The sequence below is a fragment of the Chrysemys picta genome, chromosome 14 (genome assembly GCF_011386835.1).
Source record: "Chrysemys picta bellii isolate R12L10 chromosome 14, ASM1138683v2, whole genome shotgun sequence".
In the NCBI taxonomy this organism is placed as follows: domain Eukaryota; kingdom Metazoa; phylum Chordata; order Testudines; family Emydidae; genus Chrysemys; species Chrysemys picta.
This window is the reverse complement of record NC_088804.1, coordinates 8083658-8153416: the sequence shown is the minus strand read 5'-3', so window position 1 is coordinate 8153416 and position 69759 is coordinate 8083658. Positions and strand designations below refer to the sequence as shown.

The 69759-nt window shown below is 49.7% G+C and overlaps 3 protein-coding genes and 3 long non-coding RNA genes across 13 annotated transcripts in view; 2 read left to right on the top strand and 4 right to left on the bottom strand.

Moving 5' to 3' along the window:
• Positions 1 to 6061, bottom strand: part of LOC135975701 (P-selectin-like) — a gene marked incomplete at its 5' end in the record, with an annotated part of 9483 nt that extends 3422 nt beyond the window's left edge. The window contains 3 exons of the mRNA XM_065567742.1: positions 1475 to 1795; positions 4651 to 4758; positions 5560 to 6061. Coding sequence (XP_065423814.1) covers positions 1475 to 1795; positions 4651 to 4758; positions 5560 to 6061 — 931 coding nt within the window. The remainder of the gene's footprint in view (positions 1 to 1474; positions 1796 to 4650; positions 4759 to 5559) is intronic.
• Positions 6062 to 19011: 12950 nt separating this feature from the next.
• On the bottom strand, positions 19012 to 23575 carry LOC135975565 (uncharacterized). Its single transcript, XR_010592483.1, has 5 exons — positions 23039 to 23575; positions 21902 to 22789; positions 20762 to 21676; positions 20526 to 20613; positions 19012 to 20388 (listed from the first exon to the last, which is right to left on the bottom strand). It is a non-coding gene; the product is annotated as an uncharacterized LOC135975565 (long non-coding RNA).
• Positions 23576 to 33742: 10167 nt separating this feature from the next.
• On the bottom strand, positions 33743 to 54889 carry LOC135975568 (P-selectin-like). 2 transcript variants are annotated; one of them, XM_065566885.1, is made up of 6 exons: positions 54734 to 54889; positions 46857 to 46947; positions 43396 to 43785; positions 41805 to 41912; positions 38492 to 38812; positions 33743 to 35213 (listed from the first exon to the last, which is right to left on the bottom strand). In XM_065566885.1, exons 1-6 carry the CDS (start codon positions 54734 to 54736, stop codon positions 35191 to 35193), a joined length of 936 nt encoding a protein of 311 aa, XP_065422957.1. In that variant the 5' UTR covers positions 54737 to 54889; the 3' UTR covers positions 33743 to 35190. The 2 variants fall into 2 exon arrangements, with proteins under 2 accessions (XP_065422957.1, XP_065422956.1); XM_065566884.1 differs by lacking the exon at positions 54734 to 54889 and adding an exon at positions 48210 to 48338.
• Positions 48241 to 53317, top strand: LOC135975569 (uncharacterized). Its single transcript, XR_010592485.1, has 2 exons — positions 48241 to 48373; positions 51938 to 53317. It is a non-coding gene; the product is annotated as an uncharacterized LOC135975569 (long non-coding RNA).
• A 5464-nt stretch (positions 54890 to 60353) lies between the features above and the next one.
• LOC135975567 (myb/SANT-like DNA-binding domain-containing protein 2) lies at positions 60354 to 62494 on the top strand. Of its 3 annotated transcripts, XM_065566883.1 has the most exons (3): positions 60354 to 60930; positions 61138 to 61215; positions 61925 to 62494. In XM_065566883.1, exons 1-2 carry the CDS (start codon positions 60354 to 60356, stop codon positions 61170 to 61172), a joined length of 612 nt encoding a protein of 203 aa, XP_065422955.1. In that variant the 3' UTR covers positions 61173 to 61215; positions 61925 to 62494. The 3 variants fall into 3 exon arrangements, with proteins under 3 accessions (XP_065422955.1, XP_065422953.1, XP_065422954.1); XM_065566881.1 differs by lacking the exon at positions 61138 to 61215; XM_065566882.1 differs by having other exon boundaries at positions 61138 to 62494.
• Positions 62495 to 68635: 6141 nt separating this feature from the next.
• LOC135975564 (uncharacterized) overlaps positions 68636 to 69759 on the bottom strand; it is a 3989-nt gene continuing 2865 nt past the window's right edge. For 3 of the 5 annotated variants that reach the window (XR_010592479.1, XR_010592478.1, XR_010592482.1), the window contains 2 exons: positions 69145 to 69759; positions 68636 to 69019 (listed from right to left, as the gene is read on the bottom strand). The exon at positions 69145 to 69759 is cut by the window's right edge and continues 536 nt beyond it. This is a non-coding gene — a long non-coding RNA (uncharacterized LOC135975564). The remainder of the gene's footprint in view (positions 69020 to 69144) is intronic. The other 2 variants (XR_010592481.1, XR_010592480.1) reach the window with 2 other exon arrangements.

Genomic DNA, 69759 nt, shown 5'->3' with positions numbered 1-69759 from the left:
GTCACAGGTAGTTTCCTTGGCCTCCCTTTTTGCCAGCAAGTTCCTCTTCATATGCCAGCTGCTGGGACCTGTGGGGTCACCAGGCTGGGTTCAGCCCTCTGCCTAGGGGAACCTTCCCATGAGGCCAGCCAGCACGCTGACTCTGACGCAAGAGTAGGAAATCCCTAGCAGACCAAGACACTAGAGACCTGGCCAGAGAGCAACGCTCCCCTAACTGACCCCATCAATAGTTTCCACCCTAGACTCACAAAAACTCTCCCAATTCCCCTGATCCCAAGGGGAAATGGCTTCATTAACTCTGCACCTGCCAATCCAAAGGATAAACAGGACTCCATACCTAGGCTAGCGGGATGGATCTGTAACTGGACAGGGACTGGCTCAGTAGGGGAGGAGGGAAACCAGAAACCCTACAAGGTTTGTATCTCTTAACATAACAATAGAATAACAGGGGGATTCGGAATGTACAAATTATCTAAAGCTCCTTGCCAGTGGTCGCCATTACAAAATCAGCATTTACCCCTGTCAGCACGCAGCAGTGCTGAAATGCCACACTGCTTCCTGATGCTTGGAACTGGCACCGGATTGCAACACTAACTAGAACCTTCACCACCTCCACAAAACAGTAATTCTGTTGACAGCTGCTGAACATGTGTATTTACACAAGCATCAGGTTCAGCTGTGGGTGTCAGTTAAATGCATTAAAAAAAACCTACTCTAAATGCTCCACTGCACACACAATTCCCCCTCTTGGGAGAGGATGAGAGAGAGAATGGACCACACCTGGCAGATGTTAGTCACATTGCTTGATGCATGGCTGGAAGCTGCTCAAGCCCAAGATTTTTTAAAGGTATTTACGCATTGCAGTGCTGAGTGGAGCAAAGTCTACGTGACTTAGCAGCCTCCATTTCATTTTTAAAAGGGACTTAGTGCCCCATTGACTTCCAATGAGAGAGGCTCCTAAGTCACTTAGGCCTTCCAGGGCTGAGTGGAGCAGTGCCTAAATACCTTTGCAAATCTGGGCCTCAGATACTAGGATGAAAAGGGCAGTAAAAGAACCGATGTAGAAAAGAGGAACAGATTCTCGGGTGCACCGAGTGTTGCTCCAGACGCCTTTATGCCCGGCCCGGCCCTGCCCAGTCTTTGGGCGCTGTCATAAAGAAGCTCAGAGCTGGGCATAACTTAGAGCAGCTTAAAGGACTCCTGGCCTGTGTTTGTCCCTGGCTCTGTCTCTCAGGCCGGGCTTCACTTGTAGTGAAAGAGGTGCCAGGGCTCATGCAATTGTTTTTTACATTCATAACTGATGCCGCAAGCCCAGGAGGGCCGGGGCTATGGATTGCCAGGCCTGGCAAGCCCTGGCACAGATTAAGCACTGCTCTCAGCACGGCTTTCCCTGCTCCCGCTCCGTCGCTCTGTGGGGAAAAGACAGTATCTGGGTTTCATAGTAGGAAGCACATAGGAGACTGCTGACACTTACTGATGGTCACCTGGGTTCCGGCTCCTGACACAGACAGGTTCCTTGCTGTGATCCCCACCTCACACACGTAGGTTCCTGTATCAGATGAATTTGCATTCTTCAAAGTGAGAGAGGCAAACCCATTGTCCAAATGCAGGGTTGTGATCACATCGCTGTCATTCACCAGCTCTGTCTTTAGTGCCTCCGTCCCATAGTTATACCATCGCACATACATGGTGCTGTGATTATTGACTGTCTTGAATGTACAATTCATGGTAAGTTCTGAGCCTTCGAAATCACTGACACTGGTTGGGGTTTGATTCACCATCAGGTCGGTAATTTCTGCAGAAAGAGAAACACAGATGATGGCACCTTCATTGAGAAATAGTTCAATGTGCCAGCAGACAAGGGCAGATGTACAAAATGAATCTCTCCAGTCCTGCTATTTAGTTTCCCCTGCTTGTTAAGAGTTTAAACGGATGTTCTTTCGTTTGGCCCCATATAGAGCTGTATCGTGCATGTCAAGACTTTTCTGCTCTGTTTAGTGAGCAGGTAACCCCAGAAGATTCAGTCTAGACAAACCTCCTCCAACAATGTGACATCTTACCCGAACCTTGTGTACGCCTGACACGCCTGCCAAATTCCTTACATTCAAACCCTTCTTGAGACCTATTTCCCTCCACCAGCCCAATGCAGGGCAAGAGAGAGGGTGGCCAATTCTCCTTTGTTACAGAAAAATGGGATTCCCTAAAGGATGTGGAATGGGCAATTCTGAGAAGTGATGCCCTTCTGCTGGCAATGGCAGGGGTGTGAGGATCGGGGTGCAACCGTTATTCTGGACAGGGCTGTGCTTACAGCATAGCGAGAGAGTGTCAGCAAGTCTTTAGCGCTGCTTTTACTGGTGGAAACTTCAGCAGCTCTAGGGCCAGGCGGCAGTTGAGCAGGGGTTTTTAGGATCTCCATGGCCCCCAGATGTTGGATTTAAGGGCCTAAAGCCCAGTGTGGATTTAGTCCTTTAATCTCTGTCTCACTTCCCAATCTACTGTTAGTACATCTGCCCGTTCTCCCCCTTTTGTCTGTCTTGTCTCTTTAGAGTGTAAATTCTCTGGCTCAGGGGCTCTCGCACTATGTCCATGTACAGTAGAGCTGATTGCAAATGTTCTGGCAAAACTTAGCTTAGACTGAAAATGCCAATGCACTGAAGAGAACTGATTCACCAAATCTACTACAGATTTGACTCCACTTTCGTCAAAACACACAGTGGTTTTTGTTGGTGTTCCAAGATCCACAGGGTTCAAAAAAGAACCAGATAAGTGCCTGGAGGATGGTCCATCAATGGCTATTAGCCAGGATGGGCGGGGATGGGGATGCCAGAGGCTGGGAATGAGCGACAGGGGATGGATCACTGGATGATTCCTGTTCTGTTCATTCCCTCTGGGGCACCTGGCACTGGCCACTGTCAGAAGACAGGACACTGGGCTAGATGGACCTTTGGTCTCACCCAGTCTGGCCGTTCTTATGTTCTTCTGTCCCGCGAGCCCCAGCTCGGGGAGTCGGGAGTCGAGTCTCAGGGCGGGTGGGCTCCCCACGCTGTGGCAGAGCCAGGTCTCTAGGGGCTCTTGTTGTCTGCTAGGCTCCCTGCTCGAGCCAGGGCTCTTGGCGCTTCCAGTGTCCGTGTCATGGAGCTGGAAGCCTGGAAGTTCCAGGACCAGCTCCCAGGGGTGCAGCTCTGAGGTCGCGCCGCCATGCAGACTGCCCCGTGCTGGATATCCCAGGGCCTCTAGAGTCCTGGGCCAGTGACTCCCCAGGCTGCTCTACTTGTAACTGGCCTCTGGGACTCTGGAAGTCCTCGGGTCCCTGGCCCGGGTGCAGTCCTGATCCATCTTGGTTTGGAATGAAGCCAGTTGTGAAACAATGAAACTTCTCACAAACTGAAACCGCTCTAGTGTACAGGGCCTAGCACAGTCGGCCCCACATGTTGGTTGAGGCCTCTAAGCACTATTGCAAAGCAAACATTCAATAACAACCTATTACTGAGTATACAACTTTATCCTGACTCTGCTCAGCCCTTTGTGGGTTTGGGTTGGACTCTTCGGGGGCTAAACTAGAGAGATGCCCATGTTTTGTTACTTCTGTAAGTCAAGTCAAGCACATTGCATGCACCAGGGACTCTTTGCATCCCTCTGTCCCCCACAAGGTCCCTGGGTGCCACCCTCCCACCCCACTCTATTTCAGGGACTCCCTAGCCCCCACACACCCCCCTCCATGCCACAGTCCCCAATTCTGCCCCAAGCCAGGAGCATTCTGTGCCCTAATTCTCTCCCTTTCTACCATTCCAGGGCCCCCCATTCTCCCTGCATGCTTGGGGCTTTAGCTGTATCCTCATTCCAGCATTATCCTCAGACCAGGTCCTCCATCCTCCCCAATGTTGGAATTGATGGGCTGCGGTGTTTCAAATTATTGTGTCACAGACCAAGAGAAATGCCATCACGCTGAGTGCACTGTAGCTGTGTGAGTCCCAGGATATTAGAGAGACAAGGCAGGTGAGGGAATAGCTATTATTGGACCAACTTCTGTTGGTGAGAGAGACGAGCTTTCGCACCATCGAGCTCTTCCTCGGGTCTGGGAGACGTACTCCCTAGGGTGACCAGACAGCAAATGTGAAAGATCAGGACAGGAGGTGGGGGGTAATAGGAGCTTATATAAGAAAAAGACCCAAAAATCGGGACTGTCCCTATAAAATTGGGACATCTGGTCACCCTAGTACTCCCAGAACCGCAGCAAAATACAACGCTTAAACTCCCACACAGATTTCCATCACAACTTCAACAACTACCACCCAGCCAGCCATTAAACTCTCTGAGGAACACTCCCACACTAGCATCAACTTCCTGGACACCACCATCAGCTTCAACAATGGAACCCTACAGCCAACCCAAGACAAGAAACCCACAGAGCTGGGAGGCTGCTGCAGACCCTGAGGGAGCCGAGGACTGTCCAGGACTGCCAGGGCCATTTACAGACCCGAGCACAGAGGAGCTGCAAGTCCTGACAGAGGCCTTCTTCCCCAACGACCCTCTACAGAGCCAGGTATGCCCTCAGGGGGAGTTGGGACCCTCCAGAAAGTAAATGCAGTGACTGTAGCAGGACCTGCAGCGGGGCTCCCTCCCCTAGTGCCCCTGTTCGACTGCCCTTACCGTGTTCACACTCAGGCCCGTAGAAACCAGGGTAGCAATCACAGGCGTAGTTCCCGATGGTCTCCACGCACTCGCCACACTGGCTGCAGGAGGAACGCTGGCAAGACGCTGCAGAGATACAGCTGGGTTAGGATCCACCCTAACAACTCCTTAGAGCCCAGTCAGACCCCACCCCACTGCCCGGATCCTGCACTCCATCCCTGCTGCATTTCTTCACTGCGGGATTCTGTCAGAGCCTGTTAAAGTCATGGGTTAAAAACCCGCTTTCAAAGGCCTTGGCTCCGGCCCTGCAAGAGCACTCGGGGCCTAGATACCATCCAGGGCACCCAAGCTTTGCCCAGCCAGGTGGCACTGGCACCTTGCCAGAAGCTTGGAGGCAGTGGCTGCTTTGCACAGATGGTCACACTGCTCGTGGACCCAGAGGCGCTGCCTGTGGACAGCGCTGACCTGGACGGGTAGGCTGCCCTCTGGATTGAGATGGAGCGTTGCATGCTGGGCCTGCAGGGGACACACCCAGGCATTGATCAGAGGGCAGCGTGTGCCACGTTTGGCTATCAGGCTGTGCTTTGACCTCCCTGCCCCCCCCCCCCCCGCACTGATTGCACTCCGAAGAGGGTAGTAACTCTTTGGAAGGAGACTCCACTGCATCTCCCCAGGGCTCAGAACAGGTGCTCCTGGGACCAAGCGTCTGGCATGTCAATTTACAACGGGACTTTGTGATGAGACGAATATAGGGATCAAAGCAAGACTCATTGAGAGCCCAGGCTCAGCTCCCGTCTGCGTGGCCCTCTTTTATGGACAATTAGGGACTTATTTCTCCAGAGCTGTCAATCTAGCAACTCTCCCCAGCCCTACACGTGTTAGACAGACCCACACTTCCATAGAGAATGACAGTGGTGGGGTGGTTACCTTCGTAACACAGCGCCCTCTTTTTCTTTTGGCAGTTCTCATCATTCCATCTTCCAGCATCACGATCCCTCTTTATGTAAATCTCCACACAGTCTAGGTTCCTCCCTTTATTGTTGGGTTCCTTGTTAGCCCAGTTCTCAGCCTCCTTCGTCAGGGCCTTGTTGGTGCCAACCCACGTCCAGACATTGTTTATTTTTCGTAGCCCAATCCAGTAGTATGTTCTATGGTGGGGTAAGACACTGTTGAGATAAGCAATTTCCCCCTGGTTCTGGATTGCTACGAGGTCAGTGTAGAATGACCTGCAAAAGTCTCTGGCCAGCTCCCAGGAGTAATCAGCTTTGTTACCATAATGGTAGGTCCAGGCTCCCACTTCCACCTGAGTCACTAGCACTGTTGGAAAGAGTAAAAACAGGCAAAGTTGTGTGACAGTCAGTGACAGAGCTATGAGTTGACTATCGATGGGTGACACCAGACTATATCTTATATCACACACAAAGGAACTGCATTAAAAGAACATTATTTAGGTTGCAAAGTCAAGCGCTCAAACGTTAGGAAATGCCACAATTAAGGTTGCCCATGTAACTGAGTTCAGCCCCCTTATGCGCATGCACAATTGTATAGTCTTTAATGGCATGATAATGTACTATTTTTCCATGGGTCCTCTGCCTCCCTCGGTGAAGAGGATGGACGGTGCTCACTGAATGAGGAGCTATTCAATAGTGTGTTTTCTCCTCACTGGTCAATGTGTGACTGCTCCTCCCCCCACCCCCGCCTTATTTACTGCACATTATACAAACCCTGCTCTGAAGACAGAATTATTCATTTCCCCCAAAGGCTTTTCTATAGCGCTCATCATGCCAGTACCTGAGTGCTTCACAGACATGAATGAGTTTATACTCACAACAGCCCTGGGAGATGAATGGGGGGTATTAGCCCCATTTCACAGATGGGAACAGAGGCATAGAGGCACTGGTTCTCAAAGGTATTTAGGCACTTAACTGCCATTGATTTTATTGCAAGTTAGGTGCCTAAATACCTTTGAGGAGCTGGACTAGAGAGATTAAGGCCGGAAGTAATTTTGGGTGTCCCATTTGAGTAGAGCCCTGCGCGGATACATAATTATCTCCACAGATGCAGATATCCATGGATCTAAAGCAGATACCGCAGACATGCAGGGCTCTAGTGACAACGAGGGAGACAGGCGCACATGCTCCCGGTCAGGAGACACCGCTTGCACACACTAGTGTGACCAGAGACAGCTGCCAGTCAGTCTAGTGCCCGCCCCGCTGGCAGGGCTGGCGGAGGTACAGTCATGCCGGAGGAGCTGCCTGGGCTGGGTTCCGGCTCCTGCGACGACAGCCCGACATGCTGCTTCTTTCGCCGCTGCGGTTCCTGGCCCAGTCGTTGGCCATGGCCCTGTGGGTCTCACTCGCTGTCACTAGAGCCCTGCGAATCCGTGGAGATCCGCTTTATAGCCACAGATATCCGCACCCGCGGATATACATTGTGTATCTGCATTTGAGACCCCGAGGACCGGATTTTCTGGAGTATTTAGCATTCTAAAGCACTATGTTCAGAGCACTGTTCCCATTGACTTCAGTTGCAGCTGTGAGCGCTCAGCACTTCTGCAAATCAGACCCCAGGGTCTCCATTTGAGCACCCAGAAAGTGAGGAACACACATTCAGTGGCCACCTGGGAAAAGTTTGGTTTAAGTGACTTGCCCAGCACCACATGGCAACTCTGGGGCAGAGGCACGGATAGAATCCAATTCTCCAGGGCGGCAGTCAACAGCGTTACCCTTGAAACCATCCTTTCTCTTCTTGCAACCCCGCCTCATTCATCACACCTTCCAGCTCCTGCAACAGATGGGGTAGGGCTCCTACAGACAACAGCTTTTCTCACTGTACAACCTGCGTTCATTCCCTAGCGTAGGTCCATCCCATGCACTCAGCGAGGCAAGGGCTCTGGTATTCCCTAGGGTATCAGTGCTTGACTTTGAAACGTTAACAATGTTCTTTTAAAGTAGGTTTTTCTGTAGTGTGTGTGTGTGTGTGTGTCTGTAACTTTCTACGTTTTTTAAAAAGCAAACTGTAAAAAACAGAAGACCCATCACGTGGCATCATAGTGACACCGATATGGATCATCAGCAGGGTTAAAATCCTGAGATCCCGTGCACAGACCTCTGCCACTTGAGCGACTGGAGGAACCAATAGCAGTAGCAGGTTGTCATACTCCCTATGGGCCAGCACTAGAGGGAGATGAGACACACATTTTGCCAGGGGATTTCACAGCTATTTGCTGACAGCAGAGACCTCAGGAATTGTGGGTTCCATTCCAGGCTGTAGCAGAGGTGGCAGATGAAATGCCTAAAGAACACATGAACGACTACGAACATTTTAAACAAAAGGCCAGAATTAGAATGGGGCTAACACCTGAGCATGCCCGTCGGCGGTTCAGAGCCCTAAGGCGGAAACCAGACGTGGCATTGTCCCGACACGCCTACCACACTGTAAAAAATTAATTAGCCTCTTAGAATTGGTAGGGCAACTCCCACCTTTTCATGTTCTCTGTATGTAGATATATCTTCTTACCATATGTTCCATTCTATGCATCTGATGAAGTGGGCTGTAGCCCACAAAAGCTTATGCTCAAATAAATTTGTTAATCTCTAAGGTGCCACAAGTACTCCTGTTCTTTTTGCGAATACAGACTAACACAGCTGCTACTCTGAAACCTGTCACTACGTGAGAAACAGGGGAGCTGGAGTCTGAAGGCCCAGGCCTGCAGTAATAGTCACGTGGCCTGCCCTTGGAAGTCTGGCACACTAAAGGGGTTACTCCCAGGGCCTGGTTTAAAGGCTGGGGCATGGCCCAGACCCTCTAATCCACGACAGGTGCCAACCCCCTGCACTCTGTCTGCACCAAAACTCACACTGCTGCTGGTGCCGGTGCTGGAAATGGGGTTGGGACTTTCTCAATGCAGTCAGCAGGCCCAGGGAAGCACTTGCAGAGGGGAGGGCTGGCTTGGACCACGCCTGTACGGAGGAGTTCATCGGCCCCTGGCCTGGCTGGGGAACTGTGAGCTTTCTTGGGAAGCCGTGCAGGCCCATGTGAAGGCCTCTCCATTGTAACTAGGGTGGAAGCGCCTGGCTCCCTCAGCCTCAGGGGGCCGTGTTTCTCAGGTAATTGCTAGGGACTCTACTGCTTTCTGGGATACAGGAGGGGCCAAAAGCCAAGAGAAGAGATTAGGAGGAATAGGATTTAGGTCCGTAAATAATCACCCCCAGGTGGGAATGTGGCCCAAATGAAACGGTTTCAGTGGGCCTGGCAGTGAAATGTCCCTGAGCAGACCAGGAGTGACTGATGGTGCAACAACAATGTCACTCCCCTCCCAGGGCTTTCCCAGGATACGTCTGTGAATTCTCCCCTGGCAGGGGCAGCGGCAGGCCATCAAAGAGCTGCAGGAATGTGAGATGTTGTCGGTCAGTGTCATGAGTTCAGCTCAGAGGATGGAGGCAGTTTTTGTCCATAAATCAGATAAACAGCTGAGCAGCTCAGTCAGTCGGAGCAATATTCCAGTGTAATAGAGTTCTATTAGAATTAGAAACAATGGGAACCATCCCTGGGTCTAAACCGGAAATGCTGCCAGCAGGCCCCTCCTCTCCCTGGCTTCAGAGGGCAGGATCCTGCACCAGCCCGAATGTCTACACAGCTGTGTGTAGGGCCATAGTGTTGCCAGCACAGGTGTGCTCGAGGACAGCAACAGCGGGTTCGTTGCCCGGTGTGCTTCGCGTCAATAAACACACCAGGTGGAGAAGCAAACAAAGTTTATTTGGGATCCCAAAGCGGTGCAAGGAGACTGGCAAGTCTCAAATCAAGCACACTAACAGGAACAATGTTTCTTCTTTTATACATTTTGCAGTTAAGCCTCACCCCCGCCCTTTCCCCTCTAGCCCTCCCTTTCTCCCCCCATTCCTCCCTCTACCCCTCCCGTCCCTGATAATAGTTACTAAGCAAATAACGATTACATTTAAGCAGTTAAGTCATTCTTGGCATCTATAAGCCTAGCTTGTTAGTAACTTCTTTAAACCGTTATCTTGTCCTTTTTCCCTTCAGCCTGAAACATGCAGGCCTCATTATTACCGCTTGAGCAGGGGGTTGCACACAGATAACTGCTTACTTACATATTCCAATTGCACCTGGCTTTTGAGGTTGATTAGAGTTTAAACATGGAAGGAGTTTGGTTCACTTAGGCCTAGTGCAGGAAGGCTTCATTGACACTTAGTGGCCTTCCACCCTCCCGAGTTACCTAGGGTGATGCCTAGTGACGTCAACAATAGTGTGAGCTCTGCGAACCTGGGCTGTGAGACGCACTGCTGTGGGTGTAAAGCACAGTGCAGATGTACCCTCTGACATCTTACCAACAGGGGCTGAGCCCAGCCTTGCCAGAGATCTGGGGGAAAGGAGGGGTGTGGTCTGAACCAGTGAAGCTAGGCTGGTGGTGTGGCAAGGGCTGGGTACTCCTCTCATCCGGGTCTCAGCTTCCCGGGGGTGGCTGGCTGGCTCCTCAAGCAGCCTCCCAGGCCGGAGAGGCTCCATGCTGTCTTTTGGCTGGCAGGGAGGCTTTGAATGAGGCCGTCTCTGGTAGCCCATCTCCACTTTCCCAACCAATCCTCATGCTGGGGTTGGGGTCCACTAGGCATAGCTACCAGGTAACTCGGGAGAGTGGAAGGTCAAAAGTGCCGATGAAGCTGTTTTGCTCTGGGTCTGTGAACCACAGTGACTCCATCTTGGGAACTCTCACCTACTTCTCTGCTAACTGCTGACAGGCTCTGAAGTAGGCTGAAGCAGAAATGTAATGTCAGCTTTTTAGCAGATGGCTGCAGTTTCACTCACACTAGCAGAAATAATAGAGATAAGAAGCGGGGTAGTTCGTTTGCAGGCGTCTAACTCAAGGTTGCAAAGACTGGGAAAGTTCTCACAAGCTTATGTAGAGCTTATTGTACCAGTTGTCTGGAAGGGAGGGGGAAGGGGGAACAGCCAGACAAAGAGATGTATGCAAACAGTTTGGAGTATAAAAGGTAAAAGTTGTTTGTATTTGTTGCACTGGATTTGAGACATGCTGGTCTCCTAGTGCCATTTCAGAGCTCTGAAATAAACTTGGCTTGCTTTCTCCCCTCGGTGTCTTTATTGGTGCCAAGCACACTGGGCGACGAACCCCCTCACCACCTGGAGTTTCCTTCTGCAGGGGTCTTGGGGCACTGTCAGGGCATCGTCCCTGCTGCCCATGCAGGGTCCTGCTCTGGGGGCCATTTGGGGGTCTCTGTTCCTGGCACTGTCCCCTGTCCCCACACTCAGAGGTGTCTGGGGCGGAGGGTGGGGGCTGTCGCTAAGGATCCAGCTTGTAGCTCTCCCTTGTGAGCAGCAGCTCCTCTGCCTGCCTCCCTCCTTCCTAAACACTGCGCAGGTGAATCCAGCCACGTCCCCAAGTAGAAGAAGGTGCTAGACCTACCATCTCCAGTGCCGACCTGCCAGCCTCCCCTCTCGCTCAATCCCTAGACCGGAGACGACTTAAACCGTTCCTCTGCTTGGCTGTGTCTTGGAGCACTTCCTTTTAAGTGTGCAGAACCTCACTGCATCCCTTCCCTATTCCTCCCCCCGCACCGAGTCACAGCTCGAAGATTCATTGGGCCAGAGAGCGTGACTGAAGCCTGGTGGGTAGGGACTGAGCTGGAAGGTGAGAAATCCAGGGCCCAGTCCCCTGCTCCAATGATCTGGTATTGATCCAGAATACGACAGCTGAAACCGAGGGATCCTCTGTCAATATATCCCTTAGCCCAGTGGTTAGGAAACCAATGCATGATTGGTATAGTGAGTTGTAAGAATGCGGTTCTGGCGGGACCCAACTGAGAGTGCCAATTCAGGACAAATTGCTAAATCAGGGCAGTCACAGCCCAAGGCTGGGGATTTTCCACCTCTAAGGCAAACCAAACCAGCCAGCCAAAGAGGACTTTGGTCTCACCTCACTGGCTAATCACAAGTCACACAAGCAATTCCCTTAGACGCTTCAGTTTCCCAGTATCACCACCAGTGCCACTCGTTATGGGGACAAATGGTTATGAAAACCAATACCCCCATCAAAGAAAAAAGGTTCTCCTTAACTGTACAAATATGCCCCATTCATCAACCTCAGCGTCCAATATTTCCATAAATCGGTCATAAGGAACACTGGGGCACATCCTGAACTGGGAGAAGTAAGCAAAACACCGCTTCTCTCTTATTACCTGTTCATGTTTTATGGAATTAAATTTCTGAGTGAGAGAATCAGAGACCATTGAGAGATCTGTCTTTACCTCTCCCGACTCTTCAGTTCTAGCTCCCATTAACTTCCCCTCTACAATATAGCTAAACAATTATTTCCTCTCCACTTCCTGTGGACACTCAATAGCCTCTGTCCACTTCTCTCGTTCTCAGACATTGTCCTTACACCACTACAGACTGAACCCAGGTCACCCAGCGAAGTACAAATTGTTGCAGTGGAATTAGTTGGCAGAGCTGACTCTGCTCACTGGAAAACTCTAGAAGCCCAACCTCCTGAAAGCTTCAAGCCAGCGATGTCAGGGTTTGATGCGGACTGGGGGGTAAGAGTATCTCCAAGCTGAAATCAATGGGAGTTGCTCCTGGCCTGGGGGTCAGGGTGAACAACAGATCTGAGAGTTCAAGGCAACCCACGTTACAGGCGGGTCATTCACAAACAAGGCTGGACAACGTATGGGCCCACAGCCAATAGGTCCTTTTATCAGAGCCCCCAGCGATCAGGGAAGGGTGGAGGGATGGTTCTGATATCTGCCCATCTCCAGCTAACACTGAAGCCCCTGCCTGTATTCCCCTGTACAGGAGGCGCTGGCTGTCAGTCCCCGGGTGGGTCTGCTGTGATCAGCCTAGAACACAAGATGGAGGGTACAGCACGGTGCCATGAAACGCAGCCAACAGGGGTAGTCCCGAGAGGGGCTGGACACCTGCAGCTCTCACTGGTTCCAGAGTGAGATGCAGGAGCTCAACATGTAGCCAGTGACAGACAGGGTCACAGACACAAGAGTCGGGAGAGTGATGGAGACCCAGGCAGGGGAGAGGAGATCGGATTGAAGGCAGCATCTGTCACAGCCTAGGGCTACAGGAGACTCCTGCCAAAGAACGGAATGGGAACCGTCGCAGGGCCGGGCTTCTCCCCAGCTTGCCAAGGGCTCACGGCCACACCCAGGCTCTGACGCAGTTTAGTCCCAAACTGGAACAAATCAAGACAGTTTCTCAGCTCACTTTCTGCATCTCAGGGACTGTGGCAGATGCTTCCTGTCATTTCCTACCCCAGTCTCCCTCAGCCAGTTCTTCCTCACAGCCCCTCCCTCTCAGGAATGCCCTTTGCCCCTTATAGCCCCTTCATTGTCCCAACAGGGGTGCAGGACCTACTGCAGTTCCTGGTGCCAGCCACTGAGTGACATACCTCCCCCCCCTTCCACAAAAACCTGCCTTTTCCCTTACTTGTGAGGCCCCCTCTGAACTGCTCTCACCCCCAACCCAAAATAGACTCCATATATTGTAGTCATATAGCCATATTCCCCAAGTGCCCCACACTCTTTAATGCCAGGCTTAGTTTCAGTCACAATCTTCTCCAGGGTTTTGAGGTCTCTGCATGCAGTGTCCCTAGCTCTCCCTCAAGCCCCTGACCATCAGGATCAGGCCACCCCTCTCCTCCCCAGTGGCCTGATGTTCTGCAGACAGCTGCTCCTTCTGTCCCTGCACCATCGGTAACTCCATCCTGCAGTCATTCTGGGGCACCTCCCATCCTCAGGACAGGAACTATGAAACAGGTGTCCCATTTCCCCTTCTGCAAAGGATCACTGCTTTCACCTTGGCCCTGGAGGCTGCACCTGGGTCCCCATGCCCCTCCCCCCACAGAGACCTGAGCTCCACCTGGGTCAGGGAAACCCCTTTTCATGAACCCTAAATAAACTTGGCAAGTATTAAGCAGGGTCCTCTGGAGACAGGACAGAACTGGTTTTTCAGAGACATTATTTTGGGCAATTCAGCTAATAGCCCTTTGTATTGGGCAGTCACTGCTCCTTCCTGAATCTAGCACAGGGAAAGCCCATCACTTCTCTGCCTCTCCCCCCACAAAAGGTACCACCAGCAGCAGCTACAAATGCCATTTGTGCTGCAGAGTCCTCCAGGGTCTCCTCTCCACAGCCTGCTTGATGCTAAACCTCCCCTTCTGCATGGGCTGTGTCAATAGCTTCAGGAGAGAGTCACCTCACTCTCCAACTGGCCAGCCTTAGAGCCCAGTCAGTTAACCCCTTGCCCCTGATTGCTGCTGGGATGTAACACGGCCACAGGGGAGGGGAGCAGTTTCCAGGTTCAAAGTGGTGACACTTCAGCCCATAATGTCACATAAACCATCATGTGCCAGCAATGCCCCTCTGCCGTGTACACTGGCCAAACCACACAGTCTATACGCAAAAGAATAAATGGACACAAATCAGACGTCTAGAATTATAACATTCAAAAACCAGTCTGAGAACACTTCAATCTCCCGGGACACTCAGACTTAAGTGGCAATTCTTCAACAAAAAACTTCAAAAACAGACTCCAATGAGAAACTGCAGAACTGGAATTAATTTGCAAACTGGATACCATCAAACTAGGCCTGAATAAAGACTGGGAGTGGAGGAGTCACTACAAAAACTAATTTCCCCCTGCTGATACTCACACCTTCTTGTCAATGGTTTGAAATGGGCCACCCTGTTTACATTGACCTCATTACCACTACAAAAGTGATTTTTCCTCCCTTGGTATTCTACTGTTGAGAATAGCCCACTTCCACTTGAATTGAATTGTCTCGTTAGCACTGACCCCCCACTTGCTAAGGCAACTCCCATCTTTGTGTACCACACACACATACATACACCTACTACTGTATTTTCCACTCCATGCATCTGATGAAGTGGGTTTTAGCCCACGAAAACTTATGCCCAAATAAATTTGTTAGTCTCTAAGGTGCCACAAGGACTCCTCGTTTTTGCTGATACAGACTAACATGGCTACCACGCTGAAACCTATAGATACAATGTCCTTTTCTCCCATCAGCCTTAACGTTTTATCCATTTCCCAGCCTGTTACTTAGGATTAACTGCACTTTCCTACATCACTGGGGCATTGTGAACTCACTTGAGAAGGGAGCATAATAGCGTTTGTGACCTGGGACAACATTTTTCTTGCTTGCATTTCACTCTTGAAATAAAAGATTTTTCCTACCCTGGTTTTGGCAGAAGACTTTGGAGGACTGAAGAATCAGAATGGGACAGTCTGTATCCTCGCAAAAGATATTTCGGCCCTGAACTCCTGTTGAAATCCCTGGGAATTAGGAGTCTAAATATCTTGGTGGATCTGGTCCAGTGACCTCACAATAGACCAGGGATCGGCAACCTTTCAGAAGTGGTGTGCTGAGTCTTCATTTATTCACTCCGATTTCAGGTTTCGCGTGCCAGTAATACATTCTAACGTTTTTAGAAGGTCTCTTTCTATAAGTCTATAATATATAATTAAACTATTGCTGTATGTAAAGTAAATAAGGTTTTTTAAAATGTTTAAGAAGCTTCATCTAAAATTAAATTAAAATGCAGAGCCCCCCAGACCGGTGGCCAGAACCCGGGCAGTGTCAGTGCCACTGAAAATCAGCTCGCGTGCTGCTTTCGGCGCACGTACCATAGGTTGCCTACCCCTGCAATAGACCGAGCACCAAGCTGCAAGTGGTCCAGTGCTCAAATGAGGCAGGAGAGAATGCTGAGCTACAGTGGAGTTGGTCAAAAATTATTTTCTGATGAAACAGTCAGTAAGGTGTTCCATTTTAAAAATTTGCAAGAGCCAAAAAATTCAATTTTTGAAAACTGAAAAGTTTAGGGAAATATTTGTTTTTAAATAAAAACCTGAAGACTTCACAGAAACATTAATTTGTTCCTTTCAAAAGTTTGTGGAAAATATTTAAATTTCTGACCAGGTCTAGCCCAAAAGTCCCTGTACAATTTTCTTTCAGCCTCTATGCACCAATCTATCCACTAGAACAGAACCTAACTTATCCGAGTTCAGGAGTGTTGTTGTAGCTGTGTGGGTCCCAGGATGAGAGAGACAAGATGAGTGAGGAAATATCTTTTACTGGACCAAGTTCTGATGGTGAAGAGAAGCTTTCCAGCTTCTTGTGACCTGAGGAGCTCTGTGGAGCTTGAAAGGCAGCAAAAGTTGGTTCGATAAGAGATTACCTGCCTCACCCACCTTGTCTGTGTTTTACGAGTGTCAGTCGCCCTGGTACTGGAACTCTGTGGCACTGGTAGCAGAGCTCACAGCTACCAGCCCATGCAATGTGTGTGCCCGGCAGCCTGAAACGCAGATGTTATGCAGCTCATTACCGCCACCCATTGGTGAAGAGGAGAAAGAGCAGCCAACACCTGCTCCATCAGCTGTTTACCCAGAACTCCATAGACAGAAACTGCTCAGAGAAGGAACTCTGCCGCCCTCAGTCAGCAAACAGGGGGAAGTACAGCGAAAGAACTCATTGCCTAAGCTTTACCTGAAACCCTCCATGACATCTTGGTTCCTCCCTGGGACTGTACCCGAGCCCCAAGTTGGTCAGATAATGGGACTGAACAGAGACTGAGGGGAACAGGTCTCCTACCTGGTGGCAAGAACTCTGCTCAGGTCTCCTGTCATCCTCTCCACCGAGGACTTTGCAAAGGGATGGCACTGAGGAGACTTCCCAGCAAGAGGCGGCATTGAGGGGGATCTTGGCTGAAGCTGCAGTAGAGGGAAGTGAACTCTGGTGAGGAACCCCGACACAGCACCAGTACAGCGGAGATCACTATAGCTGGGATAGGTGTGGGGAGGGGCTCACAAGAATTGACAAGACCCTTCCCTGAGGGAAGCCTGGAAGCTGAAAGTTTTTGCTTTGGTTCTCCCCTGGAGAGGGATTTCAAGGAAGCTCAGTTTGGGAAGTTCTCACATGCCAGGGCGTGTAGCCGAGATAACAGCTTGGCCAGCCACTGGAGACTCCTTAAGGCAGCTCGGTGGGTCACTGCTCTTCCCAGCAGGGTCTCCATCTATTTTAAAGCAGCCCCACCCCCATCCACCTGCCCATTCGTGAGGGGATTTGAAGTGAAAATGGGGTCATAGCACAGTGAGGTCCCAGCGCAGGTGAACCCTGTTAGGAACACTCCCATCAGCCCCCCGCCCTATCACAGGAGCGGAAAGCCGTGTACTAAGGGGGCACAGAGGGGTCACCAGTATTAGCTCCATTTTACAGATGGGAGAGTCTGAGACACAGAAAGGAGAAGTGACTTGCCCAAAGCCACACAGGGAGTCTTACAGAGAGTCAGGAACGGGATCCCGGAGTCCTAACCATTAGATACCCTGCCTCCCTTGACTCTTGGGTTTCTTGTCCTGACGTCAGTCACCTGTTGAGACCTGGGAGTTCAGAGGGGAGCCTCCTGCCCCAGAGCTACCATGTGCCAAGAAATAATGACTCAATACTGGCATGGCAGCAGCTTGTCCCCCAATATTGCACCACAGGAGATACAACACTGGAATGACAACAACACTCTGGTCCCAGGGAGAAGCAGCACTGGTGAGCCTGAGAAACCCAGGTTAGCTACACTCAGAAACCGCATTGGCATGTGCAGGGGCTGGTGTGTGACAGCAAAGCAAAGGAGAAGCCACCATGGGAAGAAGGTCTCTGTGAACAGAACAGCCACCTCCTGTCCTTTGCTCCACAGCCCTAGGATTGGCCCACTTGGTGAATTCTGTTAAACAGGACAGCAGTAGTATTTATCTTATCATCTACACCCACTTATTGTCCCATTTCCCCATGACTTCACCAAGCTCTAGAAACCTAGAGTTTAATTTTCCTGTCTGTTTGAAGTCTTTACATGGAGGTAGGCCTCAGCCTGTACCTAAACTCTCCCAAATTCAGGGGCTTCTTTTCCAAGGGGTCACTTCACCACAGACCCATCTGATGCTGTCTTTAGTACAGTCTGTTGCTCTTTTGCACACCTTTTCCTTCCTGCAGTGGAGTGAGCTGGATCTGACATAGGCCCCAGACCTCTCCCACCACCAGCAGCCTCTGAGAAGATTGGTGGTTAATTGGAGCCACAGGACCATGCCCTACTTTTCACGTTCAGGGGTAGTCTATTGTCTACAGCTGCTGGGGTTGTTGGTGGGTTTTTTTGCTGCCTTCCACTCATATGATAGCTCCCTCGGTCACATCCAGCCAACTCTCCACAGGGGTCCTGCTGCAATATTGAGGTCAAGCCCACCGTCGCATATAGAATGCCTTGTTTATAGCCAATGGGAATGTGATAGGGAAGGGAGAATCTGGGCAGGAAGACAATGGGGAATTGGGGACACAGAAACAACTAGCAGAAGAACGGGTAGTTTATGGGAACAGGCAGAGAACAGGACACAGCAGGCAGGACAAATGGCAGTGGGATTTGGACATGATCTAACCTATCTCCCACCATGCGTCCTTGCCCCTAGATAAGCACCCAACTCAACCTCCCTCTCCACCTCCACAGCTGTTCTCGCCAAACACCTGCAGTCACGTGTTCCTGGCTGACCCCCCATCCAGTCCCCCAGTTGGACTTTGCCAGCATGCCCAGTTACAGGTCATTCCGACAACAGTTCTTCTCTTGGTTAACAACAAACACCCCTAGGTGCATTGAACTGAGGAGTGTCCATGCTTCTGTTTGACCTGTGATCACCAAGGCTGTGGGTGAACTCCCAGCACTATGGGAGTCAATGGCCAAGTTCCCACTGACTTCAGTGGGGCTAGAACTTTACCCTGTGCTCCTTCCCCTCACAGCTGGAAACATTCACACAGCTTTCCTCTGAGTGGGTATGAGGGACGGGGCTGTGTTTTACTGCAGTAGGATCTTATGGGGGTGACAGAGGACCCAGGGGAAATGCCACTCCTCTGCATTACAGTGGAGTGCACAACTCTGAACTTGTGTGTGAACACTGGGGAGTTAAACCCTGGTTTGCAAGTTTACCTGGGGCACAGGCCTTGGCCCAGCTCTCTGCACCATGGGGAATTTCGGAGGACTTAGCTCCACTGCTCCTTTCCTGGGACGGATGTGGCAGGACCCTAAGGCCTCCAGCAGGGGGCCTCTGGGCCTAATCCACCCCGTTGCAGGAAGTAAATGGAGAGAAAAGATAGAAAAGAAAAGACAGCAGAAAAAAGAAAAGCAAAAAAGACGAGAAAAGATCTGATGGAAATAGCCCCAGAAAAGGGGGGATGGAAGAGGAAATAGAATAGATACAGGGAGAGGAAACAAAGGAAACAAGTGGGGAGAGCTGTGATGATTGCAGGGGGTGGGGGAGGGTGACACACTGCTTGTGGAGGGAAGGTCCCGTGTGCAGAGAGATGGGGAAGGGTCATGTGTGGAGGGGGGGAGGACAACTTTTTTTTTTAAAGAAGCACAGAGGCAATGATGAAAGGTGACACATTTCACTTTCTATTATTTTTTATTGTCTGTTTCTAAATGGCCCTAAGGGCTGGTCCCTGCTCGATGCCCCAGAGGAAGGCGAAAAACCTCCAGGGTCTCAGGCCAATCTGCCCTGGAGGAAAATTCCTTCCTGACCCCAAACATGGCGATCAGTTTCACCCTGTGCATGCGAGCAAGGACCACAATGGGAAAGGACCCACTGGTTGCTATGGTTACACACCCTGCCCCAGTCACACCCTGAGATACAGTCTGTGTCCCACTATTCGCCAATCTCCAGTGCTTTCCTCTGATAAGGTACGACTCACTTCATTGCTTCCATCCTGGCAGACAGAACCAGCTGCTCTCCTTCCCCAGCAGGTGAACAGATACGAATTTGAATCCTCTCACAGCCCTGTCAAGGTGAATGCTATTTCTTCACCAGTACCACCAGCAGCAGCATCGTTTCCCTACTGGCTGCTCTGACCAGCTACACTGCTTTATCCTTGGTGGGTCCAACAGCCTCTTCCTCCATCGGCAGGTATCAATCAGCCACTTCATTAACACACAGATACAACCAGATATTGCTGACCTGTGACAGTTACAACCAGCTCCACTGATCAGTCCTGACAGACACAACCTCTTATATTGCTTTCCTCTTCCCCTGCACTAACTTCTCCTTCCAGTTCCTCTCTCTATAGTCACAACCAGCTCCTTTGTGTCTCTCTTGCCAGGGGGATTTCAACACCACTCACAGCAGAAGCAGATGCACTGTGAATCTAACTGACAGAGACAGCTGCACCGCTTCCCCGTTAGAACGGCCAATTTTCTCTGAGCCATAACCTGACAGAGTTAGACCCAACTGCATAGTTCAGCACCCAGTCAGAGTGTAAAAACAGGAGTATTTTCTTACTGTTCATGGCCAGCTGGGCCACGATCATCTGGAAAATTACAAACAGCTCAATTGCTCATCCACTAACAGCTAATCCTAGATCCCTTCTCTTCATATATACCACCATCTTCATTGTACTACAGGGGAAAGTCCCAGTTTTCCTTACTCCCCATCCAGTCACTGAGTTGATTTCTTTTCACAAATTTGCTGAGCTGTGCAGTTTGTCAACTGCTTGTCGATTTCTTCTCTCCAAAGGGAAGATCAGCTGCATTTCTTGTACCTGAAAGTATGGTCTCATCCATTTATTTCCAAAGGAATGCTGCAAGGCATTTCTCACCTCTCAACAGAACAATCACCTTTCGTATATCTTCCTGGCATAAATCTTCCTACTGTTCCCACAGCTTGAAGCCCAGTCAGCTGTAATGAACCGTATTTGAAAGATACTCTATTATTACTAGGTATGTTCAGATTTTGGGGGTCTTACATTGAAATGTTGGTTTGCATCCGATTTATTTAGCAAGAAGAGAACGCTTCTTGCGTTCTTGAATGCTCACCTCTTTGTCAGTGATGGTCTAAGCATTGCTCTCCTTTTGAGAGGTAACATCTTCTGCAATGTCTAAATCTTGATAGGTGGTCCCTTAACTAGAGAGAGGAGATGCTTTTCTTAGATCTCCGCAAGAATGGCCGTCATCAGTTTTGTGGTATTCCCCTCTGAATGGCAGAAGAATCTGAAAATGTACCCAGAATCATTGACTTCTAGATTATTGCCATGAGATGGAGCACGTCTTACCTCGTCACAGGAATGATCCACTTCATGTATCTTCTTCCTGCACTTCTAAAGGACAATAAAGTGCAATGAACAATTCTGCACAAATATAATCAGTAGCACAGCTAATCTCTTGCAAGAGCAGTTCAAATACTCACCTCTCCACTGTGGTCAGTTGCCCTCTTATTTACTGAGCTGTCTAAATACCAATGTTACCGACCTGTAGCCAGCACCCAGCTCCATTTTTCCTTTGGTTAACAAAAATGGTTCACTATCACGATCGTTTGCAACTTCCAAGCCTTCCTGTCTGGGAAGATCAGCTCAGCTGCATTTCTTCCATCTGAAAGACTGACCAGATCCATTATTGTCACCTGAACTCTGAGAATGTGTATTTCTCACCTCACAAACGGGGATGATCAGCTTCCCTAATTGCTTCTTGAAAAGCACAGCCCTCTGCTCTCCTGACATCCGGAGAAGTGCGAGGTGCTGTAATGATCAATATCTGACAGATTTGTTTGGTGTCTGGAGGGCTCTTCACTGAAATGATCATTTTTCATTTACTTTAGGTGGCAAAATGGAACCTTAGATGCTCACCTCCTTGCCGGGAATGGTCTGAGAGTGGCTGTGTTTGGAGAGATGCAACCAGCTGCATGGTTTAACACTTGCTGGGGATAAGTGGCTACTCTCCTTTTCCATGAATAGACTCACAGGATGATTCTATTGCATCTCAGAGGCTCTGGCTACATACTTTGCTTTGTTCTCAATTAGTTGGCAGCATTCCCCTCCTGACATATAACATAGGCTCCGAAAGAAAAACCAAAGTCTTGAATTTGAACTGGGATGCTATAAGCGGGTATATTCCTTACCTTCTGATAAAGAGGAACCCCTGTTGTCTGCTATGGCCCTCGACTCTTCATGTATCTTGGGATGTGTGATCAGCTGTAACAATCAATTTTTGACACAGCATTACTTATAATCAATCTTGGGGTGTCCTACATTTTTATGGTGCTTTCCCCAACCTTATTCCCTTGGCAAATAACCAAAATAGAAATATTCACCGAGGCTGTGGTGAGCTGACCAGAGGTACATTCACCTGCAATCTTTCAAAGAGATTTCATAGGTTCCTATAACCTATGAAATCTGCATCTGCACTGGTATCATTACCTGAACTACTCCTTATCCACAAGGAAAACATGCTTTCTTCACTTCGCAATGGGTCAGGCTGCTCGTGCAGTATTCTTCTCCTGGCATGCAAGGCAAGTTTCATTTCTTTCATCTGAAAGAATAACCAGGTCCAGGAACTTAACCTTGAAAGTCAAGAGAAGGTGAGTTCTTGACCTCTTGGCAGCAGTGATTAATTTCACTTTTTTCCTTTCAGTAAGAACCCTCCCAGCTCTTCTAGGAGCTTCCTGAAGTTTTTTATATCCTCAATGTTCAGATGCACCTGAAGGTAGGAGAGGATCCATTCGTTTCCACTTGACTGGTACAGAAATGGTGTTTCTCACCTATAGACATGGACAGATCAGCTTCATCAATTCCTTCTAGAGCACAACAGCCTCTGCTCTCCTATCAGGAGAGGTACGATCTGCTGCTGGAACTATCAATATTTGGTATTTATTCCTGACTGGGTTTGCAACTGCTGCTTTGGCACAAGATTCATTTGGTAATAAGAGAAACTTGAAACTCACCTCCTTGGTCCGTGATCTGCAGGGATGTTTACAGCTGGAAAGTGCAACTGGCTGCACTGTCTCAGGTGGCTGCTCTCCATTCCCAGGACTATAGCTACAGAATGCTCTTCTGTCCCCTCTGTGGATTCAGCAGGTGGCCATGCCCACTGCGTTAGCACAGTCTGCACCTGCTTCTCACAGTCTTCCCTTGAGAAGTGAGAACAGCAGCAGTTCTTCTACCTGCAAGTTAATAAGATCCATTAATATCCACTTGGGTGCTCTGAGCCTGGGCATTTCTTACCTCTTCCCCAGGACAGTCGCTTTCACTCATTTCCTCCTGGCATGGGTGGTCATCTGATCCCCTCACATCTTGAATGATGATCACCTGCAAACATCAATGTTTCAGAGAATTTTTATTTGTTTTTCTAGCTATGCAGAGCCATCGGTCAACATGTGCTTCATTTGGCTTCCAGATGCTCTTCTCTGTTCACCTCCTTCTCGGTGATTTTCCATTGCCTGGCTGTGATTTTCAGAGGGGCAACCAGCTACATTGGTTAATAAATGATGTAGAAGTGGCTTTTTCCCAAACTGGAGTCATAAGATGCTTTTCTTGCATCTGCACTGGTATCATTACCTGCCTGCCTGCATTCTTAAGTTCAGCCATGTCTTGGAATCTTCCTCCCTTGAGAGGTCAGCACTGCCTTTCTTTCACCTGAAAGTAGAAACAGATTCACTGTGAGGTGCCTTCCTTACCTCTTGATAGAAATGATCAGTTCCACTTATTTCTTGACATTTGATAAATAAGCAACAATGATCACTTCTGTACAAATAGAATCGGTTGGACAATTAATCTCTGCAAATGCGAGAGCAGGTGAAATGCTCATCTTCACACTCTGGTTAGCTGCACTTTTTGGAAGGAAAAAGGAGCAAAGATCATCATCATTAGTTAGAATTACTGATTACTTACATCTGAACCAGTAGCTCCCATTTTTATTGCTATATTCAGTAAAGCAACTTCTTGTGCTCTTTAGAGATGAAGATTTCATCAGTTACATTTCTTCCACCTGAAAGTATGAGCAGAATCATTTACTATTATGGGAATGGCGTATTGCATTTCTTACCTCCTTAAAAGGATGGATCAGCTAATTCCTGGATTGAACAAGTGGCAAGTCCATGTTGCTTTGTCTTGCGTCTGCTTTTCATAATCTCCCCATGACAAGTAAGGTCCACCACAGTTCTTCTCCCAGAAAGGAAAATCCACACCACTTGATCTACACATGGATGTTTGGAGACTGGTATTTCTTACCTCCTTGTCCGGGACAACCACTTACCCTCACTTCTCCCTGGTAGGAATGACCACCTGGTCTGTTCATATCTCATATTAGAAAAACCTGCAATCAATGTTCGACAGAATTATTTATTATTACTCATTACCAGCTATGAAGAGTCATCAATGGAGAAGGTTCCTTAGCATCCAGATCATTAAGCTTCTAGAGACCTTTCAGTGCTCACCTACTTGTCAGCAATGTTCTACCCCAAGACTTTGCTTCTTAGAGGAACAGCCAGCTACCCTGGCTAAAATTTGAAGCATATAAGTGGCTGCTTGCCTTTTTCTGAACTAGAAGTAAAAGATGCTTTTCTTCCCTGTGGCCAGGTCTTACCTGGCTGACTTTGTTTCTTAAATTCAGCAGCCTCTTATCATCCTCCCTTTAATTGGAAGATCTTCATTTCACCTGAAAATAGAAGTAGAGCCTTTCATTCCTGCCCCCATGCTGTGAGGAGGTGCCTTCCTTACCTCTTGATAGGAATGATCAGTTCCACTTATTTCTTGACATTTGATAAATAAGCAACAATGATCACTTCTGTACAAATAGAATCGGTTGGACAATTAATCTCTGCAAATGCGAGAGCAGGTGAAATGCTCCTCTTCACACTCTGGTTAGCTGCACTTTTTGGAAGGAAAAAGGAGCAAAGATCATCATCATTAGTTAGAATTACTGACTACTTACATCTGAACCAGTAGCTCCCATTCTTATTGCTTTATTCAGTAAAGCAACTTCTTGTGCTCTTTAGAGATGAAGATTTCATCAGTTACATTTCTTCCACCTGAAAGTATGAGCAGAATCATTTACTATTATGGGAATGGCGTATTGCATTTCTTACCTCCTTAAAAGGATGGATCAGCTAATTCCTGGATTGAACAAGTGGCAAGTCCATGTTGCTTTGTCTTGCGTCTGCTTTTCATACTCTTCCCCATGACAAGTAAGGTCCACCACAGTTCTTCTCCCAGAAAGGAAAATCCACACCACTTGATCTACACATGGATTTTTGGAGACTGGTATTTCTTACCTCCTTGTCCGGGACAACCACTTACCCTCACTTCTCCCTGGTAGGAATGACCACCTGGTCTGTTCATATCTCATATTAGAAAAACCTGCAATCAATGTTCGACAGAATTATTTATTATTACTCATTACCAGCTATGAAGAGTCATCAATGGAGAAGGTTCCTTAGCATCCAGATCATTAAGCTTCTAGAGACCTTTCCGTGCTCACCTACTTGTCAGCAATGTTCTACCCCAAGACTTTGATTCTTAGAGGAACAGCCAGCTACCCTGGCTAAAATTTGAAGCATATAAGTGGCTGCTTGCCTTTTTCCGAACTAGAAGTAAAAGATGCTTTTCTTCCCTGTGGCCAGGTCTTACCTGGCTGACTTTGTTTCTTAAATTCAGCAGCCTCTTATCATCCTCCCTTTAATTGGAAGATCTTCATTTCACCTGAAAATAGAAGTAGAGCCTTTAATTCCTGCCCCCATGCTGTGAGGAAGTGCCTTCCTTACCTCTTGATAGGAATGATCAGTTCCACTTATTTCTTGACATTTGATAAATAAGCAACAATGATCACTTCTGTACAAATAAAATCGGTTGGACAATTAATCTCTGCAAATGCGAGAGCAGGTGAAATGCTCATCTTCACACTCTGGTTAGCTGCACTTTTTGGAAGGAAAAAGGAGCAAAGATCATCATCATTGGTTAGAATTACTGACTACTTACATCTGAACCAGTAGCTCCCATTTTTATTCCTTTATTCAGTAGAGCAACTTCTTGTGCTCTTTAGAGATGAAGATTTCATCAGTTACATTTCCTCCACCTGAAAGTATGAGCAGAATCATTTACTATTATGGGAATGGCGTATTGCATTTCTTACCTCCTTAAAAGGATGGATCAGCTAATTCCTGGATTGAACAAGTGGCAAGTCCATGTTGCTTTGTCTTGCGTCTGCTTTTCATACTCTCCCCATGACAAGTAAGGTCCACCACAGTTCTTCTCCCAGAAAGGGAAATCCACACCACTTGATCTACACATGGATGTTTGGAGACTGGTATTTCTTACCTCCTTGTCCGGGACAACCACTTACCCTCACTTCTCCCTGGTAGGAATGACCACCTGGTCTGTTCATATCTCATATTAGAAAAACCTGCAATCAATGTTCGACAGAATTATTTATTATTACTCATTACCAGCTATGAAGAGTCATCAATGGAGAAGGTTCCTTATCATCCAGATCATTAAGCTTTTAGAGACCTTTCAGTGCTCACCTACTTGTCAGCAATGTTCTACCCCAAGTCTTTGCTTCTTAGAGGAACAGCCAGCTACCCTGGCTAAAATTTGAAGCATATAAGTGGCTGCTTGCCTTTTTCTGAACTAGAAGTAAAAGATGCTTTTCTTCCCTGTGGCCAGGTCTTACCTGGCTGACTTTGTTTCTTAAATTCAGCAGCCTCTTATCATCCTCCCTTTAATTGGAAGATCTTCATTTCACCTGAAAATAGAAGTAGAGCCTTTAATTCCTGCCCCCATGCTGTGAGGAGGTGCCTTCCTTACCTCTTGATAGGAATGATCAGTTCCACTTATTTCTTGACATTTGATAAATAAGCAACAATGATCACTTCTGTACAAATAGAATCGGTTGGACAATTAATCTCTGCAAATGCGAGAGCAGGTGAAATGCTCCTCTTCACACTCTGGTTAGCTGCACTTTTTGGAAGGAAAAAGGAGCAAAGATCATCATCATTAGTTAGAATTACTGACTACTTACATCTGAACCAGTAGCTCCCATTTTTATTGCTTTATTCAGTAAAGCAACTTCTTGTGCTCTTTAGAGATGAAGATTTCATCAGTTACATTTCTTCCACCTGAAAGTATGAGCAGAATCATTTACTATTATGGGAATGGCGTATTGCATTTCTTACCTCCTTAAAAGGATGGATCAGCTAATTCCTGGATTGAACAAGTGGCAAGTCCATGTTGCTTTGTCTTGCGTCTGCTTTTCATACTCTTCCCCATGACAAGTAAGGTCCACCACAGTTCTTCTCCCAGAAAGTAAAATCCACACCACTTGATCTACACATGGATTTTTGGAGACTGGTATTTCTTACCTCCTTGTCCGGGACAACCACTTACCCTCACTTCTCCCTGGTAGGAATGACCACCTGGTCTGTTCATATCTCATATTAGAAAAACCTGCAATCAATGTTCGACAGAATTATTTATTATTACTCATTACCAGCTATGAAGAGTCATCAATGGAGACGGTTCTTTAAAGCATCCACATCATTAAGCTTTTAGAGACCTTTCAGTGCTCACCTACTTGTCAGCAATGTTCTACCCCAAGACTTTGATTGTTAGAGGTACAGCGAGCTTCCGTGGCTAAAATTTGAAGCATATAAATGGCTGCTTGACTTTTTCTGAACTAGAAGTAAAAGATGCTTTTCTTCCCTGTGGCCAGGTCTTACCTGGCTGACTTTGTTTCTTAAATTCAGCAGCCTCTTATCACCCTCCCTTTAATTGGAAGATCTTCATTTCACCTGAAAATAGAAAGAGAGTCTTTAATTCCTGCCCCATGCTGTGAGGAGGTGCCTTCCTTACCTCTTGATAGAAATGATCAGTTCCACTTATTTCTTGCCATTTGATAAATAAGCAACAATGATCACTTCTGTACAAATAGAATCGGTTGGACAATTAATCTCTGCAAATGCGAGACCAGGTGAAATGCTCATCTTCTCACTCTGGTTAGTTGCACTTTTTCTTTGTTACATCCTTGTAGGAAAAACCAACCATTATCCAGGAAGGAAAAAGGAGCAAAGATCATCATCATTGGTTAGAATTACCGACTACTTACATCTGAACCAGTAGCTCCCATTTTTCTTGCTTTATTCAGTAAAGCAACTTCTTGTGCTCTTTAGAGATGAAGATTTCATCAGTTACATTTCTTCCACCTGAAAGTATGACCAGAATAAGTTACTATTATGCGAATGGCGTATTGCATTTCTTACCTCCTTAAAAGGATGGATCAGCTAATTCCTTCCTGTAACCTACAGCCGTCTGTCACCCTTGCATCTCAAAATATGACCTGCTGCAAAGATCAACATTTGACAGACTGTATTTTTGTCAGGCAACAGGTAAATGAATTGTCCTTGGATTCATTATGTAACAGGGAATATAAATCCTCACCTTCTGTGTGATGAATTGCTGTATTGGTTTATCTTTTTCTCTCCATACAATCAGCTGTATTGTTAAAAACCAATAGGTATAAGTGATTTCTTTATTCTTGACTAGAACAAGTAAATACTTCTGTAACTCTCAGAAGCTTTGGTTATGTATATTGCTTAATTCTTACGAAACTGTTTGTAGCCTTTGACAGCAAAGGATAGATTCACTTCCTTCACCTAAAAACACTCAGATTGGTTAGTTTCCGCTCCATTGCTACCAGAAGGTGCATTCCTTACCTCTTGATAGGAACAGTTTCTCTTACTAGAGTGGTACTATATGAACTTCTGACAGACAAGATGTAATGATCAAATCAACAGGAGTAGTACCAATTGCAATGTCATCTCTTGACAGGTAAGAACCAAGCTGATGCCACTTTTCAGATAGACCATTTGTACCCTTTCCTTTTTGAATTGTACAAATGCTGGCATGATTAACCCCTAGTAGTTACATCTTGACACAGACAATCAGGATTCTACCCGATGCTAAAGAAATCAATCCAGGTTCTTACCCCATCCACTGCTTCTGTGCTTCTCCTTTCTCTTCTCTTGCAGCCTCTTTGCCCACTCCTTTTTCATGTCTCTCTCCTCACCCATTCCCCTTTCCTCTTTCTTCTCTGTCCCTTCCTCAGCCCCTGGTGTTTCTTTCTCACTAACAATTTCCATTTCCCCCCTCACCTCCATTATCAATACCTCATTTCCTCCCCCCACCCCAGTCTTGTCCCTGCCTTGTTTCCTTCCTCCTTACAAGAATTCTTTCCTTCATCCTTCTGTGTCTCACGTTCCCATCTTTAGCAATGGAAGCAGGTTGGTCCCAGAAGGCCCTGCTCCAACACCCTAGTCCCTGTACTCAGACCTACAGGCAGCAGCCATGTGCTCTGGGCGACATCCTGGTGTGAAATGCCGCAGCCCCTGGTGGCTGACCCATCAATCACTGCATCACAACAGGGAGTTGTGGGTCATCGTCACCAACTCCTCAGTGGGGCAAAGTGACCTGCCCCACATCCTCCCAGGGGAGCTGTAGGGGGAAGGCTCTGGCTGGCTCTAAACTCTCAAATGAGTCAAATTACACTTCAGATCTGGACTCACCAGCTGGGGCTCTGTGACAGTGAATTCCAGGATCATGAACGGCTCCTTTCCGTGTGATTTGGATGGAGTGGGACTTACACAGCCCTCACCTATGGAAGCTTATATCATAGTTCCCATCCCCTGCCTGTCCCCGCCTCTGGGTTTGTCTAGTCACCACGCCTACAGTGGAATGTTCCACCTCCATCATAATGGGCCAATTCTGAGCAGTGCTGAGTTCCTGCATCTCCCTCTGGAACCAGTGAGAGCTGCAGGTGCCCAGCCTCTCTCGGGACTAACCCTGTTGGCTGCGTTTCATGGCACCGTGCTGTGCCCTCCATCTTGTGTTCTAGGCTGATCACTGCAGAGCCACCCGGGGACTGACAGCCAGCGCCTCCTGTACAGGGGAATCCAGGCAGGGGTTTCAGTGTTAGTGGGAGATGGGCAGATACCAGAACCATCCCTCCACCCTTCCATGATCACTGGGAGCTCTGATAAAAGGACACCTGTTATTGGCTGTGTGGGTCCATACGTTGTCCTGGCTCTGGCCAGGTAGCTGGCCCAGGAGACCTCAGTCAAACTGCCCAAAAGACAACAGACTTGTTCAGTGGCAAAGACGCTTGTCCAGGTTTGTTGTCGACAAAGCACTGGTACTAGCACCCCATACACTCTGCATGGACATTAGGACATGTATGCTCATGAACATGGACCAGCTCAGTCAGCAGTAGGACTTCCCACTGTCCCCTTGGCCAGATGTACCTTCTGAGACCCCTCTTCTATACACTGATACAAACAAGTTGTGTATTTCCCCTCTCACATGCTTAGTTTCCACCTTAGTTTTAACTCTGTAGTGGGGTATTCTTGTGACTAGCTAGTGCCTAGTATTTATTAGGAGTGTCTCTGTTTTAGCAACACCAGCCACATCCTTACCAAGTTTGTGTACTGGACAGTGAAGTTGTAAGCAAGCATTTGCTTTGTAGCAGGCCTGACTCTGGCTGATGTTTGGTTCAGGCCTCATCTGGTCCCAGGCCCTGTCTTTCAGGCTCTTTCTGCTACAACCGTCATATCCAAACCACCCCAGGTTTGGCTTTGGTTTTCCCAGCAGATGAGTTTGCAAAACCAAGACCCGAACCATCTCCCCTTTTGTTCTTCTCTAGTATTAGGGCCTCTCCAGCCTTGTTTGTGAGTGACCCCCCCTGTAACTTGGGTTGCCTTGAACTCCCAGATCTGTTGTTCACCCTGACCCCCAGGGAGGAGCAACTCCCATTGATTTCCACTTGGAGATACTCCTACCTTCCAGTCAGCATCCAGGCCTGACATCGCTGGCCTGAAGCTTTCAGGAGGTTGGGCTTCTAGAGTTTTCCAGTGAGCAGAGTCAGCTCTGGAAACTAATTCCACTGCAACAATTTGTACTTCACTGGCTGGTTTGGGTTTAGTCTGTGATGGTGTAAGGACAATGTTTGTGAGAACTAGAGACGTGTCAACAGGAAGTGGAGATGAAATAGAGTTATTCAGCTATATTGTAGAGGGGAGGTTAATGAGAGCTAGAACTGAAGGGAGAGGGAAAGACAGATCTCTCAATGGTCCCTGATTATCTCACTCAGAAATTTAATTCCATAAATCAATAGCAGGAAATAAGATAGAAGCGGCGTTTTGCTTACTTCTCCCAGTTCAGGATGTGCCCCAGTGTTCCTTATGACCGATTTATGGAAATATTGGACACTGAGGTTGATGCATGGGGCATATTTATATCGTTACTCATTGTTTTTCAGTGTGAAGGGTTGTGGTAACTGTGGAAGACCTGATGACTTTGACACTATGGATAAGGCCTTTAGACCTAATTAGGGCTCTGGTTACTCCAGGACCAGCTGGGTCTATATTCTGTGGAATAGTCTATATCCTTGTGGGTAGAGCAGGTTGGAAATTTTTACAGCAGCTTCATTCACCCTATTAATAATTAATATTTTGACTGACTTGAATATGAAGCAATCGAATATAATCAGCGCAGCAGCCCCTGCGTGGGTCAGGTTTTCCATTCCATGTATTTCACACTGCCCTTGCTTTCAGCTTCAGTCTACTGAAGACTCTTGACAATTAAGTAACTTCAGGGAAGAAGCTGGAGGCTTTGGCTGCTGTGTCGGGGACAACTGGATATTTTGGCAGCTGGGAAGGCATAGGAAGCCGTGTGGCATGGTGGGGTAAGCACACCAGCTAGATGTTTCTGCTAGAACAATCGAGTCAGATAGGTAGCAGTGTGCACACTTGTATTGTCATATTTAGAGCTGTAGTCCTAGAGTTGAAGGCCAGAAGGGACCACAGATCATCTAATCTGACCTCCTGTATATCACAGGCCCCTAAACATCACCCTGAACCCCCACCCTTGGCTGTGGGCCAAGAAACAGAGCCCTGGTCGTAACCATAGTAACCTTGAAGATGCAGGATCTGGTTCTGTGTTTGTGCAAAGCACAAGGAGAACATGCCAGGGTAACTGTATCAGTATTCCCCTTCCCTGCTCCAGCTGCTTTAGGCTCCCAGCTCCCAGCCATCACCGCTGTTGGGGAGACTGTCTTCCCTTCACACACACTCCCCCTTGACTGGCATGTTAAGACTGCAGAGCCCCTGATTTACACTTTGACATTCTCCACAACCCAGCCGCCTTTCCCTCACTAGGCTCTGCCCAGTGTATTGCCCACAATTACAAGTTACCAAACAGCTCTTTCTAAGCAAGCACCTAGATTCCTAAGGGGAAAGCATTACAAAGAAAACATTAACAACACTAAAGGAACCGACACCCATGCTAAGAAGTTTACCAGCCGTCATCCCAACTTCAGTCTTGGGCTCTGGTTCCTTCCAAACCCACAACTGGGTTTTCCCCATGGAAGAGTGTGGGGTAAAGACACTGGCTGAATAAAGGGACAGAGGTGAAAGGGGAGAGAAAAGAACTAGGTTGAAGATGAAGAAATAATTGATAATGGGGTGCATTGCTGTTTACATAACTAGGGGATGACTGTAGCACGAACAAACTCCAGAAAGGAAGAGGGAAGAATGGACAAAGGAAGGGGAGGATAAAAGGAGAAAAAAATAAAAATGGCCCCCTTAATCTCTCTGCCGCTGCCTTCCCTGTGTGTTTGTTCGAAGTGCCTGCAGTTACTGAATTGCACATTGTGATTCACTCTGGGATGCTTTACCTTTGTTCTTTGTTGGTTTCCTCAAACTAAGATGGATCATTCAGATAAACACTCTGTGGGTTTTGAAAAGGTGACCCAGTCCACTGTGCAGGACCCAGAGCAGGAACTCGAGTCGCTCAGAGAGCCTGGGTCTGTGCTAGAAACTTAGAGACAAAACATTGTTACAGAAACCATCTCCCTCACACTCTCCCCTCTCCCTCTGTGTGCTACTGGGGCATTGCATGTACCTTCTGGAGGAGGGACGGGATGCTAATGTATTTCCTGTCATCAGCCCTTTGAACTCACCCCCCTCGGAGAGGTGCACATATACTACTTCAAACTGGATTCTCCAGGGACTAATAGACAAAGGGTTTTTGGATAAATAGCCTGTTTTTAAACTGGCTCAGGGCCTTCTTCCAGCCAATGGGCAAGACCCCTGGTCCACAGAGGGCCCCAGCCCTGAGGGAAGGGTTGGAAGGACAGGGGGCTTATGCTGAGCTGAAGCTGTGATGAACAAGGAAATCCCTTGGGTGGGGCCAGAGCCCATGTTTGGGTTGGGGTGATCCCTCGGCCCACGCATCCCTCATTCCGCGCCCCTTCCCGCAGCCCCCATTGGCCTAGAGTGGTGCCACGATCGACTGAATCTGTGGACGCGGCAGGTAAACAAACCGGCCCAGCCCACCAGGGGATTTCCCTGAACAAGCCGCAGCCCTAGTTTGAGAACCACTGCCCTAGGGCCCAAGCTGGACTGTAGAACCGCTGTGTCCCCATTGCTCACTAGCCTGGAGATCTTTGACAATGCTTTGCTAGTGAACAGTGAACCCCTCCAGGCTCTGTTCACTCACAGCCACCAGCATCCAAAGTCAGGCCCAGCTGAATCCATGAATGCTCCGCCCAGCTAGTCATGAATAGACACAGGGCGGTACCTATATATCCCTCAGGCCCAGCCTTGCACCCCAGAACTGTGCATCTTGTACTGCTCAGGACCCCCCTACCCCCGAATGGTGTAAACTTATTAAAAGTCCGTCATTCCATCAAAGGGTGATGAACATGCCCCAGCCTTTAACGTGAGTAGAGATCCCCCAAACACTCCAGCCGAAAGCACCCTGGCTTAGATAAACAATGAAACAAGCTTATTAACCAGAGAGGGATTTTAAGTGATATAGGCATAAAAGTCAGCATTGGTTAGAAAAGAAAAGATTGTGGTCGTATCCTAACTCCTAAATTTTACCAAGCTGAATAAGATTTGAAAGCAAAAAGGGATCTCTCTCCCCAAAACTTTCCGCAGGCCATACTGACTGGAAGGCTTTCCAGCTCTCCCCTCCCCACACTTTTTAATGTTGGTTCTTTGTCTTTCACACACTCTTGCCGCCATGTGTTAAGATGGAGAGGACAGGATCTGGGGAAGCCATTGTCTTATTTATACCCTCCTCCTCTCTCTGAGGATTACCTGCACCCAATCACGATTACCCAATCAGGATTACCTCCACCCAATCAGTGCGGGCAAGAGCAGAGGAAGATTCAAAAAAGGATAGCATATTTATAGGGACATCAAGAATAGCCAGAGTTATGAGAATTTTATTAAAACACTTTGGAAGTGCATAGCCTTATGCGTCGCGTGTAAAACAATCTAACTATTAGAGAGCAGCATGTGACAAAACAATTTAAAAAAAACAGTTATAAAAACATGGTCCTTTATAGAGGCTTCAGTCCTGCAAACCCTTAAGCAGGTACTTAACTGTACGTCAGCTGACGTCAGCAAGGGGGCTGTCTGAACCCACGGAACAGCAATTCCCAGCAGATGTTTCCATTTCCTCTTTGACTGACAAGCAGCTGAACCAATTATAGGGAAGAGGGTTTTGGGCCATTGTTCTGAGCATCTTCACTTCCAGGGTTCCATGAGCCTCAAGCAGGGGTAGGCAAACTTTTTGGCCCGAGGGCCACAGCTAGGTGGGGAAATTGTATGCACGGCCATGACTATATGGCTGGAGCATGGGGTAGGGGTACGGGAGGGAGTGCGGGTGCGGTTTGCAGGAAGGTGCTCAGGGAAAGGGGTTGGAGTGTAGGAGGGGTGCAGGCGGGGACTCAGAGCAGGGGGTTTGGGTGCAGGAGGGGGTGCGGGAGGAGGCTCAGGGGAGGGGATTGGGGTTCAGGAGGGGGCTCAAGGCAGGGAGTTGGGGTGCAGCGTGCAGGAGGGGTTTGGGATGTGGGTTCTGGCCCGGTGCCACTTACCTCGGGTGGCTCCGGTGTGGAAGCAGTGCGCAGCGGGGCTAAGGCAGGCTCCCTGCATGCCCTGGCCCTGTGCCGCTCCCGGCAGCAGCCGGCATGTCTGGCAGTGGCTCCTGGGGATGGGGTGGGGCAGGCGACTCTGCCACGCGCTGCCCTTGCCTGTGGGTACGACCCACAAAGCTCCCATTGGCCGTGGTTCCCCGGTGTCTGTGGGCGGTGTCTGCAAGCGAGGGCAGCGCACAGAGCCCTCTGCCCCCTCCCCCCTATGGGCTGCAGCGAAGTGATGCCGGCTGCTTCCGGGAGCGGCGCAGGGCCAGGGCAGGTAGGGAGCCTGCCTTAGCCCTGCTGCGCGATGGGGCTGGCAATCCTGCGGGCCGGATTGAAAGCCCTGACGGGACGGATCCGGCCCGCAGGCCATAGTTTCTGCTCCCCTGCTCTAAAGTGATTGCTAGGTAGCACAATGGGGAATCTTTAGGTGACAGAAATGTTTGTCTCATATTTTCCTATGGGTCGGATGCCAGTGAGACTGCCTAAGCCATCAGCAATCACCGGGTTCTGCTGCCTCAAAAAAGGGTGTCAGAGAGGAGTCTTTTTATTCTGAACACCTGTGAACTCCCTTCCAATTATCCAGCATCCCCTCCCCTCCCTTCCGTTCAGTTCAAGGTTTATTTGCAGGTGCAGAATCTGGCAGGCAGGATGGTCAACATGGTGTTGGGGGGAATGCCTGGGTAACAGGTGTCTGAGAGCTCCATCTCCAAGGGTACGCTATAACAGCTGATCCTCATCTTGTCTGATTGACAGGAGCTGTGGAAAAAATCAGACTCAGTAAGTTAGAACCTAAAGAATACTCCTGCAGTACGTGCATCACACTTGTCCAAGTGGTTGCATTAGCTCCGTGCATGCCAGCCAGCCAGCCAGAAATAAACAGGGCTCGTTGGACAGACGCAGCGACAGGAAAAGATCATCGGTGCTGTGAAAGGGAGACCTGAGCGGTAAAGGCCTTCAGGAACATTTACAAGATGGAGACCTAAACTCTGTGCTTCTAGTTCTGAGATACCCGGATTTAATGTTAGACAGAAACCAGCACAGACAGGCCAAGGAAACAGTCCCAGCCGGGTCTGAAACAGCTTTTCAATTTCAACGCACTGGGACTGGGAAGTTGCCCAGAAGGAAAAGGCAGAAGGACCTCATGTGTAACTCAAGCTCTGTGGCTGATTCTGCACAGTGACTGCACTGAAGACATTTCTCTCACCCCTCTTCTCTGAAATCACGCACTCTGCAACAATCATCACCGCCGAGATTATAACAAGGGCCCCGAGAACCATCCGGATGACGAAAACAACGTGTGAGGCATTGCTCCCTGTGATGTTATTGACATGAACTGTGTTCGTATAGAAAGGTTGTAACTTACTGGTTATGATTATGCTGTCTGTATGTGTGTATCATTTTTGTATTTGAAGTTATGAATATTGGCTATGTACTTGTATCTCCATGTGTTTGATTCTAAGTAGCATCAGTGAAGTATTTGATCAGCTTCTTGAGAAAGAACTATTCTGAGTGAGTGCCCAATCAAGAAACACTTAAGTGACAATGGACTTTGGGAGATGCCAATCCACATCTGAGCTTTCCTGGGAATGTTCAAACTATGATGTAAACAATGGTGTCGGCCTGCAAAAAGCTGAATCATTCATGGACATGTGACTTGCTCAGGTGGCTACAAACTCCATCTTGATGCTGTGATTTTGCATAGAAGAACAAAGGGGTTTCCGCCCACAAGAGAGAGAATATAAAAGGCTTTGGAAACCCCTCCATTTAGTCTTCAGCTGGCTCAAGAGATGGCCTCTCCACCCCGAAGAGATCCTTGAAAGAAATTGGAACAAAGGACTGTAACTACAGGGGTGTGAGTGATTGCTGGACCCAGGCCATAAGCCATAGCGTTGGTTTCAAAAGGATTGGGCCCAGACTAGGAAGGAGTCTAGTCTGTGAAAGAAGCTTATTGGGCCGTCTCTGAGGGTGAGATTTACCTGTATTCAGTTTCCTACTGTATTAGGCTTAGACTTGCGTGTTTAGCTTTATTTTACTTGGTGACTTACTTTGTTCTGTCTGTTATTACTTGGAACCACTTACATCCTACTTTTTATACTGAATAAAATCACTTTTGTTTATAGAGGGCAGACAATTTATGAGTTTACCCTGTATAAGCTTTATACAGAGTAAAACAGATTTATTTGGGGTTTAGGCTCCTAGAAAGACTGAATACTAGATGTTGGGAAAGTCCCTGTTAACTGAGAACCCCTGGGTTAAGTGAATCTTAGTTTCTGTGAACTGCAGGGAGGCGTGGCCCAACCTCTTGGTCTGTCCTGGAGCCGACTGGTGTGTCTAACTCAGCAATACAGGAGTGGAGGGAAACCAAGTCTGGCGGGGGAGGGAGGGTGGTTCTTCTCAGTGGTATCCCAGCACATCTAGTGACAGCCTTGAGGAATTTTCTGTGACCCAATCCGTCACACTCCCTTTATCTGAAATCAAGAAAACCTGTCAGTGTGGGATGCAGGGACAGAGAGGGACAGATTTGCCTCTAAAGGAGGGACAGAGACTGATGGATAAATAAAGGGATGGCAGAGACAGTTTAAAGACGTAAAAACTGTTTCTCCCCCCGCCCTTAATTTCCCATCCCCTTCTGTGTCACAGGCAGTTTCCTTGGCCTCCCTTTTTGCCAGCAAGTTCCTCTTCATATGCCAGCTGCTGGGACCTGTGGGGTCACCAGGCTGGGTTCAGCCCTCTGCCTAGGGGAACCTTCCCATGAGGCCAGCCAGCACGCTGACTCTGACGCAGGAGTAGGAAATCCCTAGCAGAGCAAGACACTAGAGACCTGGCCAGAGCCCTTACCGAGAGCAATGCTCCCCTAACTGACCCCATCAATAGTTTCCACCCTAGACTCACAAAAACTCTCCCAATTCCCCTGATCCCAAGGGGAAATGGCTTCATTAACTCTGCACCTGCCAATCCAAAGGATAAATAGGACTCCATACCTAGGCTAGCGGGATGGATCTGTAACTGGACAGGGACTGGCTCAGTAGGGGAGGAGGGAAACCAGAAATCCTACAAGCTTTGTATCTCTTAACATAACAATAGAATAACAGGGGAATTCGGAATGTACAAATTATCTAAAGCTCCTTGCCAGTGGTCGCCATTACAAAATCAGCATTTACCCCTGTCAGCACACAGCAGTGCTGAAATGCCACACTGCTTCCTGATGCTTGGAACTGGCACCGGATTGCAACACTAACTAGAACCTTCACCACCTCCTCAAAACAGTAATTCTGTTGACAACTGCTGAACATGTGTATTTACACAAGGATCAGGTTTAGCTGTGGGTGTCAGTTAAATGCATTAAAAAAAAATCCCTACTCTAAATGCTCCACTGCACACACAATTCCCCCTCTTGGGAGAGGATGAGCGAGAGAATGGACCACACCTGGCAGATGTTAGTCACATTGCTTGATGCACGGCTGGAAGCTGCTCAAGCCCAAGATTTTTTAAAGGTATTTACACATTGCAGTGCTGAGTGGAGCAAAGTCTACGTGACTTAGCAGCCTCCATTTCATTTTCAAAAGGGACTTAGTGCCCCATTGACTTCCAATGAGAGAGGCTCCTAAGTCACTTAGGCCTTCCAGGGCTGAGTGGAGCAGTGCCTAAATACCTTTGCAAATCTGGGCCTCAGATACTAGGATGAAAAGGGCAGTAAAAGAACCGATGTAGAAAAGAGGAACAGATTCTCGGGTGCACCGAGTGTTGCTCCAGACGCCTTTATGCCCGGCCAGGCCCGGCCCAGTCTTTGGGCGCTGTCATAAAGAAGCTCAGAGCTGGGCATAATTTAGAGCAGCAATTGTTTTTTACATTCATAACTGATGCCGCAAGCCCAGGAGGGCCGGGGCTATGGATTGCCAAGCCTGGCAAGCCCTGGCACAGATTAAGCACTGCTCTCAGCACGGCTTTCCCTGCTCCCGCTCCGTCGCTCTGTGGGGAAAAGACAGTATCTGGGTCTCATAGTAGGAAGCACATAGGAGACTGCTGACACTTACTGATGGTCACCTGGGTTCCGGCTCCTGACACAGACAGGTTCCTTGCTGTGATCCCCACCTCACACACGTAGGTTCCTGTATCAGATGAATTCGCATTCTTCAAAGTGAGAGAGGCAAACCCATTGTCCAAATGCAGGGTTGTGATCACATCGCTGTCATTCACCAGCTCTGTCTTTAGTGCCTCCGTCCCATAGTTATACCATCGCACATACATGGTGCTGTGATTATTGACTGTCTTGAATGTACAATTCATGGTAAGTTCTGAGCCTTCGAAATCACTGACACTGGTTGGGGTTTGATTCACCATCAGGTCGGTAATTTCTGCAGAAAGAGAAACACAGATGATGGCACCTTCATTGAGAAATAGTTCAATGTGCCACCAGACAAGGGCAGATGTACAAAATGAATCTCTCCAGTCCTGCTATTTAGTTTCCCCTGCTTGTTAAGAGTTTAAACGGATGTTCTTTCGTTTGGCCCCATATAGAGCTGTATTGTGCATGTCAAGACTTTTCTGCTCTGTTTAGTGAGCAGGTAACCCCAGAAGCTTCAGTCTAGACAAACCCCCTCCAGCAATGTGACATCTTACCCGAACCTTGTGTACGCCTGACACGCCTGCCAAATTCCTCACATTCAAACCCTTCTTGAGACCTATTTCCCTCCACCAGCCCAATGCAGGGCAAGAGAGAGGGTGGCCAATTCTCCTTTGTTACAGAAAAATGGGATTCCCTGAAGGACGTGGAATGGGCAGTTCTGAGAAGTGATGCCCTTCTGCTGGCAATGGCAGGGGTGTGAGGATTGGGGTGCAACCATTATTCTGGACAGGCCTGTGCTTACAGGATAGCGAGAGAGTGTCAGCAAGTCTTTAGCGCTGGTTTTACTGGTGGAAACTTCAGCAGCTCTAGGGCCAGGCGGCAGCTGAGCAGGGGTTTTGAGGATCTCCATGGCCCCCAGATGTTGGATTTAAGGGCCTAAAGCCCTGTGTGGATTTAGTCCTTTAATCTCTGTCTCACTTCCCAATCTACTGTTAGTACATCTGCCCGATCTCCCCCCTTTGTCTGTCTTGTCTCTTTAGAGTGTAAATTCTTTGGCTCAGGGGCTCTCGCACTATGTCCATGTACAGTAGAGCTGATTGCAAATGTTCTGGCAAAACTTAGCTTAGACTGAAAATGCCAATGCACTGACGAGAACTGATTCACCAAATCTACTACAGATTTGACTCCACTTTCGTCAAAACACACAGTGGTTTTTGTTGGTGTTCCAAGATCCACAGGGTTCAAAAAAGAACCAGATAAATGCCTGGAGGATGGTCCATCAATGGCTATTAGCCAGGATGGGCGGGGATGGGGATGCCAGAGGCTGGGAATGAGCGACAGGGGATGGATCACTGGATGATGCCTGTTCTGTTCATTCCCTCTGGGGCACCTGGCACTGGCCACTGTCAGAAGACAGGACACTGGGCTAGATGGACCTTTGGTCTGACCCAGTCTGGCCGTTCTTATGTTCTTCTGTCCCGCGAGCCCCAGCTCGGGGAGTCGGGAGTCGAGTCTCGGGGCGGGTGGGCTCCCCATGCTGTGGCAGAGCCAGGTCTCTAGGGGCTCTTGTTGTCTGCTAGGCTCCCTGCTCGAGCCAGGGGTCTTGGCGCTTCCAGTGTCCGTGTCATGGAGCTGGAAGCCTGGAAGTTCCAGGACCAGCTCCCAGGGGTGCAGCTCTGGGGTCGCTCCGCCATGCAGACTGCCCCGGGCTGGAGATCCCAGGGCCTCTAGAGTCCTGGGCCAGTGACTCCCCAGGCTGCTCTACTTGTAACTGGCCTCTGGGACTCTGGAAGCCCTCGGGTCCCTGGCCCGGGTGCAGTCCTGATCCGTCTTGGTTTGGAATGAAGCCAATTCTGAAACAATGAAACTTCTCCCAAACTGAAACCGCTCTAGTATACAGGGCCTAGCACAGTCGGCCCCACATGTTGGTTGAGGCCTCTAAGCACTATTGCAAAGCAAACATTCAACAACAACCTATTACTGAGCATACAACTTCATTCTGACTCTGCTCGGCCCTTTGTGGGTTTGGGTTGGACTCTTCGGGGGCTAAACTAGAGAGATGCCCATGTTTTGTTACTTCTGTAAGTCAAGTACATTGCATGCACCAGGGACCCTTTGCATCCCTCTGTCGCCCACAAGGTCCCTGGCCCCCACCCTTTTGCCAGGAGCTCTGTCTCCCCCATTTCTTCCACCTCCCCCCATGCCACAGTCCCCAATTCTGCCCCAAGCCAGGAGCATTCTGTGCCCTAATTCTCTCCCTTTCCACCATTCCAGGGTCCCCCATTCTCCCTGCATGCTTGGGGCTTTGGCTGTATCCTCATTCCAGCATTATCCCCAGACCAGGTCCCCCATCCTCCCCATGTCAGGGGCTCTGTCTGACTTCCCCTCCTCCTTTCCCCATTGTTATTATTTCTCCTCTTCCTCCCCGGGACATAAATCATCCAGTGTCAGCATGTTACACTCTACTGGGGGAAGGAGCAGAGATGAGACGGGAATATTTTTCTACTGGGAAGTGTTAATTGGTGCCACAAACTGGTTCTTTGATTTAGACAGTTACAGAGGTGGCTTTGCTCCAAGGTGTTACTCTGCTAAACAGGGAGCAGGCACTCCATGTGTCCCCCACTTTTCCCCCTTTGGGTTTTCTGATTTTCCCCAATATCAACAGAGTTGTGCCCAGTGATGCCTTCAATTCTCTCTGAAATGTGGGAATAGATGGGCTGCGGGCTTCCAAATTATCGTGTCACAGACCAAGAGAAATGCCATCACGTCGAGTGCACTGTAGCTGTGTCAGTCCCAGGATATTAGAGACAAGGTGAGTGAGGGAATAGCTATTATTGGACCAGCTCTTCCTCGGGAGTACCGCAGTAAAATGCAACGCTTAAACTCCCACACAGATTTCCATCACAACTTCAACAACCACCACCTACCCAGCCATTAAACTCTCTGGGGAACACTCCCACACTAGCATCAACTTCCTGGACACCACCATCCGCTTCAACAACGGAACCCTACAGCCAACCCAAGACAAGAAACCCACAGAGCTGGGAGGCTGCTGCAGACCCTGAGGGAGCCGAGGACTGTCCAGGACTGCCAGGGCCATTTACAGACCCGAGCACAGAGGAGCTGCAAGTCCTGACAGAGGCCTTCTTCCCCAACGACCCTCTACAGAGCCAGGTATGCCCTCAGGGGGAGTTGGGACCCTCCATAAAGTAAATGCAGTGACTGTAGCAGGCCCTGCAGCGGGGCTCCCTCCCCTAGTGCCCCTGTTCGACTGCCCTTACCGTGTTCACACTCAGGCCTGTAGAAACCAGGGTAGCAATCACAGGTGTAGTTCCCGATGGTCTCCACGCACTCGCCATGCTGGCTGCAGGAGGAACGCTGGCAAAACGCTGCAGAGATACAGCTGGGTTAGGATCCACCCTAACAACTCCTTAGCGCCCAGTCAGACCCCACCCCACTGCCCGGATCCTGCACTCCATCCCTGCTGCATTTCTTCACTGCGGGATTCTGTCAGAGCCTGTTAAAGTCATGGATTAAAAACCTGCTTTCAAAGGCCTTGGCTCCGGCCCTGCAAGAGCACTCGGGGCCTAGATACCATCCTGGGCACCCAAGCTTTGCCCAGCCAGGTGGCATTGGCACCTTGCCAGAAGCTTGGAGGCAGTGGCTGCTTTGCACAGATGGTCACACTGCTCGTGGACCCAGAGGCGCTGCCTGTGGACAGCGCTGACCTGGACGGGTAGGCTGCCCTCTGGATTGAGATGGAGCGTTGCATGCTGGGCCTGCAGGGGACACACCCAGGCTTTGATCAGAGGCCAGTGTGTGCCACGTTTGGCTATCAGGCTGTGCTTTGACCTCCCTGTCCCCCTCCACCGCCCCGTACTGATTGCACTCCGAAGAGGGTAGTAACTCTTTGGCAAGGAGACTCCACTGCATCTCCCCAGGGCTCAGAACAGTTGCTCCTGGGACCAAGCGCCTGGCATGTCAATATACAACGGGACTTTGTGAGGAGACGAATGTAGGGATCAAAGCAAGACTCATTGAGAGCCCAGGCTCAGCTCCCGTCTGCGTGGCCCATTTGTGAGGGAGAACGTGGAAGGCAGGACTTTAACGCCCCAGCCAAAGGAACCAGCGAGGCACAGAGAGCAGTGAGTGCTCCCAGGCACAGGTGTTACACATAGCAGCTAACATGCAAAGCGGGTGCAGATCTGTGCTGCCGGCCACGGGACAATATCACTAACGCCTCACACCAGCTAGCACTAACCAGGCCCTTGGTGGCTGTCTCCGTAGAGAAGTCAGGACTCGGTGGGCCATGGAGACCGACTGACCCTGCACATGAGGGTTGAGGCACTCTAGCTGGGTGGGTGGGTGATGTTCCTCTGCCCAGACAGTACCTCTTTGTAACCGCGTGTCTGGCCCTTTAAGGGCTAGAGGCCTGGGGCCAGCCAACCCTAGTTACCAGGTAGGCACAGCTGAGCAGGGGTCAGCTGATGTCCCTGGACAAGTGGCAGGAAGCTTCAGAGAAGGGGGATGCTCAGGGAGAGACAAGCCAGGAGGCTTCTGCAGGAAACCCTTCACCGGGGGCAGGGTTTGGGCCTGGAAGGAAGCCCGAGCCAGAGGGCTGAAGAAGGCTGAGAGCCAGGGAGAACAGACTCCAGGCAGTAGGGAAAGACTCCAGCCAGGCGAGGCGAGAGTGGCTTGCGGAGCAACCTCAGACCACGAGGGGGCATGGGAGGCGGCCGGGCCATTGACACTCTTCTATGGACAATTAGGGACTTCATTCTCCAGAGCTGTCAATCTAGCAACTCTCCCCAGCCCTACACGTGTTAGACAGACCCACACTTCCAGAGAGAATGACAGTGGTGGGGTGGTTACCTTGGTAACACAGCGCCCTCTTTTTCTTTTGGCAGTTCTCATCATTCCATCTTCCAGCATCACGATCCCTCTTTATGTAAATCTCCACACAGTCTAGGTTCCTCCCTTTATTGTTGGGTTCCTTGTTAGCCCAGTTCTCAGCCTCCTTCGTCAGGGCCTTGTTGGTGCCAACCCACGTCCAGACATTGTTTATTTTTCGTAGCCCAATCCAGTAGTATGTTCTATGGCGGGGTAAGACACTGTTGAGATAAGCAATTTCCCCCTGGTTCTGGATTGCTACGAGGTCAGTGTAGAATGACCTGCAAAAGTCTCTGGCCAGCTCCCAGGAGTAATCAGATTTGTTACCATAATGGTAGGTCCAGGCTCCCACTTCCACCTGAGTCACTAGCACTGTTGGAAAGAGTAAAAACAGGCAAAGTTGTGTGACAGTCAGTGACAGAGCTATGAGTTGACTATCGATGGGTGACACCAGACTATATCTTATATCACACACAAAGGAACTGCATTAAAAGAACATTATTTAGGTTGCAAAGTCAAGCGCTCAAACGTTAGGAAATGCCACTATTAAGGTTGCCCATGTAACTGAGTTCAGCCCCCTTGTGCGCATGCACAATGGTATAGTCTTTAATGGCATGATAATGTACTATTTTTCCATGGGTCTTCTGCCTCACTCGGTGCAGAGGATGGACGGTGCTCACTGAATGAGGAGCTATTCAATAGTGTGTTTTCTCCTCACTGGTCAATGTGTGACTGCTCCTCCCCCCGCCCCAGCCTTATTTACTGCACATTATACAAATCCTGCTCTGAAAACAGAATTATTCATTTCCCCAAAGGCTTTTCTATAGCGCTCATCATGCCAGTATCTGAGTGCTTCACAGACATGAATGAGTTTATACTCACAACAGCCCTGGGAGATGAGAGGGGGGGTATTAGCCCCATTTCACAGATGGGAACAGAGGCATAGAGGCACTGGTTCTCAAAGGTATTTAGGCACCTAACAGTCATTGACTTTATTGCAAGTTAGGTGCCTAAATACCTTCGAGGAGCTGGACCAGAGAGATTAAGGCCGGAAGTAATTTTGGGTGTCCCATTTGAGTAGAGCTCTGCGCGGATACATAATTATCTCCACAGATGCGGATATCCATGGATCTAAAGCAGATACCGCAGACATGCAGGGCTCTAGTGACAACGAGCGAGACAGGTGCACATGCTCCCGGTCAGGAGACACCGCTTGCACACACTAGTGTGACCAGAGACAGCTGCCAGTCAGTCTAGTGCCCGCCCCGGTGGGCAGGGCTGGAGGGGGTACAGCCATGCCGGAGGAGCTGCCTGGGCTGGGTGCTGGCTCCTGCGATGACAGCCCGACGTGCTGCTTCTTTCGCCGCTGCGGTTCCTGGCCCAGTCGTTGGCCATGGCCCTGTGGGTCTCACTCGCTGTCACTAGAGCCCTGCGAATCCGTGGAGATCCGCTTTATAGCCACAGATATCCGCACCCGCGGATATACATTGTGTATCTGCATTTGAGACCCCGAGGACCGGATTTTCTGGAGTATTTAGCATTCTAAAGCACTATGTTCAGAGCACTGTTCCCATCGACTTCAGTTGCAGCTGTGAGCGCTCAGCACTTCTCCAAATCAGACCCCAGGGTCTCAATTTGAGCACCCAGAAAGTGAGGAACACACATTCAGTGGCCACCTGGGAAAAGTTTGGTTTAAGTGACTTGCCCAGCACCACATGGGAACTCTGGGGTAGAGGCAGGGATAGAATCCAGTTCTCCAGGGCGGCAGTCAACAGCCTTACCCTTGAAACCATCCTTTCTCTTCTTGCCACCACCGCCTCATTCATCACACCTTCCAGCTCCTGCAACAGATGGGGTAGGGCTCCTACAGACAACAGCTTTTCTCAGTGTACAACCTGCGTTCATTCCCTAGCGTAGGTCCATCCTGTGCACTCAGCGAGGCAAGGGTTCTGGCATTCCCTAGGGTATCAGTGCTTGACTTTGAAATGTTAACAATGTTCTTTTAAAGTAGGTTTGGACGGGGGGGGCGGTGTCTAACTTCCCACGTTTTTTAAAAAGCAAACTGTAAAAAACAGAAGATCCATCACGTGGCATCATAGTGACACCAATATGGATCAGCAGCAGGGTTAAAATCCTGAGATCCCGTGCACAGACCTCGGCCACTTGAGCGAACAGAGGAGCCAATAGCAGTAGCAGGTTGTCATACTCCCTATGGGCCAGCACTAGAGGGAGATGAGACACACATTTTGCCAGGGGATTTCACAGCTATTTGCTGACAGAGACCTCAGGAATTGTGGGTTCCATTCCAGGCTGTAGCAGAGGTGGCAGATGAAATGCCTAAAGAACACATGAACGACTACGAACATTTTAAACAAAAGACCAGAATTAGAATGGGGCTAACACCTGAGCATGCCCGTCGGCGGTTCAGAGCCCTAAGGCGGAAACCAGACGTGGCATTGTCCCGACACGCCTACCACATTGTAAAAAAATTAATTAGCCTCTTAGAATTGGTAGGGCAACTCCCACCTTTTCATGTTCTCTGTATGTATATATATCTTCTTACTATATGTTCCATTCTATGCATCTGATGAAGTGGGCTGTAGCCCACGAAAGCTTATGCTCAAATAAATTTGTTAATTTCTAAGGTGCCACAAATACTCCTGTTCTTTTTGCGAATACAGACTAACACAGCTGCTACTCTGAAACCTGTCACTATGTGAGAAACAGGGGAGCTGGAGTCCGAAGGCCCAGGCCTGCAGTAATAGTCACGTGGCCTGCCCTTGGAAGTCTGGCACACTAAAGGGGTTACTCCCAGGGTCTGGTTTAAAGGCTGGGGCATGGCCCAGACCCTCTAATCCACGACAGGTGCCAACCCCCTGCACTCTGTCTGCACCAAAACTCGCACTGCTGCTGGTGCCGGTGCTGGAAATGGGATTGGGACTTTCTCAATGCAGTCAGCAGGTCCAGGGAAGCACTTGCAGAGGGGAGGGCTGGCCTGGACCACGCCTGTACGGAGGAGTTCATCGGCCCCTGCCTGGCTGGGGAACTGTGAGCTGTCTTGGGAAGCCGTGCAGGCCCATGTGAAGGCCTCTCCATTGTAACTAGGGTGGAAGCGCCTGGCTCCCTCAGCCTCAGGGGGCCGTATCTCTCAGGTAATTGCTAGGGACTCTACTGCTTTCTGGGATACAGGAGGGGCCAAAAGCCAAGAGAAGAGATTATTTAGGGACCTAAATCCTATTCCTCCTAATCACCCCCAGGTGGGAATGTGGCCAAAATGAAACAGTTTCAATGGGCCTGGCAGTGAAATGTCCCTGAGCAGACCAGGAGTGACTGATTGTGCCACAACAATGCCACTCCCCTCTCAGGGATTTCCCAGGGATACATCTGAATTCTCCCCTCGCAGGGGCAGCGGCAGGCCATCAAAGAGCTGCAGGAAGGCTTACCCCAGCTAATGGCAGCAAAGCACAGGAGTCGGGTGACATTCCAGCCACATCCCCAAGCCCTTGGACTGGAGCAGAGTCCTCCGGCGCTGCCCTGGGGGTCAGAAAAACATGTCCATAAACCCCTCTGTGCTTCACAGCAGGCAGGTCCAGGCATATTTACACACTGAGCTGAAACAGACACTTGGACACACCTGGCTGACACAGACACTGTCTCTGATTAGCTCCCATTTACCATGCAGATAAAATGCAGACTCTCAGAGGGAAGAGCTGCCAGCCTCCACAGGGGAAGAAGGAATAGTTGGAATTTAAGGCAAGTGATTCGATTTAGCAACATCATCTCCACAACAGGTTGTTAATGAACGTCCGGGAGAACGTGAGTAGGAGTGTGAGATGTTGTCGGTCAGTGTCATGAGTTCAGCTCAGAGGATGGAGGCAGTTTTTGTCCATAAATCAGATAAACAGCTGAGCAGCTCAGTCAGTCGGAGCAATATTCCAGTGTAATAGAGTTATATTAGAATTAGAAACAATGGGAACCGTCCCTGGGTCTAAACCTGAAATGCTGCAAGCTGCGCCAGCAGGCCCCTCCTCTCCCTGGGCTTCAGAGGGCAGGATCCTGCCCCAGCCCGAATGTCTACACAGCTGTGTGTAGGGCCATAGTGTGAGCTCTGCGAACCTGGGCTGGGAGACGCACTGCTGTGGGTGTAAAGCACAGTGCAGATGTACCCTCTGGCATCTTACCAACAGGGGCTGAGCCCAGCCTTGCCAGAGATCTGGGGGAAAGGAGGGGTGTGGTCTGAACCAGTGAAGCTAGGCTGGTGGTGTGGCAAGGCCTGGCTGCGCCTCTCATCCAGATCTCAGCTTCCCGGGGGTGGCTGGCTGGCTCCTCAAGCAGCCTCCCAGGCCAGAGAGGCTCCATGCTGTCTTTTGGCTGGCAGGGAGGCTTTGAATGAGGCCGTCTCTGGTAGCCCATCTCCACTTTCCCAACCAATCCTCATGCTGGTGTTGGGGTCCACTAGGCATAGCTACCTGGTAACTCGGGAGAGTGGAAGGCCAAAAGTGCCGATGAAGCTCCTTTGCTCTGGGTCTGTGAACCACAGTGACTCCATCTTGGGAACTCTCACCTACTTCTATGCTAACTGCTTACAGGCTCTGAAGTAGGCTTTCTCCCCTCGGTGTCTTTATTGGTGCTAAGCACACCGGGTGACGAACCCCCTGTTTGCCATCTCGGGCCCAGTTCTGGGCAAGCAACAGTTTTGGTGCCCAACGTGGGGCTCAAGGCTGAAATTTAGCCTTGCCCGGATCCCTCCTGGTGGCCGACGGATTACGACGACGACCGACGCCCAGAGCACTCACCGGTGACTTCATCGGGGGCCTTGGCAGAGATGTGGTTTGCTCGACCCCGGAGGGCACAACGGTGCAACGCACACAGACAGTGGAGAAGCAGCTGCGGGCGACGGTGGGGAACCGGTCCCGTTGATAGGCAACGGTGATGGTGCAGAACCGGACCCTTGGATAAGGTAGGAACAGTCCAGTGGGGACTTATCTGTCTTGACCTGGGGACGCCCAGTGTCTCCCTTGGTATGGGGCAGGGACAGAGTACAGCCGGCAGGGTACAGTGTACACCCTTAGAATGCATTCTGGTAAATTGAAAAGGTTCTGTACAGTTGATTGGCCTCAGTACCAGCTAGAGCGCCAAGAAAGGTGGCCACCGGAAGGATCACTTAATTACAACACGATCCTTCAATTGCTTTTGTTCTGTCAGAGAACAGGTAAATGGAATGAACATCTCTATGCGTATACGTTCATGGTGTTAAGAAATAGGACTGATATTTTGCTCAAGTGCCATTTGACTCTGACAGGCTCGGTAGTAACGGCTGCTAAACCCCAGAACCCTCCCACTGTTGTAATGCCAGAATCGGTGTCCCCTTCGGCTCCTCCACCCCCACAGGCTTCAGAGAGTACCACCCCTCCCCACCCCCCGTGGGATTGTATCCATTGATTACTGAGAGTGTGGTAGCCCATCCAGGAACTCAGGAACGGCCAGCTCAGATAATGTCTGTCTACTCGCATGTACCTTTTAACCCTGTACATCTGGCTGCTTTTAAGGCAGAGGCAGGAGAATTTTCAACGAATCCAAGCAAGTTCATTTCTATCTTTGAAGGGTGTCTAGCTAGCCATAAGCCTGACTGGGATGATTGTAATATACTTATGAGAACCCTGTTGTCTGAAGTGGAGTGGAATCGGGTTATAGCTAAGGCTAGGGATGAAGACAGAGAAGGCATTTAAGGTTTAAAAAGAAAAGCTATTGGACACTAGAGGTTGTACAGAGTGGAATCCTCAGAAGTGAGTGTGCCCGTCCTGGTTTGTTGCTTCAAAGCTCTGTACAGAAGTTATGTTACTGGAAAGGTATATGATGGCAATGTGTATGTGTTAATGGTTGGAGAAAAGGTGTATGAGTGAAGAGTGGAAGGTTCCTTTGTAAGTTAGAAGAAGCGAGAAAGGAAGAGGAAAAAGCACAGAATGAATTAACTGAGAGGAAAATACAGCTAGCAAACTCAGTCATGCTGGCTCATCCAAGGACATTGTTCACAGCCAAGACTTGGCTGACAACCAAGAGAAAGGGGGGCCTGAATGTGCCCAAGCAACTGTGAGATCTGCAAAATACTGCAAGGCATAATGAGGACAACGAAGGGTTAAAAAGCAGCTTTGTTGGACAGTATTGGCTCAAGGATTTAAAAATTCCCCCACTCTGTTTGGACAGGCTTTGGCCAGAGACTTGGAGGAGTGGGATAATTCAGACAGAGCCCTCCTGCTGCAATATGTAGATGACTTGTTGATTGCTGCTGTGGGTCTAATCCCTTGTCTCAGAGCTACTGTGAGTCTCCTAAACTTTATTGGACTGCGAGGATACAGGGTATCTCAAAGCAAAGCCCAAATTGCTCTTTCAGAGGTTCAATATCTGGGATTTCACATCAGGCAGGGAGAGAGACAGCTCTCAAACGAAAGGAAGGAGGCTATCTGCCAAGTTCCCATCCCCAGCAACCGTAAACGGCTTAGGGCATTCCTGGGCATGGCAGGTTTTTGCAGAATATGGATTCCAGAGTTTGGACTGTGGGCTAAACCTCTGTATGAATGTGTTAAGGGAGCAGATCATGACCCCTTTCACTGGTCCCCAGAAGCGGACAGGGCATTTAAAATCTTGAAAAGGAAGCTAATGGAAGCTCCAGCCCTGGGTTTGCCCGATATATCTAAGCCGTTCCAACTGTATGTGCATGAACGAAAAGGGGTAGCTTTGGGAATGCTTACCCAGCTATTAGGTGCCTGGAAGCGTCCTGTGGCATACTTTTCTAAACAACTGGATCAAGTTTCAAAGGGATGGCCAGCCTGTTTGAGGGCGGTCGCAGCTACTGCTCTAGTGCTTGGGGAAGCTGAAAAACTAACACTGGGAGGAACTGTGCAAGTGTATACTCCCCATATGGTTCAAGCCTTGCTGGATACTAAGGGTGGTCTTTGGCTCACATAGGTTCGGGTTGCTCGGTACCAGGGGAAGCTGTTAGAGAATCCTGAAGTCACCCTACAGATCTGTCCCTCCCTTAATCCAGCTACCCTGCTACCAGAGACAGAAAAGCAGGAACATGACTGTTTAGAAATCATAGATGTTCAGTATTCTAGCCGCCCAGATCTGAAAGATCAGCCACTCCCAAATGCTGACTTGGAATGGTATACAGATGGAAGTAGTGTTGTGGATGGGCATGGGAGGGCTGGTTATGCTATTGTGTCTCTTCATGATACCGTGGAAGCTGAGAGTTTACCGGCAGGAACATCTGCCCAGCTTGCTGAACTAGTGGCCCTGACTCGTGCACTCGAGCTGGCAAAAGACAAACGGGTTAATATCTTTACTGACTCGAAGTATGCTTTTGGGGTATTGCATGCTCACGCTGGTCTGTGGAAGCAAAGGGGAATGCTAACAGCCCAAGGCTCTCCGGTCAAGCATGGGTCTCAAATTCTCCGGCTTTTAGAAGCAGTACAACTCCCCTCAGCAGTAGCAGTGGTGCATTGCAAAGCCCATCCAAGGGAAGATCAAGATGTAACCAAGGGCAATGCCAGAGCAGACAGGGAAGCTAAACAAGCTGCTACCCTGAAATCAGCAACTGAGGAGAATGCCCAAATGCATGCCCTCATCCCATCAGTGGGTGAGCTTGCAGCCCCTCAGTACTCCCAAGAGGACAGAAACCTGGCTGACAGGCTCAGTCTCCAGGAAAAGGAGGGATGGCTTTATTCCACAGAGGGAAAAATCCTCCTGCCCAAGGGCTTGATTCGACCAGTGTTGCAGAAACTGCATCAGACCACACACGCAGGCAGAGAGGCTCTTACCCAGCTTATGAATAAATATTTTCTAACCTCTGGACTTAAACCCCTAGCATCACAGGTACAAGCTGAATGTTTAATCTGCCAAAAGAATAACCCTCGACCAGGAGTAGCAGTACCAGCCACCCTGGAACCTACCCCAGGCCCAGGATTAGTGTGGCAAATAGACTTTACTGAGTTTCCCAGAACCCAAGGGTTATAGGTACCTTCTCGTCTTAGTGGATCGATTCTGCGGATGGCCTGAAGCCTACCCATGTCGCAACAACACTGCCAAAACAGTGGCTCTTAAGTTTGTCAAGGAAATCATTCCTCGCTTTGGCCTTCCTCAGTGGATGGAATCTGATAATGGAACACACTTCACATCTCAAATTATTCAAAAGATATCAAGTGCTCTGCAAATCCCCTGGAAACTCCACACACCCTGGCGACCACAAGCCAGTGGAGTAGTGGAACGCACAAATCAGACACTCAAGCGACACCTCTCAAAGGTCTGTCAGGAGGCCTCTCTTAAGTGGCCTGATGCCTTGCCCCTTGTGTTACTTCGCATTCGTGCTCTCCCTAAGGGTAGGATAGGGCTTAGTCCCTTCGAGATTATGTTTGGAAGAGCATGGCCTATGAATGGTACCCCAGTTCTGGCAGGGAAATGGGAAGTGAGGTGTGGTTTCTTGTCTCTGTACATGTGCTCTGTCTGCTGTTCTCTCTTCTCTTCACAGGTATACCAAAGATTCACAGCCTCTTCTGCTGGATACTCCGGTCCACTCCCTGCAGCCTGGTGACTCCGTTCTCGTGCGAACCTGGAAGGACGAGCCTCTCCAAGAGAAGTGGAAGGGACCCCACACCGTCCTGCTTGTCACCCATACAGCGGAAAGGTCGAAGGACACAAGAACTGGATTCATCACTCTCGACTGAAAGCAGTGCCCACTCCTAAACAGTGGACTGTCCAGCCTACGGAGAAGACTGCTAACGACGATTTGGGACTTAAGCGGTTATTCAAAAGACAGTAAGGGTCACTGGGAATGCGTTGTGATCTTTCTGAACAGTCACAGCATGCTCCCCGCGAGAACCCTGAGCATTGGTTTTATTTTCTCACAGAAGGCCGACCTGGCCAATGTATTTGGTCTTGTTATTTTTTGACTTGTTTAGTGTCAACAATTCTTCTTATCTTCTGGGCAGTTGGGTTGTTGTAATTGTCTGTGCCCTTATTGGAGAAGAGTGTTATACCTATGTCCCAGAGTTTTCACAGGACATTAACAAGCACATCTTGTCAGCTGAACGGGCCTTTAACCAGTGGAAGGCCCAGGAAAGAGAACCCACTATTTTGGATTCCCTTTGGGGTTGGATACCTGGTTTAGGAGAACTAGGGGATATAGGGGGAAACATTGTTCGCATCTTGCTCACAGGTGTTGTGGTATGTTTTGTTCTTGTTCTTTTGCTCGTTTACTGTAAACTGCTCATACGTCAGATTTGTACCTCCCATACCCCAGAAGTTCCCTTATACCCTCTCATTGATAATCCTGATTGCATGGAGCTTAATCGCATTCTGTCTTTAGAGTATGAGAAAACTCTGACAAAGGTTTGTTGAGTGTTCTCAAAGGAGGGATTGTTGGGGTCCACTAGGCATAGCTACCAGGTAACTCGGGAGAGTGGAAGGCCAAAAGTGCCAGTGAAGCTCTTTTGCTCTGGGTCTGTGAACCACAGTGACTCCATCTTGGGAACTCTCACCTACTTCTCTGCTAACTGCTGACAGGCTCTGAAGTAGGCTGAAGCAGAAATGTAATGTCAGCTTTTTAGCAGATGGCTGCAGTTTCACTCACACTAGCAGAAATAATAGAGATAAGAAGCGGGGTAGTTCGTTTGCAGGCATCTAACTCAAGGTCGCAAAGACTGGGAAAGTTCTCACAAGCTTATGTAGAGCTTATTGTACCAGTTGTCTGGAAGGGAGGGGGAAGGGGGAACAGCCAGACAAAGAGATGTATGCAAACAGTTTGGAGTATAAAAGGTAAAAGTTGTTTGTATTTGTTGCACTGGATTTGAGACATGCTGGTCTCCTAGTGCCATTTCAGAGCTCTGAAATAAACTTGGCTTGCTTTCTCCCCTCGGTGTCTTTATTGGTGCCAAGCACACTGGGCGACGAACCCCTTGTTTGCCATCTCGGGCCCAGTTCTGGGCAGGCAACACTGGGGTTGCTGCTATTCCACCGCCCGTGCGCCAGCTCTTCCTAGTGACGCCCACAAAGCCCGGCTGTACCAGCCACCTGGCTGGAATTGGGGGGCACAGGGAGCCATTGGCTAGCATTCAGTAAAGTCATTAGTGTAGGAGCTCTGGAGGGAAGGCAGAAAGGAAGGGAAGGGAAAGCGGGGAAGAGCCCCCCCATGTGTTTAACCTTTAGCTCTGCTTCCCAGGTCGGGATCTCGAGCTGATGTGCAGGGGATATTCATGGGTTTGCTGGGGGAGAGAGCCTCCCAGCTCAGGTGACTGAGGGAAATCCCAATTGCACAGCATGGGGGTGGGGGAGCTGTCCTTATCGGCTCAGGGCTGGGCTGTGGGGTGGGGAGGGGTTCTCTCCCTGGCCACTCAGGGCTGGGCAATGGGGGGTTCTCCCTGAGCATTAAGGGCTGACCAGTGTGGGGAGGGGCTCCCCATGGCAAGTCAGGACTGTGCAGCAGAGGGGGCTCCCCTGGCAGCTCAGGGCTGGGGGAGGGGTTCATGAGGGGGCTCGCTTCAGTTCAGATGGGCAGCGGGGGGGCTCCCTTGGCAACTCAGGGCGGGGCAGTGGCAGGGGGGCTCTCCCTGGGCAGCTCAGGGCTGGGTGGGAGTGCAGGGGGGCTCTCCTCAGCTCAGGGCTGGGCAGCAGGGCGCTCTCTCTGGCTACTCAGGGCTGGGCAGCAGGGTTGGGGGAGGGCTCCCTGGGCAGCTCAGGGCTGGGTGGTGGGGTGGGGGCTCCCCTGACTGCTAAGATTGGACAGCGGCGGGGGGGAGGGGGCTAACCTGACAGCTCAGGGCTGGGAAGTGGAGGGGGGAGGGGGCACCCTGACAGCTCAGGGCTGGGCAGCGGTGGGGAGGAGGGGGTTCCCCTGACACCTCAGGGTGGGGCAGTGGAGGGGAGGAGGGGGTTCCCTGACAGCTCAGGGCTGGGCAGTGGGGCTCTGCTGGTTGAAGCTGGGTGGTCTCATTTCAATTAATCTTGGCGAGTTGAGCACAGGAGAGAACTCAGCCCCCCTCACCACCTCGAGTTTCCTTCTGCAGGGGTCTTGGGGCACTGTCAGGGCATCGTCCCTGCTGCCCATGCAGGGTCCTGCTCTGGGGGCCATTTGGGGTCTCTGTTCCTGGCACTGTCCCCTGTCCCCACACTCAGAGGTGTCTGGGGCGGAGGGTGGGGGCTGTCGCTAAGGAGCCAGCTTGTAGCTCTCCCTTGTGAGCAGCAGCTCCTCTGCCTGCCTCCCTCCTTCCTAAACACTGCGCCGGTGAAGCCAGCCACGTCCCCAGGTAGAAGAAGGTGCTAGACCTACCATCTCCAGTGCCGACCTGCCAGCCTCCCCTCTCGCTCAATCCCTGGACCGGAGACAGCTTAAACCGTCCCTCTGCTTGGCTGTGTCTTGCAGCACTTCCTTTTAAGTGTGCAGAACCTCACTGCATCCCTTCCCTATTCCTCCCCCTGCACCGAGTCACAGCTCGAAGATTCATTGGGCCAGAGAGCGTGACTGTGAAGCCTGGTGGGTAGGGACTGAGCTGGGAGGTGAGAAATCCAGGGCCCAGTCCCCTGCTCCAATGATCTGGTATTGATCCAGAATACGACAGCTGAAACCGAGGGATCCTCTGTCAATATATCCCTTAGCCCAGTGGTTAGGAAACCAATGCATGATTGGTATAGTGAGTTGTAACAATGCGGTTCTGGCGGGACCCAACTGAGAGTGCCAATTCAGGACAAATTGCTAAATCAGGGCAGTCACAGCCCAAGGCTGGGGATTTTCCACCTCTAAGGCAAACCAAACCAGCCAGCCAAAGAGGACTTTGGTCTCACCTCACTGGCTAACCACAAGTCACACAAGCAATTCTCTTAGACACTTCAGTTTCCCAGTATCACCACCAGTGCCACTCGTTATGGAGACAAATGGTTATGAAAACCAATACCCCCATCAAAGAAGAAAGGTTCTCCTAAACTATACAAATATGCCCCATTCATCAACCTCAGTGTCCAATATTTCCATAAATCGGTCAATGGAAGGGGAACCGTCGCAGGGCCGGGCTTCTCCCCAGCTTGCCAAGGGCTCACGGCCACACCCAGGCTCTGACGCAGTTTAGTCCCAAACTGGAACAAAATCAAGACAGTTTCTCAGCTCACTTTCTGCATCTCAGGGACTCTGGCAGATGCTTCCTGTCATTTCCTACCCCAGTCTCCCTCAGCCAGTTCCTCCTCACAGCTCCTCCCTCTCAGGAATGTCCTTTGCCCCTTATAGCCCCCGGTGCTGCCTGGCCCCTTCATTGGCCCAACAGGGGTGCAGGACTACTGCAGTTCCAGGTGCCAGCCACAAAGTGACATACCTCCCCGCCCTTCCACAAAAACCTGCCTTTTCCCTTACTTGTGAGGCCCCATCTGGACTGCTCCCAACCCAAAATAGACTCCATCTATCATAGTCATATAGCCATATTCCCCAAGTGCCCCACACTCCTTAACGCCAGTCTTCGTTTCAGTCAATCTTCTCCAGGCTTTCGAGGTCTCTGCACGCAGTGTCTCTAGCTCTCCCTCGAGCTCATGACCATCAGGATCAGGCCACCCCTCTCCTCCCCAGTGGCCTGATGTTCTGCAGACAGCTGCTCCTTCTGTCGCTGCACCATCGGTAACTCCATCCTGCAGTCATTCTGGGGCACCTCCCATCCTCAGGACAGGAACTATGAAACAGGTGTCCCATTCCCCCTTCTGCAAAGGATCACTGCTTTCACCTTGGCCCTGGAGGCTGCACCTGGGTCCCCATGCCCCTCCCCCCACAGATCCCTGAGCTCCACCTGGGTCAGGGAACCCCTTTCCATGAACCCTAAATAAACTTGGCAAGTATTAAGCAGGGTCCTCTGGAGACAGGACAGAACTGGTTTTTCAGAGACATTATTTTGGGAAATTCAGCTAATAGCCCATTGTATTGGCCAGTCACTGCTCCTTCCTGAATCTAGCACAGGGAAAGCCCATCACTTCTCTGCCTCTCCCCCCACAAGAGGTACCACCAGCAGCAGCTACAAATGCCATTTGTGCTGCAGAGTCCTCCAGGGTCTCCTCTCCACAGCCTGCTTGTTGCTAAACCTCCCCTTCTGCATGGGCTGTGTCAATAGCTTCAGGAGAGAGTCACCTCACTCTCCGATTGGCCAGCCTTAGAGCCCAGTCAGTTAACCCCTTGCCCCTGATTGCTGCTGGGATGTAACACGGCCACAGGGGAGGGGAGCAGTTTCCAGATTCAAACTGGTGACACTTCAGCCCATAATGTCACATAAACCATCATGTGCCAGCAATGCCCCTCTGCCGTGTACACTGGCCAAACCACACAGTCTATACGCAAAAGAATAAATGGACACAAATCAGAAGTCTAGAATTATAACATTCAAACACCAGTCTGAGAACACTTCAATCTCCCAGGACACTCAGACTTAAGTGGCAATTCTTCAACAAAAAACTTCAAAAACAGACTCCAATGAGAAACTGCAGAACTGGAATTAATTTGTAAACTGGATACCATCAAACTAGGCCTGAATAAAGACTGGGAGTGGAGGAGTCACTACAAAAACTAATTTCCCCCTGCTGATACTCACACCTTCTTGTCAATGGTTTGAAATGGGCCACCCTGTTTACATTGACCTCATTACCACTACAAAAGTGATTTTTCCTCCCTTGGTATTCTACTGTTGAGAATAGCCCACTTCCACTTCAATTGAATTGTCTCGTTAGCACTGACCCCCCACTTGCTAAGGCAACTCCCATCTTTTTGTGTACCACACACACATACACCTACTACTGTATTTTCCACTCCATGCATCTGATGAAGTGGGTTTTAGCCCACGAAAACTTATGCCCAAATAAATTTGTTAGTCTCTAAGGTGCCACAAGGACTCCTCGTTTTTGCGGATACAGACTAACACGGCTAACACGCTGAAACCTATAGATACAATGTCCTTTTCTCCCATCAGCCTTAATGTTTTATCCATTTCCCAGACTGTTACTTAGGATTAACTGCACTTTCCTACATCACTGGGGCATTGTGAACTCACTTGAGAAGGGAGCATAATAGCGTTTGTGACCTGGGACAACGTTTTTCTTGCTTGCATTTCACTCTTGAAATAAAAGATTTTTCCTACCCTGGTTTTGGCAGAGGACTTTGGAGGACTGAAGAATCAGAATGGGACAGTGTCTGTATCCTCAAAAGGTATTTAGGCCCTGAACTCCTGTTGAAATCCCTGGGAATTAGGAGTCTAAATATCTTGGTGGATCTGGTCCAGTGACCTCACAATAGACCAGGGATCGGCAACCTTTCAGAAGTGGTGTGCTGAGTCTTCATTTATTCACTCCGATTTAAGGTTTCGCGTGCCAGTAATACATTCTAACGTTTTTAGAAGGTCTCTTTCTATAAATCTATAATATATAATTAAACTATTGCTGTATGTAAAGTAAATAAGGTTTTTTAAATGTTTAAGAAGCTTCATCTAAAATTAAATTAAAATGCAGAGCCCCCCAGACCGGTGGCCAGAACCCAGGCAGTGTCAGTGCCACTGAAAATCAGCTCGCATGCTGCCTTCGGCGCACGTACCATAGGTTGCCTACCCCTGCAATAGACCGAGCACCAAGCTGCAAGTGGTCCAGTGCTCAAATGAGGCAGGAGAGAATGCTGAGCTACAGTGGAGTTGGTCAAAAATTATTTTCTGATGAAAGTTACTTTGGAAACAGTCAGTAAGGTGTTCCATTTTAAAAATTTGGAAGAGCCAAACAATTCAGTTTTTGAAAACTGAAAAGTTTAGGGAAATATTTGTTTTTAAATAAAAACCCAAAGACTTCCCAGAAACATTAATTTGTTCCTTTCAAAAGTTTGTGGAAAATATTTAACAGTTTCTGACCACGTCTAGCCCCAAAGTCCCTGTACAATTTTCTTTCAGGCTGTATGCACCAATCCATCCACTAGAACAGAATCTAACTTATCCAGTTCAGGAGTGTTGTTGTAGCTGTGTGAGTCCCAGGATGAGACAGACAAGATGCGTGAGGTAATATCTTTTACCGGACCAAGTTCTGATGGTGAAGAGAAGCTTTCCAGCTTCTTGTGACCTGAGGAGCTCTGTGGAGCTTGAAAAGCAACAAAAGTTGGTTCAATAAGAGATTACCTGCCTCACCCTCCTTGTCTGTGTTTTACGAGTGTCAGTCACCCTGGTACTGGAACTCTGTGGCGCTGGTAGCAGAGCTCACAGCTACCAGCCCATGCAATGTGTGTGCCTGGCAGCCTGAAACACAGATGTTATGCAGCTCATTACCGCCACCCATTGGTGAAGAGGAGAAAGAGCAGCCAACACCTGCTCCATCAGCTGTTTACCCAGGACTCCATTGACAAACTGTTCAGAGAAGGAACTCTGCCGCCCTCTGTCAGCAAACAGGGGGAAGTACAGCTAAAGAACTCATTGCCTAAGCTTTACCTGAAACCCTCCATGACATTTTGGGTCCTCCCTGGGACTGTACCCGAGCCCCAAGTTGGACAGATAATGGGACTGAATGAAGAGAGCAAGACTGAGGGGAACAAGGCTCCTACCTGGTGGCAAGAACTCCGCTCAGGGGTCCTGTCATCCTCTCCACTGAGGACTTTGCAAAGGGATAGCACTGAGGAGACTTCCCAGCAAGAGGCGGCATTGAGGGGGATCTTGGCTGAAGCTGCAGTCGAGGGAACTGAACTCTGGTGAAGGACCCCGACACAGCACCAGTACAGCGGAGATCACTATAGCTGGGATAGGTGCGGGGAGGGGCTCACAAGAATTGACAAGACCCTTCCCTGAGGGAAGCTGAAAGTTTTTGCTTTGGTTCTCCCCAAACTGAACTTCCTTGAAATCCCTCTCCAGGGAAGTTCTCACATGCCAGGGCGTGTAGCCGAGATCACAGCTTGACCAGCCCCTCCTTAAGGCAGCTCGGTGGGTCACTGCTCTTCCCAGCAGGGTCTCCATCTATTTTAAAGCAGCCCCACCCCCGTCCACCTGCCCATTCGTGAGGGGATTTGAAGTGAAAATGGGGTCATAGCACAGTGAGGTCCCAGTGCAGGTGAACCCTGTTAGGAACACTCCCATCAGCCCCCCGCCCTATCACAGGAGCGGAAAGCCGTGTACTAAGGGGGCACAGAGGGGTCACCAGTATTAGCTCCATTTTACAGATGGGAGAATCTGAGACAAAGGAGAAGTGACTTCCCAAAGCCATACAGGGAGTCTAGCAGAGAGCCAGGTTAGGATTCCAGGATCCCGTTCCATTAGAGAGCCCTGCCTCCCTTGATTCTTGTGTTTCTTGTCCTGACGTCAGTCACCTGTTGAGACCTGGGAGTTCAGAGGGGAGCCTCCTGCCCCAGAGCTACCATGTCCCAAGAAATAATGACTCAATACTGGGATGGCAGCAGCTTGGCCCCCAATATTGCACCACAGGAGATACACCAGTGGAATGACAGCAACACACTCTGGTCCCAGGGAGAAGCAGCACTGGTGAGCCTGAGAAACCCAGGTTAGCTACACTCAGGCCTGGTCTACACTAGGCGTTTATGTCGAAGTTAGCGCCGTTAAATCGAATTAACCCTGCACCCGTCCACACTGCGATGCTATTTAGTTCGACATAGAGGTCTCTTTAATTCGACTTCTGTACTCCTCCCCGACGAGGGGAGTAGCGCTAAATTCGACATGGCCATGTCGAATTAGGCTAGGTGTGGATGGAAATCGACGCTAATAGCTCCGGGAGCTATCCCACAGTGCACCACTCTGTTGACGCTCTGGACAGCAGTGCGAGCTCGGATGCTCTGACCAGCCACACAGGAAAAGCCCCGGGAAAATTTGAATTTGAATTCCTTTTCCTGTCTGGCCAGTTTGAATCTCATTTCCTGTCTGGACATCGTGGCGAGCACAGCAGCACTGGCAACGATGCAGAGCTCTCCAGCAGTGATGGCCATGCAGTCTGTGAATAGAAAGAGAGCCCCAGCATGGACTGATCGTGAAGTCTTGGATCTCATCGCTGTGTGGGGCGATGAGTCCGTGCTTTCCGAGCTGCGATCCAAAAGAAGGAATGCAAAGATCTACGAGAAGATCTCTAAAGACATGGCAGAGAGAGGATACAGCCGGGATGCAACGCAGTGCCGCGTGAAAATCAAGGAGCTGAGACAAGGCTACCAGAAGACCAAAGAGGCAAACGGACGCTCCGGATCCCATCCCCAGACATCCCGTTTCTACGAGGCACTGCATTCCATCCTCGGTGCTGCCGCCACCACTACCCCACCAGTGACCGTGGACTCTGAGGATGGGATACTGTCCACGGCCGGTTCCTCAGACATGTTAGGGGACGGGGAAGATGAGGAAGGAGATGAGGAGGGCGAGGCAGTTGGCAGCTCTCACAACGCTGATTTCCCCGACAGCCAGGATCTCTTCATCACCCTTACAGAGATCCCCTACGAAGCGTCCCCAGCCATTACCCCGGACACAGAATCTGGTGAAGGATCAGCCAGTAAGTGTTGTAAACATCTAAACATTTATTTTTAACAAAACAGGAATATTAACAATTAAAAGAATGGGTTGTTCATGATTAGTGTGCCCTAGGCGCTTAACGGTTTAGTAAGGGGCAGTGCAAGTTTTGAAAAGAAATCTAGCAATGTCCGGTTTTCAGTGATTGTCCTGCACAAGCCGCTCTACTGTGTATTCCCTGCTACTGCAGCTACAGTAAAATGCGGTCTATATGTGCGGGGATAGAGCAGTAATCCTCCTGGGACATCTCGATGAAGCTCTCCTGGAGGTAACTTGAAAGCCGTTGCATGAGGTTCTTGGGGAGAGCGGCCTTATTGGGTCCTCCGAAGTACGACACGTTGCCGCGCCACGAGATTATCAGGTACTCGGGGATCATTGCTCTGCACAGCAGGGCGGCATACGGCCCTGGTCTTTGGAGGCTTTCCCGGAGCATTCTCTCTTTGTCGCTCTCGGAGATCCTCATCAGGGTGATGTCGGCCATGGTGACCTGCTTTTAATTAGGTAGGGGAATGTTAGTGTTGGGACTGCTTTCCCGTTCCTTTACAGAACTGTCACCGCTGGTTTGCAGCCACGCGGTGGAGGCGGGAGAGGGGCAGCCGAAAGGGATCGTTCCCGGGGACAGCCGCGAGGGGGTGGGACAGGGGCAGAGTTCCCGCTTGCCGGATTGCTGGCAGCAGGGACTGACATTGATTTAAATGTGAAATGAGGCCAGTGGTAATATAAAAGTTTTAAACTGCCACAAGTGTACGGCTTACCATGTCTGCCTGCAACAGAAATTCCGTTGTGCTGCCTCGCTTCTCAAATGTGCTGTTCAAGACCCCAGGCACAGAATGCGAAGGCCGAGAATTCGACCTTGTGCTGAGTGCGCATGTGAAAGGTGCTGTGCATGGTCTTGTTCACAGAGAAAGACTATGTTCTTTGTTCACAACTACATTTATCTTTCAGAGGAATTCACTCCCTTTTTCCCATTTCCACAGCCCCGTCTGCGACTGTCTCACAACCTAGCCTGGAATCACACTCCCAGAGGCTAGCGCGGATTAGGCGTAGGAAGAAGAGGACACGGGAGGACATGTTCTCTGAGCTTATGGCCTCTTCCCAAGCCCAGGCAGCACAGCAGACCCAGTGGCGGGAGAACTTGACCCGAATGCACCAAGCCAACATGGATCGGGAGGAGAGGTGGCGGCAGGAAGACCAGCAGGCGACTCTAACGCTGCTTGGACTACTGAGGGAGCAAACGGACACACTCCGGCGCCTTGTGGATGTTCTGCAGGAACGGAGGCAGGAGGACAGAGCCCCGCTGCAGTCCATCTCTAACCGCCCTCCCCCGCCACCAAGTCCCATACCCACCTCACCCAAAGTGCAAAGAAGGAGAGGCGGCAGAGTCCCTGCTAACTCTCACTCCACCCCTGCAGAGAGCTCTAGTAGCAGAAGGCTCTCATTTCCCAAAATTTGAAAAGTTCTTTCCTTCCCGCCTGACACAAGCCCACGTCCAAGTTTCACCTCCCAATGCCATGTGTAGTTGATAATAAAAAATTCGTTTCTGTTAACTACTGTTTCAATCATGTTCTTTTGGAGGAGGAGGGGAAAGGGGGTTGGAAATTGGACAGGACAGTCTCCTTTGGCAGGGTACATAGTCGGGGGCAGGCACAGCAGCAGGGCACATACACAGTGCAGTGATGCAGTGACTAGCTGCCCCGGTTAGTCTGGGAGGTTGTTTTGATGTAATGTTGGGGGGGGTGGGTTGCTCTGTGACTTTGTGGCGGGGGAGGGCAGTTACAGATCTTAAGCGCCGGTCCTTAGACAGGATCACAGAGCCACACAGCATGGGATCTGTAACCGTCCTCCCCCTGCCACAAAGTCAAATAGACCTCCCATACACACAGTCCCGATCAGGAGGGGTGACAGGCTCCGTTGAAACAAGCATCCCACCGCAGCGGAGCCTGTCAATCCTTGAGTTTAGAAGCTGCATTCGCATCACAACACTAGACCCGCCCCGCACCACAGTCTGCGTCCCAGTTTTAAAAAATTCCCGCTAAAACAGTATTAAAGAAAACGGTGTGCTTTAACAAAGTAGAACTATTTTTATTTCGACACGTGTGTTGGAGGGGGGGTGAAGGGGGTATGTAACTGGATAGGATAGTCAACATTACCTGGGTAAAGAAACGGGGGCAGGTTTAGCTTCTCAGTACACAAACTATAAAATCACAGGTTACCCTGCTCACTCAGGAACTTTGCTTTCAAAGCCTCCCGGATGCACAGCGCTTCCCGCTGGTCTCTTCTAATCGCCCGGCTGTCTGGCTGTGAGTAATCACCAGCCAGGCTATTTTCCTCAACCTCCCACCCCGCCAGAAAGGTCTCCCCCTTGCTCTCACAGAGATTGTGGAGCACACAGCAAGCTGCTATAACAATGGGGATATTGGTTTCGCTGAGATCACAGCGAGTCAGTAAGCTTCTCCATCTCCCCTTGAGACGGCCAAAAGCACACTCCACCACCATTCTGCACTTGCTCAGCCGGTAGTTGAAGAGTTCTTTTTCAGTGTCCAGGGCGCCAGTATAGGGCTTCATGAGCCAGGGCATTAGCGGGTAGGCTGGGTCCCCGAGGATGACTATAGGCATCTCCACATCCCCAACAGTTATTTTGTGGTCCGGGAAGTAAATACCTTGTTGCAGCCGTCTAAACAGACCAGAGTTCCTGAAAACACGAGCGTCATGAACCTTGCCCGGCCATCCCACGTAGATGTTGGTAAAACGTCCCCTGTGGTCCACCAGTGCTTGCAGCACCATGGAAAAGTATCCCTTTCGGTTAATGTACTGGGTGGCCTGGTGGTCCGGTGCCAGGATAGGGATGTGAGTTCCATCTATGGCCCCACCGCAGTTTGGGAATCCCATCGCTGCGAAGCCATCTATGATCGCCTCCACGTTTCCCAGGGTCACTACCTTTGGCAGCAGTACATCAACGATTGCCTTCGCTACTTGCATCACAACAACCCCCACGGTAGATTTGCCCACCCCAAACTGGTTCGCGACTGACCGGTAGCTGTCTGGCGTTGCAAGCTTCCACAGGGCTATGGCCACTCGCTTCTGTACACTCAGTGCAGCTCGCAACCGGGTGTCACTGCGCTTCAGGGCAGGGGACAGCAACTCACAAAGTTCCAGGAAAGTTCCCTTCCGCATGCGAAAGTTTCGCAGCCACTGGGATTCATCCCAGACCTGCAGCACTATGCGGTCCCACCACTCAGTGCTTGTTTCCCGTGCCCAGAATCGCCGTTCCACGGCATCAACATGACCCATTGCCACTGTGATGTCCTCGGCGCTGGGTCGCCTGCTTTCTGACAGGTCTGTGCTACTCTCAGACTTCAGGACATCACCGCGGTGCCGTAGCCTCCTTGCCTGACTTTTCTGCATCTGCCTCAGGGAAACCTTTATGATAAGCTGCGAGACGTTGAGAGCGGCCACAACTGCAGCGATGGTCGCAGCGGGCTCCATGCTCGGAGTACAGTGGCGTCCGCGCTGTCAATGACTGGAAAAGCGCGCGAACTGTTTTCCCGCCGGCGCTTTCAGGGAGGGAGGGCGGGAGTGATGGACGGATGACGACAGTTTCCCAAAAGCACCCTCGACTCATTTTGTTACCCAGAAGGCATTGCCGGCTACACCCAGAATTCCAATGGGCAGAGGGGACTGCGGGAACTGTGGGATAGCTGACCACAGTGCACCGCTTCGAATGTCGACGCTATCACCGTTAGTGTGGACGCACAAAGTCGAATTACTGTCCTTAGTGTGGACACACACGTTCGACTTTGCAATATCGATTACAAAAATTCGATGCAAGTAAAATCGAACTACTCTCGTAGTGTAGACAAGGCCTCAGAAACCGCATGGGCATGTGCAGGGGCAGGTGTGTGACAGCAAAGCAAAGGTGGAGCCACCACGGGGAATGGGAAGAAGGTCTCTGAGCAGAACAGCCACCTCCTGTCCTTTGCTCCACAGCCCTAGGATTGGCCCAGTTGGTGACTTCAGACAGCACTGAACACTGCCACTGTCACCACCGTGCCACCGATGGCATCTGGTCACCGGTCTCCTGGGAGCCTTCAACAATCCCAGCCTCAGTTTCTAGCCTTTGTGGTGTCAGAAAAAGCCCTTCCTACTGCAGAGCTGTCATCCTGAGCCTACAGGCAGGCAGAAACAATAGCTCAGAGATGTGAACTGCTCAGTGCATCATAACAGAAGTGTTAATTCTGTACCAACTTGAGAATGTCTACATTAACTATTTCATAGATGATCATTTGAACAGCCAACCAGTGTGTTTATCTCACAAATGGGAACTAGTGAGAAGATTCCCCAGCCAATTTTCATTTTCAATACTAAACTCTGCAGGACAAGCACAATTAAAAATTGAGAGACAGCATAAAAACAGTAAAATGCAACAGCACAGGGGATGCTGTACTGATCATATTGACATAATTAAAAGGCATTCACTGTTAAAACATCACCATAGCTACTGCAAGCTCCTCAGCTTGTAGCGTTTCAGCAACATAAGACAAAGGTCAATCACATTTCCCCATCAACACATTTCATACAGAACATGGCTTGTTTTCAGAGTGTCCATTTAAAAAAGTTTCAAACAAATCTGAGCAAGAAAACAACTGTTAGTTTTCAGCAGAGTTTTTCGTGGGGGGAAATTCCCAGCGTCACCAGTGATTGCCTGGTGGGCCAGAGTGACTTGACCACCACAGGATTTATATACAGAGGCGAGGGGAGGGGGAGAAGGGAGAAGAGGGTGGCAAGGGAGCCAGAGAGAATGTAGCAATTCTGTTAAACAGGACTGCAGTAGTATTTATCTTATCATCTACACCCACTTATTGTCCCATTTCCTCATGAGTTCACCAAGCTCTAGAAACCCAAAGTTTATTTTCCTGTCTGTTTGAAGTCTTTACATGGAGGTAGGCCTCAGCCTGTACCTAAACTCTCCCAAATTCAGGGGCTTCTTTTCCAAGGGGTCACTTCACCACAGACCCATCTGATGCAGTCTTTAGTACAGTCTGTTGCTCTTTAGCATGGCTTTTCCTTCCTGCTGTGGAGTGAGCTGGATCTGACATAGGTCCCAGACCTCTCCCACCACCAGCAGCCTCTGAGAAGATTGGTGGTTAAGTGGAGCCGCAGGACCATGCCCTACTTTTCATGTTCAGGGGTAGTCTATTGTCTACAGCTGCTGGGGTTGTTGGTGGGTTTTTTGCTGCCTTCCACTCATATGATAGCTCCCTCGGTCACATCCAGCCAACTCTCCACAGGGGTCCTGCTGCAATATTGAGGTCAAGCCCACCGTCGCATATAGAATGCCTTGTTTATAGCCAATGGGAACGTGATAGGGAAGGGAGAATCTGGGCAGGAAGACAATGGGGAATTGGGGACACAGAAACAACTAGGAGAAGAATGGGTAGCGCCTGCCTGTGAACCTTTATGGGAACAGGCAGAGAACATGACCCAGCAGGCAGGACAAATGGCAGTGGGATTTGAACACGATCTAACCTATCTCCCACCATGCTTCCTTGCCCCTAGATAAGCACCCAACTCAACCTCCCTCTCCACCTCCACAGCTGTTCTCGCCAAACACCTGCAGTCATGTGTTCCTGGCTGACCCCCATCCAGTCCCCCAGTTGGACTTTGCCAGTATGCCCAGTTACAGGTCATTCCCTCGACAGTTCTTCTCTTGGTTAACAACAAACACCCCCTAGGTGCATTGAACTGAGGAGTGTCCATGCTTCTGTTTGACCTGTGATCAGCAAGGCTGTGGGTGAACTCCCAGCACTATGGGAGTCAATGGCCAAGTTCCCACTGACTTCAGTGGGGCTAGAACTTTACCCTGTGCTCCTTCCCCATCACAGCTGGGAACATTCACACAGCTTTCCTCTGAGTGGGTATGAGGGACGGGACTGTGTTTTACTGCAGTAGGATCCTATGGGGGTGACAGAGGACCCAGGGGAAATGCCACTCCTCTGCAGTACAGTGGAGTGCACAACTCTGAGCTTGTGTGTGAACACTGGGGAGTTAAACCCTGGTTTGCAAGTTTACCTGGGGCACAGGCTGTCACGGAGTATTGGGGGACTCAGGGCCCTGCACCCCCGGCTTCCTGCGATTCACCATGACTCTCAGCCAGCCAGTAAAGCAGAAGGTTTATTTGGATGACAGGAATACAGTCCAAGACAGGTCTTGCAGGCACAGACAACAGGACCCCCTCAGTTAGGTCCAGCTTGGGGTCCCAGGGCATCCCAGACCACCCCCCTTTGGGGGGTCAGAGCCATCTCTGCCTCCCAGCCATCTCTCCAGCCCGCTCCCAGCACTCTGCCTTCAGCGACCCCTCCCACAGCCTTTGTTCAGTTTCCCAGGCCAAGGTGTCACCTGGCCTCCAACCCCTTCCTGGGTTCTCATGTTACACGCTCAGGTATTCGCCCTCGGGCAGACTCCCATCCTCCAATGCAGGCTATCCCAGCCACACTCCCCTGTCAGCATTCACACACCACAGTAAGAACAGGCCCAGTTCGTCACACAGGCCTTGGCCCAGCTCTCTGCACCATGGGGAATTTCTCTTGATGGGGGAGCTTGTCAATATCCCTTTACTACAGGTGTTTTTAGAGGACTCCTTCATATAGTATTTGAGTCAGACTTTGCTTCTTTGTTAGCACCTGGAGCCAATTAGAAACAGCCAGGGAGCAGGGCAGGAGATTGGGAAGCTTTGGGACAGAAGGGGAGACAACTAGAGAATAGCAAGGGAAAGAGGGAAGGGGACGTATAACAGTGGGCACCCATCTCTCATGAGCACCCCATGTTCAAATGTGTCTGCAGTCTTCAGATAGTATCAGGCCATGCCCCCAAGAAGTCCTTCCCCAGTGGCCTATGGGAGGGGAAGGGACCCAGGCCCACCCACTACTCCAAGTCCCAGCCCAGGGATCCTAAGAATAGCAGCCACACACCACAGATACTTCCCTGGGCCACTTCCCCACAGCCCCAGCCTTCACCAATACTTCACCCTTACCTCAGGGGTCTTCTAGGTTCAGGCCCAGGAACCAGCCAGGAGCTCTTCCTCACTGCCCACCACCACTGCACTGTCCATGGTGCTGCCATTTCCTTTCACTAGCCAAAAGCCCTTCTACAGTCCTCTAGCTCCAGCAAGGAACTGAATGGCTTAGCCTCTGCAGCTCCTTTTATATGGCCCTCCTGAGCCCTGATTGGCTGCTTTCTGCAGCCTTTCCCTGATTGGTCGCTTCCTGCACAGTCTCTCTCCACTGCTCCTTTCCTGGGATGGATGTGGCAGGACCCTAAGGCCTCCAGCAGGGGGCCTCTGGGCCTAGTCCACCCCATTGCAGGAAGTAAATGGAGAGAAAAGATAGAAAAGAAAAGACAGCAGAAAAAAGAAAAGCACAAAAGACAAGAAAAGATCTGATGGAAATAGCCCCAGAAAAGGGGGGATGGAAGAGGAAATAGAATAGATACAGGGAGAGGAAACAAAGGAAACAAGTGGGGAGAGCTGTGATGATTGCAGGGGGTGGGGGAGGGTGACACACTGCTTGTGGAGGGAAGGTCCCGTGTGCAGAGAGATGGGGAAGGGTCATGTGTATTGGGGAGGGGGAGGACAACTTTTTTTTTTAAAGAAGCACAGAGGCAATGATGAAAGGTGACACATTTCACTTTCTATTATTTTTTATTGTCTGTTTCTAAATGGCCCTAAGGGCTGGTCCCTGCTCAATGCCCCAGAGGAAGGCGAAAAACCTCCAGGGTCTCAGGCCAATCTGCCCTGGAGGAAAATTCCTTCCTGACCCCAAACATAGCGATCAGTTTGACCCTGTGCATGCGAGCAAGGACCACAATGGGAAAGGACCCACTGGTTGCTATGGTTACACACCCTGCCCCAGTCACACCCTGAGATACAGTCTGTGTCCCAGTATTCGCCAATCACCAGTGCTTTCCTCTGATAAGGTACGACTCACTTCATTGCTTCCATCCTGGCAGACAGAACCAACTGCTCTCCTTCCTGGCATAAATCTTCCAACTGTTCCCACAGCTTGAAGCCCAGTCAGCTGTAATGAACCGTATTTGAAAGATACTTTATTATTACTAGGTATGTTCAGATTTTGGGGGTCTTACAATGAAATGTTGGTTTGCATCCGATTTATTTAGCATGAAGAGAACATTGAATGCTCACCTCTTTGTCAGTGATGGTCTAAGCATTGCTCTCCTTTTGAGAGGTAACATCTTCTGCAATGTCTAAATCTTGATAGGTGGTCCCTTAACTAGAGAGAGGAGATGCTTTTCTTAGATCTCCGCAAGAATGGCCGTCATCAGTTTTGTGGTATTCCCCTCTGAATGGCAGAAGAATCTGAAAATGAACCCAGAATCATTGACTTCTAGATTGTTGCCATGAGACGGAGCACGTCTTACCTCGTCACAGGAATGATCCACTTCATGTATCTTCTTCCTGCACTTCTAAAGGACAATAAAGTGCAATGAACAATTCTGCACAAATATAATCAGTAGCACAGCTAATCTCTTGCAAGAGCAGTTCAAATACTCACCTCTCCACTGTGGTCAGTTGCCCTCTTATTTACTGAGCTGTCTAAATACCAATGTTACCGACCTGTAGCCAGCACCCAGCTCCATTTTTCCTTTGGTCAACAAAAATGGTTCGCTATCACGATCGTTTGCAACTTCCAAGCCTTCCAGTCTGGGAAGATCAGCTCAGCTGCATTTCTTCCATCTGAAAGACTGACCAGATCCATTATTGTCACCTGAACTCTGAGAATGTGTATGTCTCACCTCA

Bases quoted from the DNA above. Each gene is read 5' to 3' on its own strand.
- LOC135975568 (XM_065566884.1), bottom strand. The intron at 43,786-46,856 runs GTAAGCCTTCCT...TCTTTCCAACAG, and splicing joins CTTTGCTGCCATTAGCTGGG to TGCTAGTGACTCAGGTGGAA. The intron at 41,913-43,395 runs GTAACCACCCCA...GTATCTCTGCAG, and splicing joins GAGGGCGCTGTGTTACCAAG to CGTTTTGCCAGCGTTCCTCC.
- LOC135975567 (XM_065566881.1), top strand. From the start codon at position 60,354: ATGCAGAGCTCTCCAGCAGTGATGGCCATGCAGTCTGTGAATAGAAAG. The intron at 60,931-61,924 runs GTAAGTGTTGTA...CCATTTCCACAG, and splicing joins ATCTGGTGAAGGATCAGCCA to CCCCGTCTGCGACTGTCTCA.